Below are 72,089 nucleotides of genomic sequence, written 5' to 3'. Positions count from 1 at the left end.
TTGATTCAAAATGCAAGGTGTCTTTCGATTCTTTAAAGGAAAAGCTTATTTTAGCCCTAATTGTTCAGCCACCAGATTGGAATTACCCTTTGAACTTATGTGTGATGCATGAATACTAGCGTTGACGTCGCTCTCGGCCAAAAATAGGGAAATAGCCACATGTCATAGCCTATGCATCTCGAACTTTGGACTCGGCTCAGAAACATTATTCAACTACGAAAAAAAAACTTTTTTCTATAATTTTGCTTTAGAAAAATTTAGATCTTATTTGCTTGGCACTAAAATTATTGTTTTTTCTGATCATACAACTTTAAGGTATTTGATGAACAAAAGGGAAGCAAAATCAAGGCTTATCAGATGGATCCTGCTTTTACAGGTGTTTAACTTGGAAATCAAAGACAAAAATGGATGCAAAAATCTGGTAGTAGATCACTTGAGTCAAATTCCCCTTTCCTCACCTGACTCACCACTTAGAGACAAATTCCTGAATAAAATCTTATGGTGGCGTAAAGCATAACTCCATGATTTGCGAATATGATCAATTATTTGGCCACATATAAGTTACCATTAGATTTGTCGAGAGCTGAAATCAATTGAATTAAGCGAGAATCCCGATATTATATTTGGGACGATCCTTATTTATGAAAACAATGCTCCGATCAGCTAATTCAATGATGTATTTCTAAAAATGAGGTAAATTCAATTTTACTCTTGTGGTTGTCATTTTGGGCCAAAGCATATAGTTCACAAAATTCTTGAATGTGGTTTTTTTTGGCTTCACATATTTCGGGATTCTTATTTGTTACGTAAAACTTGTGAGATGTCAACGTACAAGTAATTTAAGCCATAGGAATGAAATGCCTCTTAACCCTGTACAAGTTTGTGAAATTTTTGATGTTTGGGGAATCAATTATATGGGTCCTTTTATTTCGTGATTTGGAAATACTTATATTATTTTAGCTATTGATTATGTTTCTAAATGGGTGGAAGCTAAGGCTACCCAGAATAATGATGCTAAAACTGCATTTTATTTTTTGCAAAATTCTATTTTTTCCAGTTTGGCATGCCACAGTTATAATAAGCGATAGGGGAACTTATTTCATTAACTGAGTAATCGAATCACTGATGAAGAAATTTGGTGTAACTCAAAGAATTGCTATCGCTTACCATCCACAAACAAATGGACATGCAAAAATATCGAATCGAGAAATTAAAACAATTCTTGAAAAAATTGTTAAACTAGACCGAAAGGATTGGAGTTTAAAATTAACTAACGTACTTTGGGCATATCAAACCGCTTATAAAGGTCCCATTGGGATGATACCATACAAGCTTATTTTTAGTAAACCGTGTCACTTGTTGGTTGAATTAGAACATCGAGCTTATTGGGTTTTTAAACAGTGTAACATGGACATGGATGTGGTTGGTGAAGCTCAGAAATTACACATCCAAGAACTTTAGGAAATCCGAAAAAATGCCTATGACAGTGCTCGGATAATTAAAGAAAAAACAAAATAATTTCATGATAATCAAATTTCTTTTAAAACATTTACTATCAGTCAAAAGGATATGTTATTTAACTCTAAGTTTAAACCTTTTGCAGGAAAACTCATATAAAAATAGCTCAGACCATTTACAGCAACTCAAGTATTTCCTCACGGTGCTATTGAAATTGAAGATAACTCAGGAGTTTGATTTAAAATTAATGGTCAAAGGTTGAAGTCGTATTATGAAAATGCTCATGTTGGTCTAATCAGAGAAATCAATTTAGAGGAACCCACAGTCTAAATAAATCAGGTCGTCGAGCTAACGACGTTAAACAAAAGCGCTCGTGGGAGGCAACCCATTCAATTTTATTTTTTGCATGTTTTATTTCATTTAATTTTTTAATTTATAGTTTTTGTTTTATGCTTATTTTATTTTCTTTACAGATTTGAATTTCGATCGAATATATAATGAATGTGCATTGACTCATGTTTGGAGACAAGAAGAAGGTGCACGTTAGTATAGCCCAACCCCATTTGGCGCAGATCAACAAATCCCATAGCCATATTTTTCAAGCTTCTGCCACCATCTCCAATTTGGGTGGGTTTCAAATTCTTTTTCAACTTGTAGCAGGGCCTACCTTATCATCTATATATTACCTTTTTAAATCAAATCCAATCATCTTCCTTCTAAAACTTTTTATGGGTCCCACTTGTTAAAAAAAAACCCAAATTGTTTTAGTTTACCGACCACTTTTTCTATCACCCCAAAATTCTTTTTAAATTATTTTCCTATATTATAACCTTCCATGGACCCACCTATCGCTTTCAACCTCTTTTAAACTCAAACTCTCCCTTTTTTTATATCCCACGTGACCTAGCCCCAATCTTTTTCCTCCTCAGCCGCACGACAAGCAACATTTTGTCTTCTTCTTTTTCTTTCACCAATCGGCCTCCACACCAATTGTACCACCACCGTCGAATCGTTACGCCACTGCCTCCACACTAGCCTACTTATTTTTCATTAATCCAAGATAGTGAAAACGCGCAACCAAGCCAACCAAGGTACTCCTCCGCCGCTCAACCAAGATGGTTATTTTAGGTTATTTCTTACCTTAGCCCGGGATCGTCTCAACGTGGTCGTGGTCACCACTAGATCGGGGAGTATTCCTTTTCCCTCTATTCATTTTTTAAATTTGATATATGTTTTGGGACAAAACAGATTAAATGATGGGGGGAAGGATAAGCATGTTAATTTTTTTCTTGACTTGTTTGATTGTTTGAAATTGAGTTATTTTGATATAGATGTGTTGGGATCGTTGGTTGATACTCTTGAACATCACTTTATACTCTTGCTTCCTCTTGGATTGTGACCATGTTTTCATCGAATTTAATTTACATGATGGTGATTGATATAGTTGGTGAATTTTTTTGTTGAGTATAATTATTTCATGCTTTTGTTGATGGATATGAACTTGATCCAGTACATATAAACCTTTTCTTGTAAGATTCGAGCCTAAACAATCATGCATTTTCTTTCTTGCTCATTGTTTGACTTGAGTGTACCAGACTAATTAGGATATTCTAGAACTTGTAATCACAATACATATCGAGACTACATGTTGAACATAATATTTTAACGTGATTGGGGCACCTAGGATAAACCCACTTTTCCCAAAAAGCCTACCCAATTATATATCCCCTAGTGAATCACATATGAGCCTATATCCCTTTGTTTGTTTTAGACCTCATAATTAAACCCGGAGCCTTTCTTTTTATTTTTCCTATCTTTTCACACCCTTGCTGAGACTTGAGATCTTGTATCATTCTTGTCCCACAAAAAAAGGAAATAAAAAAACATAAAAAAGCACACTGTTCACTGTTTCAATGTTAGTTCTTGGAGTGTTCTTAATTATTTTGATCTCTTCTTTTGTCATTTTAAACCTTTCTTTTTTTCCTTTTTCCCTACCCATACCTTAGCCACATTACAACACAGATTAAAGACCCCTTGATTATTGCATTATGTTCACTTTTAGTAGTGAAGACTTGATTGAATTCCAAGCCTATGGTAATATTTTGGTTAGTTCCGGTTTGAGCGATTTCATTTACCCTAAACAATTTGACCGGATATGTGTGAATCTATGTGAGGTATTGAGTCATGTTTCATTGAAGATGGTAATTAATTGGGATATCTTGCTTGCTTTAAATTTTCTTAGTTGTGTCTTTGCTTGATTGTAACTTGAATTCGGCAATTGTCATGGACTTAGTTCGATTGGAAGTTTGAGGTATAACATGGGATTGAAGATGGCAACTTATGATTTTGATGTATTAATTGATGAATGCTTGAGGACAAGCATTGAATAAGTGTGGGGGGAATTTGATAAGTGTTTTATTTGGTTAATATTTTGCTTTTAAATTGCTCCTTAATCATTGGTTTTTGTTATTTGTTCGCTTTGATTTATTTTATATGCATGACACTATATTTTGGAAATTACACTAAAAGAATAGAATTCTGCAGTTTTTTTTTATTTTCGGAATCAAAGTTGGATTAGTGGGCATGACTTTGGGCATGACGCATCTGACGTGGTGATGATGTCAGCACCTTCTAGAAGGTCCAGTCAACGCTTCTAGAAGAACGAATGGATCAACCACACGTTTCTGTAATTTGTATTTGAATTAAACTTATGTTTTACGATATTATTTTAAATATTATATTTTTTTCTTATCTTTGCTTTAGGTATTTTATTTTAAATAGTTTTAAGTATTTTTATTAGGATTTATTTCTTTATTTTAGGAATTATCTTTACCTTATTTTTAGGATTTTGAAGGCTATAAATACCCTCTAAGGGTAAGCCTAAAAACATATATCTCTACAACTGAGAATTTACTCTTCTTCTTCTTTCTAGTTTTATAAAATTCTCTCTTTTCTTTCTTTCAAGTTTTTATTTTTTATTTTATTTTAAGTTTTATTTTCAAATATGCTAAGTATGACTTTTGTCATGCTTAGCTAATTTTCTTTTAAGCCGAAGGCTAAAACGGTGGCTCAATTCCAAAAGTGAGAATTGTAAGGCAATTAAATCGCTTCGTATATCTCTTTCTATTTTCTGGGCTTATTCTCAAATCAAAACAATTTTCAAAACCAAAAGGTCGACGTTGGTCTGGATTTTTTTATGGTTAACGTGGGAGGAAGGATCGGGAAGCACATTCAACTTCCTGGGAACACACTTAGCAAAATTGTTTGAACTAGTTATTGTTGAAACAACATAATCCGAGTCGGCAACTTTTCGAGCCTCAATGTTGTTAGATCTACAACATTGTTGATGCGTAGATCAATTCACAAACCTATATTAAAGATTACACTTGGGTATTCGGTATACAAAGCATAGTCACAAGGATTTGTTCTTGTAGACAAGTAACCAGCGTGAATCCTGAAGTAAAGATCTATTTCGATGATCCGAAAAAACTGAGTCAAAGCTAAAAGCCTGAGGCCACTTTTTTACAATAAGTCTTCTTTTCAAACTCTAATTACTATTTTATTTTATATATATATATATATATATATATATATTTTTTATTATTTTCTTTTGTCTTATCTCCAAACAATTTTTTTCAAAACCCCCTATTTATCTTTTTCTTATGTCGCCTTTTATTTTTATATTTTTATATATTTTTTAATCTTAAATTTCATTCCTACCAAAACTCTATCGTTCAGAAACAAAAATATAACTAAATCAGAAATTGCAGAGTCTCTGTGGAATCCACCTTTACTTTTCACTTGTTATATTTTCTTTATATTTCTTTTGGGATTAAGGAATTATTTTGACATGAAAGTGACGTGGGTCATAGGGTTTATGGAGAATCATGGGATTTTGATTCAATTTGATGTTGTGATGCTTGGAAATTCATGGATTTAATCATAGGAGGTTGAATTCATGCTTGAAATTGAACTAAAAGTCACCCTATGTGACATGAAGCATTCGGCCATAGGGAAGAAATTGGGGGGAATGTTACAAAATTTCCCATGGATTTGAATTGATATTAGAAGTATTTTATGTGAATTGCAGATTGATTTGAATTAATTTGGAACCTTGAAAGTGTAAAAGGGGCTAGTTTACAAGTTCTTGGAATTGTGGGATATTTTTGTAAGAATATAATTTTTTAAGGTTCAATGTTATTTTTTATATTTGAAATGCTAGAAATTAGGTTGGAAAGTTGTTTGGAACCAAATTGCAAATTTGGTAAAAAATAGAAGTAGAGGTGTCATTTGGGTGAATTATTGAATACTATAAAATTTATTAGTATGCTGAATTTTGAATTAATATTGAGATGGAGTTGAATTAAAAATTTATAAAATTAGGTTTTGAAAATTGAAAGTTTAGGAAAGTTTGGGTTGAAATTATAATGTTTTGAATGTTGAAGTATTGATTTGGGTATTTTATTAAAGTTTGGAATTTTAGTAATTAATGTGCGGTGATCATAATGGTGAAGCATCATTATAGATTAAATGGAAAGGTCGAGGTGAATTATAAAAAGCACAACTTGTGGCTTATTTGTGTAATTAGTAAAAGACAAGGGTTAAGGATGAAGATAAAATATTCATGGATTTAGAGTATTTTGAGAAGTTGAAAATTATAATAGAAATATGATTTAGTTTGATATCGATTTAATCTCGATTTTTATAGATTTTCATAATGTTAAAATTAGCTTATGTTAGAACGATACTAATATGTAGTTCGAACATTTTGTGTTATTATTTAGTATTGACAACCCACGATAAATTTAGTAATCCGAACGATTCGAACGGAAATGGGAAAAGCACGTGATTAGGAATATCGCGTAAAAGGTTATTAGTGAGGCAAATGTGAGTGCAGTTTATCTATTTAATTACTCTGATTGAGGATAACTTGTGATAAGTCAACCTCATTTTATTTTCCATTATAATTTATACATTTTCAGTATGAAATAATTTTATATTATTTTTTATAAAATTTTATGAATGACTTTGGGTATGAACTGCCCAAGTATGATATTTATTATGGTGAATTCTAAATATTTATAGTTATCAGATGATTTTCAGTTATCATATGTTAAAGTTATCTTATGTTTTACAGTTATCAGACATAGATTAATAAATGATTATATGATGATAAAAATAAGCCCATTGTATGTTGCATTGAGAGTCGTAGGTACATTTGACATGCCATTAAGTGAGTGCTTATCAGTTATTAGTTCAGCTTTGGTACATTCGTGTACCAATGTTCAGAACTGTTAGTGCTCAGCTTATGATTGTACTGAAGTTCATTATATCGTAGTTTCAGTTATGATTTGACACTATGTTGTGCCTAATGGGAACCTTAAACTCGCGTACCTTATATTCTCTTACATATACATTGGGCTATACATATAAATATGAAAGTTAAGAAAGAATATGAAAATGAATATGAAAGTTTTGAGTGATTTCCAGTTGACAGAAAGTATGATATGATTAATTTATCAGATATTGTTTATCAAAATTTTCATGAGTTCATGAATTAAATAAGTTTAAGGTCTTAGTGAAGAAATTGACTTTTATAAGTCAATTTGCGAGTTTATTGTTTTATTTTAAAATTATTTTATTTATGTTTATTATAATTTCATGGTTTATCTAACTTTAGATTACTACTGCCTCACTAAGTTATACTTAGCGCATGATGATTTTCATGCATAGGTTCTCATAGAAATAAGCACGAGCAGTAAGAAGCCTCCCCGACATCTTTTTGGAAAGTCATACCTATCATCGGTATCAGTAAGACATCTACGATGTTATTTTTTACTTTTAGTGGCATGTATAATTATGTCAGTAGTTCTATTTATCATATTTATTTTAAATAGTCTATAATAGTAAACTAGAAATACTTTATTTTATTTTACTTAGTTTAGTTTTACCAGTATTTATGCATAAAAATACTATTTATATTTATATTATTATGTTTTAAAAAGGACTTTTGTGAAAATGCATGAAACGGTAGAATCACTAGATGACAAATGGATTTATTTTTTATGATAAAGGGTTTATTTATAATTTATGATAGTCATAAAATAGTTTTTAAAGTTAAGATAGAAGCGTTTTAAAAAGAAATATTTTCTTTGGCAAATTTCAGTTCAGTGAATGTTTTATAAGTTGACGTGACATCTTGGACTCGTATATAGAGACGTATACGGGTTAAGGATGTTATATTTATTGGTATTAGAGCTATAGGTTTAGCCAATTCTCGACCTAAATTGCGTTTGTGTAATATCAGAAATATGTACATGCTACTAGGATGTCGAAATTACTAATCTGGTATTGTTTGATGATTGTATTTATGATGATGCTCCTTACTAACATGATGATATGTGTTTGTGGTTAGATGTCGAATGTGGAATGCTTTAGAAAAGCTACCGAATAGGAGGTTCCTGAGGGAACCGATAGTGGAAGTAGAAATGAGGTTGAGCATGAACCTGAGCAACAGGGAGCACGGGCACATCAGGGAATGCCAGCTCCAGATCAAAGGACTTTCTTGCAAGCTCTTGAGGCTATATTGGCAAAATATCAACTAGTTGTAGCACCTCCCATTCCTCCGCCTCCACGTCTTGCTCCTCCAGCTTCGAGAGTGCTAATTCCAAAATAATTAAAGAGTCTAGGAGCTTCTGAGTTTAAAGGTGAAGCAAATGAAGGTCTAGTTGTGGTAGATATGTGGTTGAATGATGTGAAGATTATGTTTGATAGCCTCCACTGTTATATGAGGAACGGCTGGAAGGTTTAGTTTCATTGTTACAAGGACAGACTAGGATTTGGTGGACTAATGTTACGACACGTGTTCCTTCAGATCAAATTACCTGACAGGTTTTCCTAGAGACTTTTGAGAAGAAATATATTGGGGAACATTTTATTATTTAGATGAAGCAAGACTTTTTTCAATTTGATCTAGGGGAATAAATATGTTTATGAATATGAGTGTGAGTTTAATAAGCTCGCTCGATATTCTTTAGAGATGGTCCCCATAGAAATGGATGTATGTTAGAAGTTTATTCGAGGCCTTCACCCCAGACTGAGAGAACTTTTTTTGACTGTCAGTCTGACTACCTTTCAGGAAGTGGTAAATAAAGCTAATGATCAGGAAATGGTACAAGATTAAAGAGTTATGTTTGATCAGAGGAGGCAGTCAATGAGATCAGGAGGATCATCTTCATCTCAATGTAAAACAGGCTGATGTTCAGGATATCAGTACCAGAGTAAATTAGAAGTCGGTAATTCTTGCCGCAGAGGATCTAAGATAAAAGAAAATGGGTGTCAGACACAAAAAGCAGCTACAGGAGCTGGTAGATCAGCTCAGTCTCAAGGACAATACCCATTATGTCAGCAGTGTAGAAAGTATCATCCTAGTGAATGTAAAGCATGATCAGGAGCTTGTTTTCGTTGTGGAGACCTTGGACATTATATGAGAGACTACCCGATGGCAGGAGAGAGATCAATTCAGACCGAGCGATCAGTGGTAGTGTCATAGAGAGATGGTCAGAAGAAGGGGTTATTAAGAAATAGCCTCCCAATCTGATGTTCATCCTCCAGCCAGAATCTATATTATCAAGATTAGTGAGGATCGTGATGACCCAGAGATCATAGCAGGTACTTTCTATATTTCTGATGAGCCTGTATTTGTTTTGGTTGATTTGGGTTCTACACATTCCTATATTAGTTCAAAATTAGTTAAAAATAAAAATATTCAATTAGAACCCATCAATAGTGAGATGATAGATGTAATCCACTGGGTCATAGTACTAGAGTTACACAGATTAGTATAAATTATCCAATAAAGATTCAAGGGGTTGTATTCCTGGAGAATCTTTTGGAGACACCGTTTGACGAGTTTGAGATTATATTGTGCATGGATTGGTTATCTCGGCATTATGGTTGGGTAAATTTTCGCATGAAGCGGTTATTTATAAAAGATGTAGAGGGCACTGAGATACTAGTAATTGGAGAAAAAAAGAGATCTTTTCCCAATGTGATATCAGTAGTGACGGCAACGAAAATGATGAAAAAAGGTTGTGTAACTTTCTTAGAAAATGTGATTGATACCTAGACATTTGAAATTTGATTAGAGGATATTCTGATAGTTTGAGAATTTCAAGATGTATTTCCTGATGATTTACCCTGATTACCTCCTGATCGAGAATTAAAGTTTAAAATTGATATTTTCCCGGGTACTGCACCTATTTCAATGGCTCCATCGAAACTTATAGAATTAAAGGTGCAATTATAGGAGCTACTTGATCGAGGTTTTATTAGACCGAGTATATCCCTATGGGGAACACCGGTACTCTTTGTTAAAAAGAAAAGTAGAAAGATACGATTATGTATAGATTATCGTAAATTGAATAAAGTGACGGTGAAGAATAAATACCCTCTTTCGAGGATCAATGATCTATTTGATCAGCTCAAGGGTTCTTCAGTATTTTTGAAGATCAATCTTCGATCAGGGTATCATCAACTAAATATAAAAGAGTAAGATATTCCAAAGACAGCTTTTAGAACCCGATATAGTTACTATGAGTTTGTTGTGGTGCCGTTTGGACTGACCAATGGTCCAGCAACGTTTATGGATTTGATGAATCGGATACTTCAGCCATATTGGATCAATTCATGGTTATGTTCATTAATGATATTTTTGTGTATTATAAGACTAAGGAAGAGCACGACATACATCTCTGTATCGTACTTCAGACGTTGCGAGATAAAAAGTTATATGCTAAATTATCAAAATGTGAATTATAGCTGTCAGATGTCACTTTTTTGGGCCACGTGATTTCAGCAGAACAAATTAGAGTAGATCCCAAGAAAGTGAAAATGATAGTGGAGTGGAAAACTCCAAAAAATGTCTTTGAAGTCCAAATTTTCTTGGGATTAGCTGGATATTATCAGAGATTTGTGAATAATTTTTTAATAATTGCATCTCCACTTACCACGCTACTTCGAAAGGATGTACCTTTCGTCTGGGCTGAAAAGTGTCAAGAAAGATTTGACATGCTTAAAAAGACTCTGACAGAGCCTCCGGTATTAGTGCAACCAGAGTCAGGAAAAGATTATGTAATCTATAGTGACGCGTCTCATAATGGTTTGGAATGTGTTCTAATGCAAGAAGGTAAAGTGGTAGCATATGCTTTAAGGTAGTTGAAGGCACACGAATGGAATTATCTGAATCATGATTTGGAGCTAGCAATTGTAGTGTTTTCTCTGAAGATATAGCGCCCCTACTTATATGGTGAGAGATACTACATTTATACAGATCATAAGAGTTTAAAATATTTGTTCACTAAGAATAAATTAAATCTAAGAAAAAGGAGATGTATTGAGCTTTTCAAAGACTATGATGTGATTATTGATTACCATCCCGGGAATGCTAACCTGGTAGCAGACGCACTTAGCCAAAAAATCTTTGCTGCTATGAGAGCATTAGATGCACGATTATCAATGAAAAATAATGGTGCATTGATTAAAGAATTGAGATTGAGACTTACCTTATTAGATCGTATAAAAATCTATAGAATAAATATGAAAAGTGTTTAGATAGAATGGAGCAAGCAAAGAAAGGAGAACTGAAAGATATTGAAATTAAGTCTGATAGATGTTTGTATTATCGGAATCGAATTTGTGTACCACGTGATGAAGAACTAAAGAAATATATTCTTTCTGAAGCTTATTATAGTCCATTGACTATGCAACCAGGAGGAAATAAAATGTATCGAGATTAGGAGAGTCGGTATTAGTGGCCAGGTATGAAAAGAGCTATCACTGAGTTTGTTTCTAAATGTATAACCTGTCAGCAGGTAAAAGCAGAACACTAAGTACCTTCAGGGTTATTATAGCCTATTTACATTCCTCAGTGGAAATGGGAACGAGTCACTATGGATTTGTAACATGTAAACCTTTGACACCCAGTAAGAAAGATTCGATTTGGGTGATCGTGGATAGATTGACTAAGACATCATATTTTATCTCAATTAAAGATGATTATTCTATGGATAAATATGTTGAGTTATATATTAGAGAAATAGTATAACTTCATGGAGTACCTATTTCGATAGTTTCAGACAGATACCCAAGATTTACTTCAAGATTTTGGAAGTCTTTACATGAAGCTTTGGGAACTAGACTGAATTTCACCACAGCTTATCATCATATGACATATGGTTAATATGAGTGAACTATTCAGATACTTGAAGACATGCTACAGGCGTGTGTTATTGATTTCAAATGATTAAGGGAAAATTATTTTTCCTTTAGCAGAGTTTGCTTATAACAACAATTATCAATCGAGTATCAAAATGGCTTCTTTTGAAGCATTGTATGGAAGAAAATGTCGAACAACATTGAATTGGTATGAACTAAAAGATCGAGATGTAATTGGTCCAAATCTGATTAAGGAGGTAGAATACAAAGTGAAGGTAATCCAATATAATCTCAAGATAGATGTCGATAGACAGAAATCTTATATTGATTTGAAGATAAAAGAGATTGAATATCAAGAAGGTGGTGAGGTATTTCTTAAAATGTCACCTTGGAAAAAAGATTTTGAGATTCGGGCGAAAAGGGAAATTGAGTCTAAGATTCATCAGGTCATACGAGATTATAAAGAGAATTGGACCAATAGCTTATCAGTTGGTATTACCTCCAGAGATGGACAAGATTCATAATGTATTTCATGTATTGATGCTTCGAAGGTATCGATCAGATCCTTCACATGTAATTACAGTCGAGAAAATTGAGATTCAGCTGAATTTACCATACGAAGAGGAACCAATAAAGATTCTAGCACATGGAGTCAAAGAACTAAGAAATAAAACGATTCTACTGGTAAAAGTTCTTTGGCGGAACCATAAAGTTGAGGAAGCAACTTGGGAATAAGAAGAAGATATGAACAAAGAGTTTCCTCATTCGTTTATTGTAGGTATGTAGATATATATGGAAAATTTGAGGATGAATTTTCTTAGGGGAGAGGAATTGTAATACCCCAAATTTTGTCTAGTGACTAAAATGTAGGTTTTAAAAGTTTAGTGGCTAAAGTAAAAACTTTTAAAAGTTTAAGGACCGAAATTATAATTTTTAAAAATTATATATTTTAGCCCGTAAATGAACAGTTTGGATTAAAACAGAGATTTTTGTGGGAATCATATTTTTGGTACGAGATTTGTGTTAAAAGCTATAAAACGATAAAGTTCGATATTGAAACAAATATTCAGATTGAACTAGAATTTAACAAAAAAATTAATAATTTTACAAAAAATTCAATGATTTTATAAAATGGTATAAAATATAATTTTCATATTTTAGATCAGAGAAATTTGGCTCAGAACTGTGTAATTTTTCGAATTTGACCAAAAAATGTAATTTTAGTGACTAAAATGTAATTTTTGAAAGTTGCATGGCCAAAATGAAAATTCAAAGCCAAGTTGCTTGATCTTTGACCAAGGAATATTTTAATGGAGAATATGACAATGGAAATTGGTAATTTTTAAGTTTCATTAATGGTAAAAAGGGAATTTCTTGATAATTGAATTAAAAATTCAATTATATTAGTATTAAGCCATGTGTTAAGGTTAATTACCATTAGGAAAATCAAGAAACTTTCTAATTTTCAGCTTACATCTTCTCCAAGGCCAAAACTCCAAGCTCTACCAACGTAAAATTTTTATTTTTATTTTTGAAGCTATATACTTATTTTTGAATTTAGCTATTAGATAGATAATTAATCTACATGAAATTCTCTAACTTTTTGTACCAATATTTCATGGTGAAGATGGTTGTGTGATGACATTTGATGATTAGGGTTATGAAGAGTTTAGTAATTTTAAAAAGTTGATGAAGAATTTTTATGTTTTTGATGTTAGTGATTATTTCTAAAGCATGTACAATGATTAAAATTAATTGTACATGTGTATATAAGGTTTAGTCATGTTAGGGTTTATGGAGAATCATGTGTTTTTGATTTAATTTGATGTTTTGATGATTGGAAATGCATGAATTTAATCATATGAGATTGAATTCATTCTTGAAATTGAACTAAAAGTCCCCCCACGTGACATGAAGCATTCAACCGTAGGGAAGAAATTGGGGGGAAATGTTGAAAAAAAAGCCTATGGATTAGAAATGATATTATAAGTATTTTATTTGAATTGAATATTGATTTGGATCAATTTGGAACCTTGAAAGTGTAAAAGGGGTTAGTTTAGAAGTTCTTGGAATTGTGGGATATTATTGTAAGAATATAATTTTTGAAGGTTCAATGTTGATTTTTGATATTTTAAATGCTGGAAATTAGGTTGAAAAGTTGTTTGGAACCAAATTGCAAATTTGGTAAAAATTAGTAGAATTTGAAAGGTCGTATGATAATGGGAACTTATTTGCAAGTTATTAAATGTAGATGTATCATTTGGGTGAATTATTGAATTATGGAAAAATTATTAGTATTTTGAATTTTGATTTAAATATTGAGTTGGAGTTGAATTAAAAATTTATAAAGTTAGGTGGTTGAAAATCGAAAGTTTAGGAAAGTTTGGGTTGAAATTATAATGTTTTTAATGTTGAAGTATTGATTTGGGTATTTTATTAATGTGCTGGAATTTTAGTAATTAATGTGCAATGATCATAATGGTGAAGGACCATTATGGATTAAATTGAAAGGTTCAGGTGAATTCTAAAAAGAATTCACAAGTTGTGGCTTATTTGTGTAATTAGTAAAAGACGAAGGTTTAAGGATGAAAATAAATATTCATTGATTTAGATGAGTATTTTGAGAAGTTGGAAATTATAATGGAAATAAGATTTAGTTTGATATCGATTTAATTTCGATTTTTATAGATTTTCATAATGTTAAAATCAGCTTATGTTAGTACGATAGTACTATGTAGTTTGAACACTTTGTGTTATTATTTGGTATTGACATACCACGATAAATTTAGTAACCCGAACGATTCGAATGGAAAGGGGAAAAGCAATTGATTAGGAATATCGTGTAAAAGGTTATTAGTGAGGCAAAGGTAAGTGCAGATTATTTATTTAATTACTCTGATCGAGGACGACTTGCGATAAGTCAACCTCATTTTATTTTCCATTATGATTTATAAATTTTCAATATGGAATATTTTTATAATATTTTTTTATATAAAATGTTATGAATGACTTTGGGTATGAACGGCCCAAGTATGATATTTATGATCGTGAAATCTAAAAATTTATAGTTATCAAATGATTTTCATTTATCATATGTTTACAATTATCATATGTTTTACAGTTATCAGACGTAGATTAACAAATGATTCTATGATGATAAATATAAGCTCATTGTATGTTGCATTAAGAGTCATAAGTACATTTGGCATGCCATTAAGTGAGTGCTTATCAGTTATCAGTTCAGCTTTGGTACATTTGTGTACCAATGTTCAACAATGTTGGTGCTCAGGTTATGATTGCATTGAAGTGCATCATATCGCAGTTTCAGTTATGATTTGACACCGTGTTGTGCCTAGCGCGCAACTTAAACTCACGTACCTTATATTATCTTACATATGCATTGGGCTATACATATAAATATGAAAGTTAAGACATAATATGAAAATGAAAATGAAAGTTTTGAGTGATTTCCAGTTAACAGAAAGTATAATATGATTATTTTTTCAGATATTGTTTATCAGAATTTTCATGAGTTCATGAATTAAAATAAGTTTCAGGTCTTCGGTGAAGAAATTGTCTTAGATAAGTCAATTTGCCAGTTTATTGTTTTATTTTAAAATTAGTTTATTTATGTTTATTATAATTTCATGATTTATCTCACTTTAGATTACTATTGCCTCACTAAGTTATACTTAGCGCATGGTGATTTTCATGCTTAGGTTCTTATAGAAATAAGCACGAGAAGTAAGGAGCCTCTCGAGCATCTTTTTGGAAAGTCATACCTATCATCGGTATCAGTAAGACATCTACGATGTTACTTTTAACTTTTAGTGGCATGTATAATTATGCCAATAGTTCTATTTATCATATTTATTTTAAATAGTATGTAATAGTAAACTACAACTACTTTAGTTTATTTTACTTAGTTTAGTTTTACCAGTATTTATGCATTAAAAGACTATTTATATTTATATTATTATGTTTTAAAAGGACTTTTACGAAAATACATGAAACGGTAGAATCACTAGTTGACAAATGGATTTATTTTTTTACGAAAAAGAATTTATTTATAGTTTAGGATATTCATAAAATAGTTTTTAAAGTTAAAATAGAAGCGTTTTAAAATGAAACCTTTTTTTCAAATTTCAGTTCAGTGAATATTTTATAAGTTGATGTGACATCTTGGACTCGTATATAGAGACGTATACGGGTTAAGGGTGTTACAGATTTTTGCAGATAGTAGACATTGTCTAAAAAGGGTTCAGAAAGTTGGCAAATATTTAAATTCACAAATTCATTTCAGCGAAGAATGGATCCATATCTTCATTTTTGAAAGAAATCTCAACAAAGAACTCAAGACGTGTTTTAAATTCAGTTGTCACTGAAATATGATAACCTTCTTACAGATTCGATACCATCACAAAAGGAGATGGATCAACATTTCCAATGGAATGGTTCATGATGAGAAGAACTCGTCCGATGGTTCATGATCAACATTTCTAATGGAATGGATCAACATTTCGAGTTAGCCCTTTAAATTTTAATTGTTTTAATTATTGATGTACCTTCTTTCAATTTAGTTCCCATGTTGAATTTTTGATGTTTTATTTAAATTAGGCCCCTGAATTACTTTGTTGGTTTTAATTTAGTCCCTTAATTAATTATTTTATAATTAACCCTATTGTTAATTTATCCTAATAAATTCATTTTGTAATTTGTGAAGTATTAATTTTTTATTTGTATTATATATATTTTAATTTATTATTGCATGTTAGATTCTTTTTTCTTTATTTAATTTTAATGGTTTTTAAATCATTTGCCTTTAAGTTTAATATTTTCTTTAATTAGTCAAAATTTTAGGATATATCCTTTAGATTTAATTCTCTTCAAATTAACTCATAGTTAGAACCTTCGACTTTAATTTTAGCCTTAAATTTAGATGTCTCACACCATAGTCCTTAAATTTAGGGAGTAATCTGAATTGGATCTCGCATTAACATGTCCACATAGTCCTTTAATTTAGGGAGTAATCTGAATTGGCTCTCGCATTAACATGTCCGAGGTACCATTTCGATTATTCGATTAAATAGTTAGTTAAAATAAATGAGGATTAATAATTAGAGCCTTAACTTTAAAATCTTCACAATTTAGTCCTTGAACTTTTAAAAGGATATTCATTTGACATAATTAATTTGGTTATTAATTAAATCCTCCATGTTATGTTTAATTTTTCTTTAGTCCTTTAATTTAGGGAGTAATTTGAATTGGATCTCGCATTAACATGCCCGAGAGACCATTTCGATTATTCGACCCGATAATTGGTTAAAATAAACTAAGGTTAATATTAGAGCCTCCAATTTCATGTTTATTCCTCTAGGTTCTTAAATTTTCATTATTTAATACTTTAAGTTAGGGATTTCCTTAATTAACCCACATAATAATTAGTTCTTTAAAAGTTTTATTTGCATCTTGATTTTAAAATAATAAGGCAATGTTCATTTATCAAGGAATTAATAGTGTATCCTCTATGTTATGCTTAGGGGGTGACCATTGGTAATTCTCGAAGTAAATCGACATCCTTTTAAAAACCTTATATCATGATTTCTCATACTTTAAGGAAATTCTTGTTTACGTAGATCAATAATGATGCTGTCACATTATATCCTAAAGGTTTCATTATTAGTCTTAGTTAGCCAACATCCTTTTCCATACGTGGCATCCATAGTGAATTTCAAATTAAATAAAACCTTGAACTTAAAATTTGTAATTTTTAAATATAGGGTAATCGAATAACTACCAATTTATGCACGTTGTGGGGGTGCTAACTCTTTCCCATGCGTAACCAACTCCCGAACTTGTTTTTTGGTTTTCATAAATTAAATTTGGTATTTTTTATCAAAATATTTTTTTTATCAAAATTACTTGATTTTAGGTATTCCAACCGCACCTTAAAAAATGATTGTGGTGACTCTAAATATTTCATTTCAAAATCATTTTCAAGAACCCCATCATTGCAAATAATCAACTTTTCCCTCGAAGGGTCAGTTGCGACACCTTGATTTTGTTGGAATTAAATTGATCATCTCTTTTATTCTTAGTGTTATGAAATAGTGGTGGGATTGGCCTATTGACAGTGAGAAATGTGACAGACGGAGCGACTAGGGCAAATGGTGGAGCTGGGATGCTCATTGGCAACGGCGAGGCTGGGATGCTCACTGGCAGTTGTAGGTGGTTAACCCTAAAATTAGGGTTAGAAAAAAAAATTAGGTGTTAGGTATAGGGTTTTGTAATTTGGGACCTCCAGTTGAGTCTTTTTGGGCCTTGCATGTAATTTGGATTTTGTAACCTAAAAAAATTCAATAACATTAGTTCTAGTTTTTAGTTAATTATGATTAATATTTAATTCACATATTAATAATAATTAAAATATACATAATTAAAATTTAAAACTATAAATAATCTAATAATATTAAATTGAAAAGCCCAAACAAAATGTAGTGTCTACAGTTTCTACTTTTTGCCCATTATCATATAACAAGAATAGGGAAAAGACCAAGGACACTATTTTTTCCAGCCTTGATGATCGCTCTGAATCTAAAACTTGAATCCTTTTCTTGAGGGTAAAGAATTTGGAAATGACTTTGTTCCTTCGTGATGAGGACGTCTAGTCGCATTTGAGTGATCATGTGTCTGAAGACAACATAGTCCCTTCGTGTTGAGGAAGTCTAAATGCCTATAAATGATTTGATTTTGAAGATGACATTACTCATTCTTGTTGAGGAGATCTGGAAGACCAAGGACACTATTTTTTCCAGCCTTGATGATCGCTCTGAATCTAAAACTTGAATCTTTTCTTGAGGGTAAAGAATTTGGAAATGACTTTGTTCCTTCGTGATGAGGACGTAGTCGCATTTGAGTGATCATGTGTCTGAAGACAACATAGTCCCTTCGTGTTGAGGAAGTCTAAATGCCTATAAATGATTTGATTTTGAAGATGACATTACTCATTCTTGTTGAGGAGATCTGGTCTTTTCTAGGTGATTTGCTCAACATTAAATATGATGATGACATATCTCTTTCATGCTGAGGAGATCTGATCATGATTGAAAGATGATTGATCCTTTACTTTTGGTAATGAGATGAATTTTCCATATCTTATTAAAAACATGCTATATGTTATGATTTCATATGTGTCATATGTGATATGTCCTAAAAATGATCTGATGCAATTTGATATGATGAATGTTTGATGTAGTTTTGCATGACTTAATCCGACAACTAAGACTTCATCGCCTTTGGTGAACGATCTTCACTCATAGAAAATGAAATTTTCTCTATTGCTTGTGCTTTGGTGGTTTTAGTCCCTATACAATTGGTGTGTAGTTATGGTGAACACTCTGCCTACCATTTCCTCTAATTTGTATTCTTTGCTTTAGTTAGATAACTAGGACCCCTTGCAAAGGTCGACTCTTCGTGAAATGATTTGATTTCTTGAAATCATACCCAATATATCACCTGATTGAAATTCACTTTGAATATGAGGTCATGTCAAAACTGCTTTCATTTTGATGGGTTTCTTGAAAGGATTTGATGGATTGAAACAACTTTTGTTCACGTTATGATAAATCCTAATGGGCTATTGAGGGATTTATTCACTCGTACATTTTGGTAAACACATGTTTTGAAGCCCCTATAACCCGAAACGTTTCTCAAAGTAAAGCATAATAAAAAATATATAAAAAATGTTATTAATCAATATTTTATATGCATGATTCTTATGAAAAGAATAAATATAATATAATCAACTGACTTTTATTAACAAAATATAAAGAATGTGCATTCATTTTGAGTTGATGTTGTCGAGATGTTTCTCTGCCCTGGCGACGGAGAGTGCAAATAGTACACCCCAGAAGGTGTAACTAGTCTCGAAAAAGTAAGTGTTTATCCTCCATGAAACAAATTAAACACCAAATTGTAGAGTCGCCACCAATCTTTTATATGGTGAGATTGGTCACCAAAATGTCATATTATTTTAATAAAAATTCCTAAGAATATTATTAAAATAATACAACTCGAGTCTGCTCTACCAGAAAAATGAGTTCGGGAGTCGGTTACATATAGAAAAGAATTAGCATTCCCACAACGCCCAAAATTGGTACCGGTATTTATTAATTAAATTGTCTTTGCAATAATTATAAAGTTGTTTTCAAAATTAAATAAATTAATATAAATACTAAAAATTTAATATTAATATTGTTAATACTATTATAATATTTAATATTAAAATTATATAAATAATATGTTATAATGTAAATAAATAAAATTAAAGGACAAAATTAAAATACATAAAACACGATTTTGATAACTATATTGTAAAATTACAAAATTACAGGGACCCCAGGCTAATTTTCTCATACCTGTATTTACACTCAGGTCCCTTCCCAAAACGACATCGTTTGGGGAGGTATATAAATAGGCCTAATGAGACTTTAAGCCTCATTTTCTTTTCTTCTCTTCTCCCTCTAATCCGAGAGATCCTCTCGGTTCTCTCTAGCTTCCTCGCTTGAGGAAGACCAGTTGCCAGTCGGTCGGTCGTGTACCACCGATCGCCGCCACCACCGGTCACCACCCACGGTGGCTGAAAAACATCAAAATACCCCTAAACAAAGCCATATTTCTCCTGAATCTAAATCCGACCTTGTTTTTAACCAAAAACGATCCTATCGAAGTAGATCTACAAAGTTTACCTTTGAAAAATATATTCTCCGGTGACATTTGTAGTTTCTGTCGATGGCCGAGACTTCAAGGGTAAGGCTCTTCTTCTCCTCTATTTCTCTCTATTTTCTCTGTTGGTTGGTTTTTGTTTCTATGTTGCTTGGTTGTTGTTCTCTTGCTCTCGGTTTTCTGTTGTTCTTATCTTCGTAGGTTTTCCCTATTTATAGGGTTATTTGAGTCCCCTTTCAGACCGGTTAAATGAACGAACCCCGGTGAGTCACCGGAGCTACAATGGTGACTCACCCTAGGGGTGGTGAGCTGTGCGGTGAGAGGATGGGTGCATTAAATGCACCCAGATCTTGTAGATCTGGCGAGGACATGGATACTACTGATTGGTAAGTTCGTCAGTGGGGCATCATCATATCTACGGCGGTGCCGGAATAGCCCTAGGGTTACAATGAGTACCCTAGGGCTTCTACTAGTCGTCTGTGGTCTGTTGGATTAGCTTCTAGATTGGATGGATGGGACTCGTACGGTGCTGGAACCTTACATGGAAACCCTAGTTGAATGTGGGTTCGCTTCTCGGCCTGTAGGGTTGTTCGGGCCTAGTCTGGACCGGGTCTGGTTGTAATTGGGCTTCAGGTTGTATTTGATTTGGGCCTTTGGGTTGTAATTTGGGTCCTGTAAAAATGTAATTATTAAAAATAATAATAATATTCATTATATTTATTATGTATATAATAATATATAATATAAATATAATAATATATATAAACGTCACTCAGACGAAAACTATTATCGACAATTTCCCCTCTTTGCTTATTTTTTTGTAAATAATAATAAAGCAAAGATAAAAAGACAAATAGTTTTCGTCAAGCGACCTTTTATTAAAAATTCGTTCTACTACTCTTCCGTGGAGATCGAACTTTTGATATGATCTTGCTTCACTACTCTTTTTGTGAAGACTTGATTTGCATTGCTTCACTACTCTTTTGTGAAGGCTTGATTTGCATTGCTTCACTACTCTTTTGTGAAGACTTGATTTGCATTGCTTCACTACTCTTTTGTGAAGGCTTGATTTGTATTGCTTCACTACTCTTTTGTGAAGGCTTGATTTGCATTGCTTCAATACTCTTTTGTGAAGGCTTGATTTGCTTAAGAATAATCTGATTCACCACTCTTCCGTGAAGATCAGATTCGAAGTTGATTTAATTCCACTACTCTTCTATGGCGATTGGATTGACTTGGAGAGAAATCATTCCCACTACTCTTCCGTGGATGCTATGCTTGTGCAATCTTTCGAATATCCCTCTTGTAGGGATTTTGAGTTGATTATTCCAATCTCGAGATTTATATTTTCCGCTTCTTTTTGGAAAACCTGTAAATGTTACATTGTGTTTGCTATCATGCATTTATTAATGTCATGACCTAATTTATGACTAAAATGTGTGCAATGACAAAATTTCGGGGTATCTTTTTCTTCGAACAAGGACCCATTTTTTGTTATCCATTCTTGACTTAGTCTCATTATATGTGCAGCAAACATAATCATTTTATCTAAACCGATCATCTTGATCCTTTTTGGTTGAACATGAACTTGCTTTTATTCTTCTTGAATTTCATTAATACAAATGATAACCATTCGACTGATAACAAATACTTCAGATCAAATATCTAAGACCTCCTATGTATTTCAATGCTTCATGTATCATGTCATCATATGTTAAAACATTGTTAGCCTAAGAATATCAGTATTTTTCAAAGACTTTTTGTAAAATAATACACCGTGATTTTATGTACTTCAAATTAAACTAAATGTTTTAAAAATTTCAAGTAAAGATACTTTGCAAGAAGAAAAATATTTTTATTTATGCAAAGAATTTACATGGAAAACTTTTATTTGTAAAAGACAAAGTAGGTGTCCTTAAACACCAATAGCATAAATGCTTTTGAACTGGAACACCGCAAAGTGACTTGAGTGTAGCTTCTATCAAAAGGATCTCAAAATTATGATGAAAGTGAGTTCCTCAAATCCTTTTTCTCTTCATGAAAAATATCTTTTAACTGCATCTGAATTTACTGGGTAAGGTAATTCAGGTCCATCCATTTCAGTAAGGACTAAAGCTCCTTCAGAAAAAACCTTTTTAAAATATAAGGTCTTTCCCAATTTTGTATCCACTTTCCTCGGTGATCCTTTTGAAAAGGTAAAATCCTTCTGAACACAACATCTGACCATGACAAATTACTTTCATTCTTTTTTCTTCAGTCAAATTTAATTTGTCATATCTGGTTTGTACCCAGTCTATCTCATCTAGCTTTATTTCTGATAGAACTCGTAATGAAGGAATTTCTATCTCAATTGGTAAGACTTCTTTCATCCAATAGGTTAATAAAAATGGAGTTGTCCCAATCGATGTTCGTACTGAAGTTCGATAGGCTAACAAAGTAAATGGTAGTTTCTCATGCCAATCCTTATAAGTTACAGTCATATTTTCTATAAGCCTCTTCTATTCTTATTAGCTGCATCAACTGCTCAATTTATCTTTGGGCGATAGGTAGTGGAATTATGATGCTTTATCTGGAATTATTCACAGACTGCTTTCATAATTTTATTGTTCAAATTTAAAGCATTATCAATAATAATTATCTCTGGCAGACCATATCGACAAATGCTCTCTTTTTTCAAGAATTTATAGGGTGTGACCTGAGTAATGTTCGTATAAGAAGCTGCTTCTACCCATTTGGTAAAATAGTTTATTGCTACCAAAATGAAACTATGACCATTTGAAGCTTTGGGAAAAATTTGTCTGATAACATCTATGCCCCACATAGAGAATGGCCAAGGAGATGTCATTACATGTAATGGATGAGGAGGAGTATGCTTATTATCTCCATATATTTGACACTTGTGACACTTTCGGGCATAATTAATACAGTCTAGTTCCATAGTTGACCAGTAGTATCCAAATCTCATAATTTGTCTAACCATTGTATGCTCATTAGCATGTGTACCACATATTCCTTAATGTACTTCTTCAAGAATTGATTTAGCCTCTTTAGTATCCACACATCTCAACAAGACTTGGTCTAGGCTCTTTTTGTACAAGACTTCTCCATCGAGTACATACCCAGATGACATTCTTCGGATATTTCTTCTATCATTTTTAGTTGTTTGTTCAAGATAACTTTGATATATGATATATTGCAAAACATCATAATACCAAGATGTCTCTTATTCTTCTTCTTCAATGTTAAGACAATGTGTTGGATATTCATAAGCCTGCATTTCAATAGGCATCAAACTTGCATGTTCATTTACTTTAAATGCGAGTGCCAAAGTTGCCAAGGCATCTGCCATTTGATTTTCTTCTCTGGGTATGTAATCAAAAGTCACTTCTTCAAATTCTTTGATGAGTTTCAGAACCAAATTTTGATAATTTACAAGCTTGTGATCTTTTGTTTCCCATTCTCTTCTGATTTCGTAAATTACTAGAGTTGAATCCCCATAAACCTTGAGCATTTTTACTTTACGTTCCATGGAAACTTTAAGACCCAAAATACATGCCTCATATTCAGCCATATTGTTTGTGTAGTCAAAATTAAGTCGGTTGGTAAACGGATAATGCTCTCCATCTGGCGAAACTAATATTGTTCCAATTATGTGTCCCAAAGCATTTGAAGCACCATCAAAAGTCAACTTCCAATGTTCATTATTGGACACACTTGCTTCTCTTATTGAAATTGCAATCAAATTTTCATTAGGAAAATCAAAATCTATTGGTTAATATTCTTGAGAAGCTCTACTTGTAATAAATTTAGCTATTGCACTTCCTTTTACTGCTTTTCGATTAACATATTGAATGTCGAATTCTGACAACAATATTTGACAACGAGCTAATCTTCCAGATAATGCAAGAACATTCATTAGATATTTCAAAGGATCAAATTTGGATATGAGCCATGTAGTGTGATACAACATATACTGTCTAAGCCTTCGAGTAGTCCATACTAATGCATAACACAATTTCTCAATTAAAGAATATATGGTTTCACATTCAGTGAACTTCTTGCTGAGATAATAAATAGCTCTTTCCTTCTTCTCAGTTTGATCATGCTGTCCTAATACACATCCCATTGAATTTTCTAAGACCGATAAATAAAGAATTAAAGGTTTATCGTACCAGTATTGGAGTACTCGATAGATATCTCTTAACTATTTCAAAGGCTTCTTGACATTCTTCATTCCATGTTCCAGAATCATTCTTTCTATGGAGGCGGAAAATGGGATCACATTTCTCAGTTAGCTGTGAAATGAATTGAGGTATATAATTAAGCCATCCTAAATATCTTTGAACTTCCTTTTATGTTTGTGGGGGTGACAAATCTTGAATAGCTTTGACTTTATCTGGGTCTATTTCAATTCCTTTTTGGCTTATTACCAATCCCAAGAGTTTACCAGAGGTTACCCCAAATGTACACTTATTTAAGTTGAGCTTTAACTGACATTCCCTTAGTCTCTGGAAAGCTTTCTCAGATTCTCAACATGCTCTTCTTCAGACTTGGCTTTGATGATCATATCATCAACATAAACTTCTATTTCTTTATGCATCATGATGTGAAATAATATTACCATAGCCCTTTGATAAATTGCTCCTGCATTCTTAAGTCCAAATGGCATTACTTTATAACAAAACGTTCCCCATAAGGTGATGAACGTTATTTTCCCCATATCTTCAGGGTACATTCTGATTTGATTATAGCCAGAGAAACCATCCATAAATGAGAATAAAGAATTCTTAGCAGTATTATCCACTAATGTGTCTATGTGTGGCAAAGGAAAATTATCCTTTGGACTGACTCTATTAAGATCTCGTTAATCAACACACATTCAAACTTTACCATCCTTCTTTGTTACAAAACAAATATTTGTTACTCATTCAGGGTACTTGGCTACCTTAAGAAACCCATCATCAAATTGTTTTTTTACTTTTTCCTTGATCTTGAGCAGAATTTCAGGATTCATTATTCTCATCTTTTGTTGCACAGGTTTACATTCTAATCTTATTGGTAACTTATGTACTACCAATTCTGTATCCAGTCTTGGCATGTCTTCATATGACCAAGTAAATACATCCTTGTATTCTTGCAGTAATTAATCAAACCTTGTCGCCCTTTATCAGATAAAGTGGTACCAATTTTTACCTCATTATTTTCCATATTGGATCTTAAATTTAAAATTTCAATAGGTTCCTTATGAGGTAGAATTTGTTTATCCTCTTTTTGTATCATTTTTAATAGTTCAGCGGGTAAATCATACCCTTCACCATAATCCTCGACTTCCTCAGGACACACAGGCTACTCAAAATCAATTTTCGGGCCAGCGTCATTACCATCTATGTCATTGATATTTGAGTTTCTGAAAGAAAAATAAACAAGAGTATATACATATAATCATGAAAATACATTTAAAAATGATTGTCATTTAGAACTAATGCATCTTTTATTGAAAAAGAAAAACACATAGTTTAACCCTTTTTACACAAAATCAAACTATTGCCCTAGGGTATAGGCAATAATGAAAGCTTTGGTGTATTACTTTGAAAAAGGTTTGAAAGCTACAGGAAATTCTTCCGCAGTCCAATTATTTAACTCAAAATCTGATGATGCGAGGTAAATGCCCATGGCTTTTTTTACTGTAGATTCATCATCCGATATGACATTGATATTCATTTCTTTCAAAGCATCTTCAATAACCAGCCTTTTGCTTTGCTGATTTTCTTGAAAAGTATATCCTCCAAACACAAAAGTATTATTTAATGGTGGAAAGGTCATTGATTCCCATGTGAGATCTTCTCCAACTAACTTCGCCTTTCTTAATTCTTGGTTCCTTCTAATTCCCCTATGTCTCTCTTTTAGTGTTGGTTGATATCCCAAACCAAATCGATCTTTCTTGGAGATAGAAAATATTGGATTCACTGGTCCATGCAAATAGCTTCCCAATCATTTTCCTATTTTTGCCCCTTTCCTTAGGGTCAACCTGAGTCCTATTTTTGTGCAATTTGAAATTTTGGGTTTAGGCATCCTTTTCCCCTCAGCTACTAATGTTGCATTAACAAACTCCAAGGATCTAAAAGAGCATTCAATAGCTTCTTCATTCAATTCGACATATGGAGCAGTAGTAGAGACTGAAGCGATAATGTCTTCTTCAGCATTAAGACATATCAACCTACCATCTATTACAAATTTTATCTTTTAGTGTAACGTAGATGGAACTACCCCTGCTTGATGAATCCAGGGTCTTCCCAACAAACAATTGTAAGTGGGTATTATATCCATTACAAGGAACTCTATCTCATATGTAGTTGGACCAATAGTTAAGGAAATATTGATTTTTCCCAATACCTCCTTCTTGGTTCCATCAAAAGCTCGGACAATACTCTGACTACTTCTCATGAGTGTGTTATCAATTGGTCATTTCTTCAGAGTCACTAATGGCATCACATTCAAAGCCGAGCCATTATCCACTAACACTCGAGATAAAATATGTCATTTGCACTTAACTGTAATATGCAGAGCTTTAGGGATACCATTCGTTTTAGAAGGAATTTCATCTTTAGAAAAAGAAATGATATTATCAGCCTGTATATTTGCAATCAGCCTATCTAATTTGTTAACAGGCAACTCCTTTTGTACAAAAGTTTGATTCAACACTTTTAGCAAAGCATTATGATACGCTTCAGAGCTTAATAAAAGTGCTAAAACTGATATACGAGCCGGTAATTTGTGCAACTGTTCAACAATGTTGTATTCACTGTGTTTGAGAAACTTCAAAAATTCTATAGCTTTGCTTTCAGGTACAGGTTCATTGATGGCAGTTTCATCTTTTTTTAATTGTAGCTCGACTTTTTTCCCTTTATCAACTGGAACTTGTTTCTCAGATTCCTTAGAATAACATCTCCCACTGCAGGTAAAATGTCCAACTTCATATACCTCTTCATTTCCTCCTATTGCTTCCTTCATTTGGCATTCATAATTACATGGAACTTGCTTGTCATCTTTATAAGGAAACGGAGATGGTGAAGTGATAACCACCTTTGGAGCTTTCTTATCTAGTACATGAGTTCTGGGTGTGATAATTAGATGATGATTAGAGTTATAAAACTCTTTAGATGATCCCTCAGATGCACAAATATCCATTTCTTCCTCTGATATTTCCTTGAAAAATTTCATCTCCTTTTCATCCATAATTTTTTGTACGAAAGCCCTAAAGTCTGAGCATTGATGTATAACATGTCCTTCATATCCATGATAATGACATATATTTCCATAGCTTAATTGCTCTGTTGACAGATCAGATTTTAACAAACCAACTTTGATCATTTGAGTTCATATCCATAACATAGGCGATTTCACTTCAGTGGCTTGTTTTATCACATGTTTTCCTCTTTCCTCAATAACTGCATTGATCCCTGCTCCCGTATGATTTGGCAACGGATTTTGAGCTACATTTGGTTGCTCTTTATCACCAAAATTTATGATATTATTTGTTCTCAGGCTTTGAACAATTCTTTTAAATGCGATGCAGTTTTCGATGAAATGCCCCTGAGCTCCTGCATGATATTCGCACTGCAAGTTAGCATTGTACCACTTCGAATATGGAGGTTGTATGGGTGATACCTAATAAGGTGATATTATATGTTTGTCATATAATATATGGTATAACTCTTTGTAGGTCATCGAAATTGGGTCAAACTAAAATTTTTCTCTTTCCACCCTTGGTTCCCTCGTCCCTTGTTTGGCGAAGTTTGGTGTAGAAGATCCAATATATTGAGGTCAAGACACTGTGATATTATTGGATTCATATTTCCTTGCTTCATTTACCTCACTTTCTTTCTTTCTCATAAATGGCTTCTTGTTAGATTCACTACTTTCAAGTTTCCCACTCTTAATTGCCATTTCAATCATCTCACCTGTTATAACTATGTCAGTAAAGATTTTGAAAGAATTCCCTATTAGGTGAGTAAAGAAACGAGCTTTCAAAGTGTTCACAAAGAGAACATTTGTTTCTTCTTCTTCCATGGATGTATGTACCTGTATAGCTATGTCCATCCATCTCTGGGCTTATTGCCTGAAATTTTCATTGAATTTCTTTTCAATGTTCTGCAGTACCATTTGATTAGGCCTTATATCCTTCACATGCTTATATTGTTCCAAAAAGGATTTAGTCAAATCTTTCCAAGATTTAATATGAACTCTACTTAAATTGGTTATACCATTGGATGGATGAACCAGTTAAGCTTTCTTGGTAACAATGGATCAGAAGCTGATCATTCCGTCATTTTTCTGCAAAACATTGTGATATGGGTAGAAGGACATTTCATACCATCAAATTTTTCAAAATCCAGTATTTTGAACTTAGGTGGTAATACCAAATCAGGTACCAAACTTAATTCATTGGCTTCAATTCCATACACATTAGAGCCTTCCTTTATTTCCCTAACTTTTTCCATTAGTTGTTCCAATTGTTTGTTTGACTCTTTTTTTGCTTCTTGATCAAAATCTGGAATATTCTCAACTTGTTGTTGATTTATAGAAGCACTAGGTAAATTTATGTTTACCCTCCCTGTTTTAAGTAAATGTCCCTGACTAGACTTTATTGTGAGAGGTTGCGTGATCAGGGGGTATAAAGTCTCCTCAGTTACTTTAGTTTTTAGGTGAGCTACCCTTGGTGTAAAGCCTAGAGGATACAAAGGATCTTCAATGAAAGTACCAACAACTGGGGCATTTGTTTGATCCATATTTCTTCTTTGTAACATAATTGCGAAATTTTTCATCATCTCATTCTGGGATTTCATCAACTGTTCATGCATTTCTTCTTGATTTTTCTTGAAAATTTCTTGCATCTCTAGCTGATTCCTTTCAATTTGAGTGACCTTATCGTCCATTGCCCTTTTTCTGGTATTATATGAATGCTTATGGGGTCCAGTATTCTTCGAAAAAGAAGAAAAAACCTTTTTAATAAATATGGATGAAAAAATATAATGTCAAAATGTTCATGCTCAATTATGTAAATGCAAGGTGTTGATATCAAGACAATTTCTTTAGAAAAGCTTTTATATTAAAACAAAGTCTTATTACAAAGCTTTTAGAACATAGTACAAGCTACATATACATCTAAGAAGCTTCTCCTAACTATTGTATGTGTTCGAGTAACTCAAAGACCTTATGAGCTTCTTCGGTTTCTGGTTCCAATTCCTCACTCAAAGTGTTAGCTTCGTATGCTAAGTCCACTAGATATTGTTCCGTTTCCTAAGCTTGCTTTAAATACTTTGCAATGAGGTCATCTCTTTGTTTGACATTTCATTGAGCGTGTTCCCAACAGTATCACCATTGTAAAATTCCTTCATACGGAACAATAGGGAGTTGATTCACCCTTTTCTGAAAATTTTGGACTTTGATTTCCAGTTCATTCACTTGCTTTCTTAGATTCTTAGCTTCCGAGTTACTTTCTTGACTTTGCAGTGCAGTTTCCAACCTTTCAATCTTGTTTTTTAGTCTTTGGTTTTGAGCTTGATTTTCCGATAGTCTTTGCTCTAATGCCTCCTTTTCTTTAGCAAGCATCTTGGTCCGATGTTTGCTTTGTTTGAGCTCATCTTTACCTTCTTCAGCTTTTTTTAGACCTGTCAACTCTTGTTTGCTTGATCCTTCGGCAATCTGAGTTTTTACCACCCGTTGATAGGTTGACTGAAGATCGTTGAAATCTATTTTGAACTGTTTTTCAACCTTGCTAACTTGATTTGCTCTCCCTTTATGGATATCTATCTCAATTTATTTGTGGTAGACTTTTTCTTCCAGCTTTTGTAGAGTCTTTCTCCATTGCTTTCTTTCGATCTCAAAATCTTGTTTCGCCATTTCCAATGGAGATAGTATAATTCTTAAATGTTCTTTGATGGGTTGAACATTCTCGAAATTAACCACTGGAATCTTGTCATTAACATGGTTGGTTCTCCATTGTTCGTATTCAGGTGAGAGCTTTTGACTAAAAGTAAATAAATTTACTCGATGAATCCACTTCTAGACCTCAACAACCTTTCTGATTTTTTTCCTTGTACTGATCACTACTGAATGCAAATTCTGATTCAGATAAACCAGATGTCGCGGGAATAAACTGTCTTGATCCATATTGTCTGGAGACCATCAAAGGTCCATGTCCTATAGAACCCCAGATGCCAGGCAAGGGAACCCAATCGTGCTCTCCTCACTTATATGTCATGTTTGAAGAAGTATTCCATGAAGCTCGCCATAATACGTCTTAATCTTCAAGGATTCGAAAGATGTTCATCCATTTTTCCTCGTCATAACCTCTGGGCTATTTGCGAGAAAGGAAATATTGTAGAGGTGAAAACCTTCTAGAAATACTCGTCCAGGAGCTCTTTCTTCATGTTAAAAATGGTTTAGAATCCATATCAATAATAGGGGTGCACAACCTATAAAACGCCCCTCTCCCTCGCGTCTGCTGGAATTCAAGGAACAGAATGTTTCGGTCAATATGGCATGAATTGGATCTGCATTCTTGTTCAATTTTTCAAATGGGTCTACGGTTGATATATCCACATACCCCAGAATCTTTGGGAAAATGATTAATCCATAAATTCCAAAAGCCAACATATCAACCTGCTTTCTTTTGTCAGGATAGTGGTAGATTACTTCTTTCAAGGCAGCCCAAGTAATGCATTCACTATCTCCCTTTTTCTTGATATGTCTTGTAGCCCATTCTTCACTCATCCCGGTCAATAAGAGAACTTTCTTCTTGAAAGGAGCAATGTTAGGTGACTTGATATATACTCTCTCTTCGTAAATTCTTGGACAGCGGATAAGAGCTCGATATTATTCTATAGTGGGTGTCAAAACTACCTTGCCAAAAGTGAAGCAACTATAAGCAGGGTTCCAAAATTGTGATAGGGCTTTGAACAGATGTGTGTCAATAGGAATGTCCAAAACATAAGCAATGTCGCCATATAACTGATGAAATAGTTGCTTGTTTGCGGCTTCCCATTTCTCTCAGATTTCTTTTAACTCACCTAGGTTATTCTGGCGAGCGTTGATATGTGTATATTTGACCAGATCTGACACGTATCCAGGTGATAGACTATTTCCCTTGACAAGTTGAGATTGCTCAGACCATCTTAAAACGATTGCATTATCTTCTACTTCATATTGGACTCTTTGTTCCATATTCATAGCTCTCTATATGAAATCAGTCATGAATTAACACCGTGATATGAAAATACAAAATGCAGAAATGAGAATGAAGCATAAAATAAAAAAATTAAAGCCTAATTTTATTTAAACAACAAACCTAACCACATGATTTCTAGTTCGCATGCATTTGTTCAGAAAAAAAAAATAAAAGACTCAACATGTTTTTCCTTGTGTGCTAAATCTTAATTGGTCTGGTTTCGTCTGAACCTAAGTTCTAAGTTTCATTATATGTTGGGTTTTGGCTCTAGGGTAAAAAGGGTCAATGAACTGTTCTTTGTTGGTATCCTCTTAGACTGCCAAACCCTTAATCCTGGTCCATTACAGACTTTCAGATTAAGATCAATTCGAAGGAACACACTTCCTTATATCTATACGGAGGTGAAAACCACATGCGGAACATAAAGTGTGAGCTCAAATAATGGTCCCCTATCCCATACGGAGGTGAAAACCACACGAGAGAATAGTTTCTCATTCACTTAAACAGGATAAGAGCGGGGTTTTAGCTCATGTCATGAATGCAGTGCACAGTGGGTGGGAAAAGCATAAAATAAAAATAATATACATTATATTATTCTATTCTAATGACCCAAATTTTAAATTTGTACACATATAAACAAAAAAGTTAGTAAAATAATACAAATAATTAAAACAAAATAAAACAAATTTATTATTTACTGCAAAGATAAATAATTAATAAATTGGTGGCTGGACTCTTATTTTTTTTTAAAAACATCCCCAGCAGAGTCGCCAAGCTGTCGAGACGTTTCTCTACCCTGGCGACAGAGAGTGCAAATAGTACACCCCAATCGGTATAACTAGTCTCGAAAAAGTAAGTGTTTATCCTTCGTGAATCAGATTAAACACCAAATTATAGAGTCGCCACCAATCTTTTATATGGTGAGACTGGTCACCAAAATGTCATATTATTTTAATAAAAATTCCTAAGAATATTATTAAAATAATACAATTTGGGTCTGCTCTACCAGAAAAATGAGTTCGGGAGTCGGTTACGTATGGAAAAGAATTAGCATTCCCACAACGCCCAAAATTGGTACCGGTATTTATTAATTAAATTGTATTTGTAGTAATTATAATTTTTTTTCTAAATTAAACAACTTAATATAAATATTGAAAATTTAATATTAATATTATTAATATTATTATAATATTATAATATTTAATATTAAAATTATATAAATTATATTAATATTTTATAATAATAATCCTAAAGTAAAAATACTAATATTAATTCATTATAATAATAATTAACGATTAATATATAAGATATTAAAATTAATTACAATAATTCAAAATGATATTAAGTTCATGTACCAGTAATGTGATTTACCCTAAATTATTAGAGAGGTCAAAATGTAAACTAATAAACATATTAAGGACTAAATATGGTATTTATCCTAAAATGTATATATATATATGCAATAATTATCAAAATGTAAATAAATAAAATTAAAGGACAAAATTAAAATACATAAAACACGATTTTGATTCCTAAATTGTAAAGTTACAAAATTATAGGGACCCCGGGCTAATTTTTCCATACCCGTATTTATACTCAGGTCCCTCCCCAAAATGACACTGTTTGGGGAGGTATATAAATAGGCCTTTATTAGGCCTAATGAGATCTTAAGCCTCATTTTCCTCTTTTCTCTTCTCCCTCTAACCCGAGAGATCCTCTCGATTCTCTCTAGCTTTCTCGCCTGAGGAAGACCAGTTGACAGTCGGTCGGTCGTGTACCATTGATCGCCGCCACCATCGGCCACCAGAATGTAACATTACCTGACATATTACTGGGAATGTTACATTATTGCGTTTGGTTTATTTGACATGAATATAAGATTACAGTATTTGGTTAAAGAAATAAAAGATTACTAGAATACATATTTTATCAAATTGTCCTTATGATATATTTTTTTAACAAGTTAAATTATGAATATTTAAATAAAAATATTTATATAAAAGTTCGAAAAAAACATATATATTATTTTATTATTTTTAAGTTATATTATTTTTATTAAATTTAAATTCATAAAATTTATATAATATTCTTACAAAATTTAAAAGATAAATGGGTAAATTAAAAGAGTAAATATTATATATATATTCTTTTAATCCTAATTAATATTATAACTTTTATGGTATTTCCTTTATTTTGATTATAACTTATTTTTTTAAATATAGATGATAATAAATAAATAGTTAAGCAAAACAATAAAAAAAAAGTATAGCAGGTTTTGAATGATAACTTTTGAAATAAAGGAAGGGTATTATTGAAATAATTCTTTCGATTCAAGGATATTTTAGTCCAAATTTATAGGAAATGGGATTAGTATTCCGATAAAAAGTTCATAAAATTTTACTGTTAGAATTACTTTATTACTCCATGTTAATTATCTTTTCCACCATCCAAACATCCTCTAAATGTTAACTTCACTATATCTTCAGAAAGTATAATTGAAATTCTAAATTAATTTATAAATTATAACATTTTCTAATTAAATTTATAAATTATAAAATTTTCTAATTAAATCTAAAAAATATTAATATTATATCAGTTAAATTCTTTTATGAATACGACCGTTAACTGAATCGTAATAGAATAATTTATAATTTATAAACAACATTACTAAAAAACCTTGCAACTGCAGTAAAAATTTTCCTTTGTAGAAATTATTTAAAATAATTGGGTAAACTACATTAGATATCACCGAACTATAGTTGTCGTATCGTTTATGCCACTGAACTTTTAATTTTACTAATTATAGCATTAAACTTTGATTTTTATTTCAATTCTACCACTGAACTGTTAAATTATTAATTACACGATGACATGGCTGACGGTTGTTGACATAGAAACCTCGCCAAAACGATGTCGTTTTGATCTAGTTGTTAAATTATCAATGACACGATGACATGGTTGATGGTTGTTGACATAGAAACCTCACCAAAATGATGTCGTTTTGATATGGTTGTTAAGAATTTAACGGCCCAGTGCTATAGTTGAAACGAAAATAAAAGTTCAGTGTTATAATTGGTAGAATTAAAAGTTCAGTGGTATAAATGATACAATACCTAAAGTATGGTGGTATCTGGTGTAGTTTAGCCAAAAAAATTATATATACTTAACACATTAGCCGTTTTGATTTTTACTGTTGGATTCAAATTATTCGCAGTATACATATGTATTTTAAATTTGATCTTCATGTTTTTAAATATTTTTAAATTAAATTTAAGCTGATGTTTAAAGATTAAGCTAACAACTAAATTGACAAAAGAACGTGAATTAGGCTCGAAACAAAGCTAACGTTAATCGTGTGGCGGGAAGTTCGTTTATATTCGTTTATTTATTAAACGAACGAGCATTAACAAGATTTTATATTTGTTTAATTAAATAAACAAACACAAATAAAGGGCTCGTTGGTTCATAATCCGTTCATTAGTTTATCTTCGTTCGTTTATATTTTTCAGACTCGTTTGAAATGTAAAGGATTGATAACTTTTAACCTTAAACCAATTAATATTTTTAAACTCAATTAATTTTAAACCTAAACAAAAAAAAGTATTCAAATCAATTAAAGAAAATATAAATCTTAAAATTATTTGAAAAGAAAAAAATTCTTCTCAAATACAAACCCAATTAATTTTATGTTCGTTCGTTTACGTTCATTTATGTTTGTTCATATGTGTTCGTTTATTATTTACACGAACGAACATGAACGAACGCGAACAAGTTAAATTTCTTAATGAACATGAACAATAAATTCCCTTTGTTAAGTTGTTCGTGTTAGTTCAGTTGTTCGATTAAAATTAAACGAACAAACATGAACGTACTCTTATTCGTGTTCGTTCGATCCGTTTACAAGTCAAGTTTGTTATGATAATTTGAGCCTCGATTATAAAATTTTAAAAATTAGATAGGTTTAGAACCGAAACAATTTAACAAGGTAATAATTGTTTAGAATTCTCCTAACATATTGATAATACCCATTGCATACGCATCTATTCAAACTCGAGTAAGAAAAACAATATTTTTTCTTATCACTAACGAAATCGAATGTAAAGACTTCTTGAAATAACATAAAAAAAAATTAAAATAGAATCATATATTTTAAATACTATATTTCATTACGTATATAATATACTATTTAAAAAGTGTTCATGCATTGTCGCCGTATCCTTAGGCTGCACCTTCAGCAATGGTTTCCAGACGTGGAGAATTGAAAGGCTTAAGAGGGTAAATAATTGGAGGCGGAGCCATTTCCATTGCCATTACCATCCACGAACATCTTTTCGAACTTTTCTTTGCCATTATGGAATCTTTATTTGATGATTAATGAATTTTCTCTCTTCCTCATTGGTGTGGGAAGAAGAGAGATGAATAAAGGCTGAGACTTTCTAAAATGCTTTATTTACAAAGGGAGGAATTGTGTTGAACGTAGAGAATGTGGGGAAAGAGGTTAAATAGGGAGAATTGATGGTAGACCGTAATCCATGTGTCGGAAATTATGGAACACAAATATTTGCACATCAATAGGACCCTCAGAATCCATAGCTATTCCAACACAATCATAAAAAATATTCAAAGCCATGACTCAATCATAGAGCAAAAATACCATTCCAATCATCAAATTGGCAATAAAACCCTAACTCCATGTAGGTAACTAACTCATCATCATCATTTTTAACAATCGCCAAAAACTTGTGAAAAGAAAAAAAAGAAGAAAACCAATCACTAGTTTTACTCCAAGGGGATATCAACCTCCCCTTCAGAAATTTCCTCCTGCACATCTTTAGGGTCTTTGACATCAACCGTACAGCCAACAGAGACTCAAGTTCCCAAAATCTCCTTCACGGTTTGAAGATACTCATTTTTTCATTTAAATATTATTTATATTATTATTATTATTATTTTATTATTAATAAATATTATTACAGGCCCAAATTACAAACCAGACCGGAGGCCCAATTACAACCCATACTGGCCCAGACCCAACTTGATCCAGGCCAAGTTATAAACTAAAACCCTAAATTGATTAGGGTTTCATCATTTTCAGCCGCCATCATCAATTTCAGCCGTTGGATCTGGTTTGATCCAACGGTCCACAGTTTGCCAGAGGAAACCCTAGGGTATCATCACCCTAGGGACACGTCGTTGCTTCCCACACGTCGCGGCTATGGGGTGAGTCACCACATAGCTCGGTGACTCACCGAACTCCACCCTTAGGACCGGTCCGAGATAAGCGCCGGTGATGGCTATAAAGCCATCACCCAACCTGCAAAGAAAAGACAACAACAACCAGCAAGAACGGAGAACAAAAAAAAACCCACAACACAGCAACCAAAAAACAAAAGAAAAGAAGGGAGAGAAGCTTACCGAGGAAGCCACGACCGCCGGACCTCTTCAAACGTCCCCAAAAACCTTCGAAAATCGAAGGTACTTTCTTAGATTTGCTCTGATCGGGAGCTATTTAAAAGAAAAGAACACCGGAACCGTCATTAGGACGGTCCGATCTACTTTTTAGTGTAAAAAAAAATTCCCGGCCACCGAAGGCGGTGGCCGGCGGCGGGGTCAACACTGGCAAACGGCTGTAGGCCGGTGTGCTTCTCTCTGTTTTAGAGAGAAGCGAGAGAATTTTGAATTCTCTCAGAGAAGAGAGAGAGAGGAAAGAAAGGAAATGAGAGCTGGCCCTTCGGGCCAGCCGGTTTCGGGCTTTAAATAGCCCTTCCCGAACGACGTCGTTTCGGGGAGGGCTATTTGTGTAATTAACTAAGGGTTAAATCCCGTCCGCAGTCCCTTAACTTGTAATTCTTACATTTTAGTCACTAAATCAAATTTATAATCCTTTTAATTTGGTCTCTAAATTTTATTTATTTATATTTTAGCCCTTAACCGTAATTATAAATATTTTAGATAAAATACGTATTTAGTCCTTTAGTTTTAATAAATAATATTTTAATCCTGAGTATTTATTTTAATCTGATATTCGAATTTTATATAATTTTATTTTAGTCACCAAATTAATAAATAAGGAAAATAGCATGTTTAATCCCTATAATTTTAAATAATTAATTATGAATTAGGTATTTAATTTTAATTTTATTATAATTTAGTCACTAATTTTAAATATTTTCATTTATTTTACTGCTTTTAAATATATAGTTCTAATTGTATTTTTATTTTAATTTTACTTGTTTATATATTTAAATATTATTTTTATTATTGTTATATAGTCATATAAAATATATATAATAAATAATAATTTATATTTTTTTTACATAAATTATTTTTATCATATTTATTTATTTATTTTTCAATATCGAAGAAAAGGACAGTCTTAATACAACTGGATGTCCTATTCTGGTATTTCAAAATTAAATATTATAAAAAATTATAATTTAATTTAAATTATTATATTAATATTTATTAATATCGAAGAAAAGAGATGTCTTAAGGCACCTAGAAGTCCTTTTCTGATATTTCTAAATAAATAAATATTTTATTTATAAATATATATAAATTATTTTTTTCTAATAATTATAATTTTGAAATAATAGGATTATAAATTAAATATTTTTTGAATTTTTGAATTTCTAATAATAGAGACAATTTATAATTAAAAAGTACCAATTTTGGGCGTTGTAGGGGTGCTAAACCTTCCCTAAATGTAACCGACCACGAATCCCTTTTTATTATTAAAAAGAACGAATTTTTGGTTAAAATGCAGATCAGTTTATCTTTTAATTGATGCTTTCTTAAAAACTCTTTTAAAAGATATTTTTTTTTAGGTATTCAACCTACCTGACCCAAAAGGTCGATGGCGACTCCCAAATTATTTTAAAAACCATTTATTCACATCACTTTTCCCGCCAAGTAAAAAATTCGTGCCCGGACGAAAACCGGTTCCGACAGCTTGGCGACTCCGCTGGGGACTGGTCAAACTTTTAAAATCAATTATAAATTGTCTCTATTAATTATAAATTAAAAATTCATATTTTAATTTATAATTCTTTCTTTTCAAATTTTTTATATACTTATTATTTTCATAGTATTTATATATTTTCTTATTAATATTTCATTTTATTTACAAGTATTTTATTTCATTATTTTTCTGTCAGAGGTTTGAACATTTCTCCTCACACACAACACTTGCATGGCATAACATAAAGCTCTATAATTGAGTTTGTCCCTTTTAAGTGGGAGTGAAAGCGACGTCTTCATGAGAATTTATTCTCTGTGTCAGACCTAGCAAGTAACTTTCGGGGTTCATATACTCTATGTCTTCGTGAGAATTTATTCTCCGTGTCAGGCATAGAGAAATGTGTCCCCTCGAATTGAACTCGATCCGTTTAAAGTCTGTAATGGACTAGGATTGAGGGTTTGATAGCCCAAGGGGGCATCAACAAGGACAGTTCGGGTACCTTTATTCTTAGATCTGAAACCCTGCATATAATAAACCCTAGAAACTCTTCCGATCTGAAGCCATGCCAAAATTTTGTCCAAAATAGGTGTACACACAGGAGAAATTAATTCTAACTTTCCTTTTAATTTATTTATTTATTTTCTTACTGATTAAATTACATGTGAATTTAAAAAAGCATGTTTAAATAAGGATATTTAGGTAGATATTATTATTAAATTTCTTTATTATGTAAACTAATTCATTTCTTTTTGTGAGTTCTTTATTTCTTCTGTTTGCATAGCATCATACAGGATAAAAGGCATTGATCCTCGTGTTAATTGTCTCATTGGAAAGCCTTCATTCATGGATAAAAAGTGTTCAAATCAAATAGTTCTAAACTCAGAAGTAAGACAGTGGGCTGAGGACTTACAAAGACAAGGAGGAGACAGTCTGCAAGATAACTATGTATCTGACTTAGCCAGTTATGCTCCAGTTTTGCTAAAAAAAATGACATGCAAGATTTGCGAAGCATTTGGGAAAGTTGGGACTCAAACAAAAAGTTGCAGTTTTATCATACTTATGGAGACATCCCATATTTGCTCTATGTCGAAGTTGATGATGACTTACTTCGAGCCCTAATTCAATTATGGAATCCAGGGTACAATTGCTTCACTCTCAATAAGGAGGACTTGGTCCCTACTATTGAAGAGTACACAACTTTGCTACATATAGAAGGGGCTTTGGAGAATCGAATCTATTCAAAGTCATTTAAAACTCAACACTTTCGAGTTAAATTAGCAAAGATTGCCGGGGTACGAGAAGAATGGGTGGCATCCCGTACAAAACAAAAGGGCGAAAGCGAAGGCATTGCTTGGACCAACATTAAAGAACTTATTCAGAGTCATCCAGACACTAAAGTACGATTAGATCTATTTGCTCTGGGTATGTATGGTATGGTCATCTTCCCAAAAGTATTGGGATATATTGAAGCTGCAGTAGTAGATTTGTTTGAGAAGCTACCAAAAAATATTAATCATGCTTCTGCAATTCTAGCAGAGACTTTCAGATCGTTAAATGCTTGTAGAAAGCTAGGAGGTGGACGATTCTCAGGGTGTACCCAATTGTTATATGTTTGGATCCGTAGCCATTTCTGGAAGACAGAAAAGGTTTCATACCGGCGCTTTAATACGGATTATTCACCATTAAAAGAATTTCTGGAGCAAGAATGGCCGAAAGAAATTAAGAAAGATATGTGGATTAATGCCTTTCGAAATCTACAAAGCAATGACATTGTTTGGCGAGCCCCGTGGCAAATCCAAAGGGAATTCTTTTACAAATGTGGTGATTACAACTAGATAATGCTGCTTGGATTATGGGGAGGAATTGGATATGCACCACTTCTGGTCATAAGACAGTATGAAGGTCGTCAATTTGTACCTGTCACTGCTGGATTACATTCATCTGAGTTCGCATTCCACAGCAAAAATTATAAAAGAAATATCATGGAAGCCTTTACAGCTTGGAAAACAACTTTTTGTATCCGAGCTAAAGCAGCAAAAGAAATGTTAACTCCTGATTATGAGGAATGGAGATCTGTCAGGAAAAATGAAAATATTCCTCTACCAGACCAAACTGAGGATATCTCTATGGAAGATCGCATTAAGGTGGTTCCATCAGAGATTGAAATCCTGAGAGCTGAGTTTGAAGCAGAAAGAGAAGATTGGTCAAGAGAATTAGAGAAAATGAGACGAGATAAAGCTATGTTGGGTGTTGACATTGACTTTCATTCATCACAATGTGCAATGTTGAGAGAAAACAAAGAAAACGTTGATGGTAAATTCAGAGCATTAAAGAAAAATTACCAGGAGTTATATAAATCCCAGAAAGCATCAGGACCAAGCCAATCAACAGTACAAATGACCAGAGAATTGAACATCGAGAAAAGTCGAGTTGAAGATCTGAAAGGAAAGAATAGCCGTCTACTCAAAAGCCTTGAGAAAGGAAAGCAAAAAATGGAAGATTTTGAGGTTGACAGAAGAGAGCGAATTATAAAACACAAAGCTGAACATCGCGAGATCATGAATGAAATGCAAAGAGAAAGGGATCGAGCCAAAGATTTAGAGGAAATGAAGAATGACATCTTTGATAAATTTGAAGGTGAGAAAAATATCATGTTCAAGGGATTTGAATCTGAAATGAACCAGCTGATTGCCGAACTTGAAGTCAGAGGCCAAAGGATTGAAGAGTTCAATGTTGAAAAAGAAAAATGGGAGCTGGAAAGAAAGAATTTCAACACCAAACTTGAGGTAGAGCAAGAAGTGGCTAGCAATTGGATGCAAAGATGCAGAAACAAGAATGTTCAAATCCAGAAGCTTAATCAAAGAACACAAGAAGCACGAACAAAACTGGAAGAAGAGCTGGATCAGTCTAGAAACAAAAACTCAAAGTTTAACACTTACATTTTGCAACTTGAAGAGTCATTATTTCAAGAAAAGGTTCGTCTAGGACCTAATGATCTCAAAGAAAGTAATGAGGAAAGTGCTTCACTGCGAAGACGCATTAGAGATCTTGAAAAAACTCTGCACAATTATCAAGTCAGAATCACTGAGTTAGAGCAAACTCTTGAAGGAACTAATGAACAATGGCAAAAGTCAACTGATTTCTATGTAGAAAGAAGTGAAGAAAGAAGTAATATGGTATTCGAGGCCATGGTACAAATGAGCGAAGTTGCTAGATATGTTGGGGAACTAGCTGTTGAAGCTAAAATAATTGAGCATCACGTTGATCCAGTTTCTAAGTTCGGAAAGAAGGTGTCATGGTTAATGAAAGAAATTATAGAGCTTAATAGGAAAGCTACGCCTTATCTGTAGTTATGAACTATTATAAAGAAACTTTTGTATGCCGATGAAAGTTATTCTATGACAGTTAACTTTTTGGGATCAATACCTTTTTGCATACATACATTTTGCATACATTCATTATTCATTTCATGATTTTCTTTATGTATAATTTTTATTATTAAGATAAAATTCATTAATTAAAATTTGAAAAAAATAATATCAAAAGATTTTTCAATCGCAGTTATTCTGGCCAAAAGAGAAATACAACATCACTACGGTACTAGACAAGCTACTAAGAGAATTATGGAGGATAAAATACAACGTATTGAGGAACAGCATAATAAAGAACAAGCAGAGATGAGAATGAAGCTAGAGAAAATTGAAGCCAGTATTGCAAACTCACAAGACAGCATGATGCAGAAAATAGAAGACATGTTTAAAAGGCAGGCTATCATTGGAAAAATGCATGAAAATCCTGTATCTTTCGACCAAGAACCTATGTATCCTTTAGGTTTTCCACCAGAACCAATTTATCATTCTGGTACTACACCTATACAAATCAATGCCCACACATCAGCATTTCAAGAAACCAAACCACATGAAAATCGACAAGTGGATCCTGCATCTTCAAGCAAAAATCCACTTATATCAGATGTGAAAATAGGGGATTTTAATGCTGAGCATCTAATCCCAGATTTGAATGAGCTGAATGAGAAAGAAAAAGTAAATGAAGAATTGACCAGACAGATCAAGATCTTAGAAGAACGAATGAAATCTGTGGAAATAACTGAATCATTCTATGGGTTTGACGCTAGTGAGTTGAGTTTGGTTCCAGACCTAATCCTCCCCATCAAGTTCAAAGTTCCCGAATTTGATAGATATGACGGTACCACAAGCCCTTCATCCCATATTACTATGTTTTGTCGCAGAATGGCAGGATATGTGAAAGACGAGAAATTGTTAATTCACTGCTTTCAAGATAGTTTGACAGGACCAGCCTTAAAATGGTATACTCAATTGACCAAAGACAACATTAGATCTTGGAAAGATCTAGCTAAAGCATTCCTAGAGCAGTACCGCCACGTAACAAACATGGTCCCTGATAGATGGATTCTCCAAAATTTGGAGAAAAATAATAACGAAACGTTCAGACAGTATGCTCAGAGATGGCGTGACACGGTAGCCCAGGTTCAACCACCTTTGTCAGAAAAAGAGGCCACAGTAATATTTGTCCATACATTGAAAGCTCCTTATTTAAATCATCTAATGGGAAATGCAACCAGAAATTTTGCAGATTTGGTCATTTCTGGAGAACTCATTGAAAATGACTTGAAAAGTGGCAAAATTGAATCAAATGAGGGGTCTAGTTCCAAAAGACCTATGTACCGAAAAAAAGAGAATAAAGTCAACAATGCAAATTCTTACAACAAGGATTCATCGAAAAGTGTTACAATAACCCAGCCAAGGGTTAAGAAAGAAGAAACAAACACTAATCGAGCAGAGTCCAGAGGATCTCGAAAGGAAAATGAAAGGTTGTCTTTTACACCTTTACCAGTACCATATGCTGAGGTCTATGATTCGTTGCTAAAAGCCGATGTCATATGGCCCTATCTTTTGGTTCCCATGTAACCACCATTCCCTCCATGGTATGATGTAAAGGCACACTGTGTTTACCATGAATGAATTACGGGTCATTCTATTGAAAACTGTTTGGCATTCAAAAGGGTGGTTCAAAATTTGATCAACACTGGAAAGTTGGAATTCAATTCACCATCTATATCAAATCATCCATTGCCAAATCATGGAGATAAAAACGTGAATGCAATTCAGGAAGAGAACAGAAAGAAAGAAAAAACTGACATTTCTGAAATTAAATCTCTTTTTGTTTGGGTATTTCAACAACTCTCTTTAGCCGGTATAATTCCACAACAATTCAGGCCAAAGCATAATGAAGGCAAGAATTATTGTGAATATCATCAAGAGAAGGGGCATGAAATTCAACTATGTCCTGAGTTTAGGAATTTGGTGCAAAAATTGATGAATAGCAGAGAGATAGAATTCTTTGAAGAAGAACCAGGGAAAAAAGAAGATGATGTTTGCTCATCAGAAGATTCTAAACCTAGTCAAAGAACAAATGATCCTGTGATCATTAATGTGAAATCTTCTACGGTGATTCCTGCACCAATAAAGCCGAAAGTAGTTATCACAACTCCTCTACCATTTCCATACAAGGATACCCGCAGAGTACCTTGGAATTATACTACCAATGTTTCAATGGTAGGAGGATCTGTTTCTCTAGAAAAAACCAAAGAGAAAATACAGAGTCTGGGTTCGACATCTGAAGCAGTAAGTGAAGTCGGATTCTTTACAAGAAGTGGGAGATGTTACTCTCCCGAAACATCCAATGCCTCGGAACAAGTGAAAGCAAAAGGAAAAACCATGGTAATACCCTAAAAGGTATTTAATGATGAATCCCCTCCAGCATTCAATGAGCCTGTAACAGAAAAACAAGCAAAAGAATTTTTGAAATTCCTGAAACATAGTGAGTATAGTGTGGTTGAACAACTACACAAACAACAAGTGAGAATTTCTATTCTTGATCTATTGATGAATTCAGAAGCACATAGAAATGCTTTGATGAGAATGCTTAATCAAACCTTTATCCCTGAAGATATATCCCTCAATAAACTTGACAGAATTGTGGGACATATAGCCGCTGACAATTACATAACATTCACGGATGATGAAATACCTGAAGGCGGAATGGGGTCAGTAAAAGCTTTGAATATCACTATACATTGTCATGGTTATGTTTTGCCAGGAGTATTGATTGACAATGGATCCGCTCTCAACTTGATGCCTCTAGTCACACTTCAAAGAATGCCTGTGGATAAATCACACATGAAGAGTTATCAGAATGTAGTACGAGCCTTTAATGGTACTCAAAAAGAGGTGCTTGGAAAAATGGAAATACCGTTGTTAATCGGATCAGTCGTGTACATTATTGACTTTGTGGTGATGGACATCTACCCTAGATATAATTGTTTATTAGGGAGGCCATGGATTCATTCAGCAGGAACCGTTCCTTCTTCATTACATCAGAAATTGAAATTTGTTGTTGATGGACAACTAATATGCGTAGGAGCTGAAGAAGAAATCATTGCGTCTATAACAAGTGATGTTCCATATATTGAAACCAATGATGATGCTCTTGAATGCTCTTTCCGAGCTCTTGAATTTGTCAATGCAACCTTTATTGCATAAGGAAGCAAAATTCCATATCCCAGATTATCTGATTGCACCAAGATGACGGTACGACAAACTTTAGGCATCGGAGCTAAAGCTGGGAAAGGTTTAGGAAAGAATCTTCAAGGGATTTCAGTTCCTGTAAGTATAAAGATGAAGAAAGATCATTTTGGGGTTGGATTTAAGCCCAATTTTCAGCAAAAGAACAAAGAGATGAAAAGAAAGTGTGAAGACAGAAAGGCAAGGTTGAAAGGAAAAGAAATCCTTTGGGAACACATGTTTTTCCCACATTTGAAGACCACATTCAGATCAGGAGGAAAAATTAATGTAGAGCAACAGCTTGTTGAGGCCTTTAAAGAATAAAAGTTGATGAAAGATCAAAGCATAGTTGAAGAAGCTATGAATGGATTATTTATCAACATGATCATGAATGACAACAAGACTGGCAAATACTTGGATAGGATTCGCCCATGTTTTCCTGGAGAAACACTCAACAATTGGACCACTGAAGACCTTCCTATAGTTTTTAATATTAACGCAGAGTAATATTCAGAACTAATCTTTATGTTTAGTCCAAAATTATGAAAACTTTTTGTTATCTTGTAAAGGAAATTATGTTAAGTTCACCTAATATTAAATATAAGAAATTTTCTTTAAAATTTTCAGATGGCAATCATTCTTTACATTTTTTTACATTTTTACATTTATTTATTTCATAAATTTACTATATTCTTTCGAAAATATGTCCGAATTAAATTTGCAGGTGTCACAATGTTAATAGCATGTTTATTCCTAAATTTAATCGAGAGATAAATTTAGAGCAGCCCATATGTCTGGAAGAAATCAATGGGTGTGAGGATGAACTGGAATGTGAGGTTCCTACTGAATTATTAAGATTGATAGAAAAAGAAGATAAGCAAATTCTACCTCACAAAGAAGAGATTGAGACTATAAATCTGGGAACAGATGAAGAAATAAAAGAGGTGAAAATTGGTACTACTCTGACAATCCAGATAAAATAAGAATTGATAAATCTCCTTCAAGAGTTCAAAGATATCTTCGCATGGTCTTATCAAGATATGCCTGGTTTGAGTACAGATATAGTAATGCACAAGCTTCCAATCAATCCAGAATATAAACCGGTCCAACAAAAGCTCAGGCGAATGAGGCCAGAAATGTTGTTACAGATCAAAGAGGAAGTGATGAAACAGATCAATGCAGATTTCCTACAGGCAGCCAAATACCCAGAATGGGTAGCCAACATTGTTCCCGTACCAAAGAAAAATGGGAAAGTTCGAATGTGTGTGGATTACAGAGATCTCAACAAAGCTAGTCCGAAAGATAGCTTTCCATTACCCCACATAGACACCTTGATGGACAATACTGCAGGACACACATGGTTTTCATTCATTGATGGCTTTTCAGGATATAATCAGATAAAAATAAATCCTGAAGACATGGAAAAAACAACATTTGTAACCATGTGGGGCACATTCTGCTATAAAGTGATGCCATTTGGATTGAAAAATACAGGGGCAACATATCAAAGAGCCATGGTAACTTTATTTCATGACATGATGCACAAAGAGATTGAAGTATATGTAGATGACATGATTGCCAAATCCCGAACTGAAGAAGAACATATTCAAAATCTGAGAAAGCTTTTCCAGAGATTGAGGAAGTATCAATTAAAGCTCAACCCCGCTAAATGCACTTTTGGGGTAACTTCCGGGAAACTTTTGGGATTTGTGGTCAGCAAAAAAGGAATCGAGATTGATCAAGATAAAGTAAAAGCAATTCAAGATCTTCCACCACCCAATACAAAAAAAGAAGTTTGAGGCTTTTTGGGATGATTAAATTATATATCTCGGTTCATTTCTCAATTAACTGACAAATGTGATCCAGTGTTCAAATTACTTCGAAAGAACAATCTTGAAGTCTGGAATGATGAATGTCAAGAAACTTTGGATATTATTAAGAAATATTTATCCAATGCCCCCATTTTAGTATCACCAATGCCTGATAGACCATTAATTCTCTACTTGACGGTCTTTGAAAATTCGATGGGATGTGTACTGGGACAGCATGATGAATCTGGAAGAAAAGAAAAAGCTATTTATTATATGAGCAAGAAATTTACTGATTGTGAAATTCGATATCCACCAATACAAAAATTATGTTGTGCCTTGGTGTGGGCTACTCGAAGACTCAGACAATATATGTTATATCATACTACTTGGTTGATATCCAAACTTGATCCTTTGAAATTCTTAATGGAATCACCAGCTTTGACAGGCAGAATGGCTAGATGGCAAATGTTATTATCTGAGTTTGATATTGTATATGTCAACCAAAAAGCGATAAAAGGAAGTGTCATAGCTGATTTTCTGGCCAGTCGTGTATTAAATGATTATCAGCCTTTGAGTTTCAATTTTCCAGATGAAGATTTGTTGTGCATATCCATGAATGAAGAAGTCGGAACAAATGATGCATCTGCATCTTGGAAGCTTTACTTTGACGGAGCATCCAACGCCTTGGGACGAGGAATTGGGGCAGTGTTAATTTCTCCAGAAAATATTTATTATCCCTTTACAAGTAGACTGGAGTTCTTTTGCACCAATAACATGGCGGAATATGAAGCTTGTGTCATGGGATTGAAAGCAGCTATAGAAAGAAAAATCAAATGTCTCAAGATATATGGAGATTCATCGTTAGTGGTGTATCAATTACGAGGAGAATGGGAAACAAAAGATCCCAAGTTGTTGGAATACCAAAATTTTACCCTCAAATTAGTGAAAGAATTTGAGAAAGTCACCTTCAATTATCTCCCTCGAGAAGAAAATCAAATGGCAGATGCTTTGGCTACATTAGCTGCTATGTTTCAGGCAACTAAGAATGTTGATATGATGCCAATCAAAATGCAAGTATATGAAATTCCTGCACATTGTTATAGTGTGGAAGAAGAGGTAGATGGTAAACCATGGTATCATGATATCCTGCAATATATCAAAAATCAAAGTTATCCACAAAATGCATCTGAAATTGATAAAAGAACCTTGAGAAGAATGGCTGCTGGATATTTTCTTGATGGCGAGATTATGTATAGAAGAAGCAATGATCAAATGCTATTGAGATGCTTAAATACCAGCGAAGCCAGAAGCATCATTGAAGAAGTACACAGTGGAATATGTGGAACACATGCAAATGGTCTTTCCATGGCCAGAAAAATAATGAGATATGGATACTATTGGGCTACCATGCACACAGATTGCATTGATTATGCAAGGAAATGTCATAAATGCCAGATATATGCAGATAAGATTCATGTACCCCCATCTCCTTTACATGTAATGACAGTACCCTGGCCATTTTCTATGTGGGGAATAGACGTCATTGGGGCAATCACACCAAAAGCATCAAATGGACATTGTTTCATCCTTGTGGCAATTGATTATTTTACCAAATGGGTTGAAGCTGCTTCATATGCCAAAATTAAAAGGTCTACAGTCTGCAAATTCATAAAGAAAGAGATAGTTTGCCGGTATGGCCTACCAGAAAGGATCATTACAGATAATGCTCTGAATCTGAACAATAAAATGATGACCGAACTTTGTGCACAGTTTAAGATCAAACATGCAAACTCAGTGGCATATCGTCCAAAGATGAATGGGGCAGTTGAAGCGGCAAATAAGAACATCAAGAAAATCATTACAAAGACCACTGAAACTTACAAAGATTGGCACGAGAAGTTACCTTTTGCTCTATATGCATACCGAACTACTGTTCGAACATCTACTGGGGCAACGCCTTTTTCTTTAGTCTATGGGATAGAAGCAGTCTTACCAATTGAAGTTGAGATTCCATCGCTTCGAATTTTGAGAGAAATAAAATTGGATGAATCTGAATGGATCCAAGCTAGATTTGATCAATTGAACCTTATTGAGGATAAAAGATTGAGAGCTATTTGCCATGGACAGATGTATCAGAAACGGATGATGAAGTCTCATGACAAGAAAGTACATCCAAGAGAATTCCAAAAGGGTGATCTAGTACTAAAAAAGATCTTGCCTATACATAAAGATTTCCGTGGGAAATGGATGCCTAATTGGGAAGGGCCATACGTTGTAAAAAAGGCCTTTTCCGGAGAAGCGTTGATCTTGGCAGAAATGGATGAAAAATTCTGAGAAATCCAATAAACTCGGATTCTGTCAAGAAATATTATGTTTGAAGAAAAAAAGAACAAAAAAGAAAACAAAGAAAAAAAAAGAAAAAAGGGGGTCAAGATGAAAACCCGCAAAGGGCATCTTGTAACCAAATGAAGGATTTGAGTTGAAAACCTGAATGGGCGGCTCAAATGTATATTGATATTAGGCATCTGGCAATTGAACCCTCTTAAGATTTTGACAGTTTGGGAGAAACTTCACATCTACAAACATTTTTACAACGTTTGAGATCTTCCAGACAAAAGCTTACATCATTACTCTAAATTATGTCAATTTGATTAATTTAGAAATACTTATGCTAATAATTTGTTGAGTCATTTGAATTTTTATCATTCTTATGCTTGCCATAACTTTGAATACAATTCTATCTATTTATTAATAAATTCCAAGTTCAATTTATTTGAGATTCAATTTATTTTCGAAAATTCAATTTATTCTTTTATGGATTAACATAATTTTGAAATAAGTTAAAGATTTCTGAATATCACTTTATGTTAATACTTTTAAAGGCATGGATTATAAAGTGAGCAAATTATCACCATCATAAAGTCATGAACAAGTCATTATCTGCACTCTAGTTATATAGGGTAACATTGGTTACAGTATTCCAAAAGTTGAAGATGACAAGTTTTACTGTTAACTAAACCGTTCCATGATTCGAAAAGAGTGGGATATATTGGAGCAGCAGAAGAGACAGTTTGTTGTAGCAATCATTGCAAGTAAATGCACCAACAAAAATCTTCAAGCCCATGAATGATGTTTATTTCTTCCAGTAAGGTTGTTACGCTGGATGCCACCGACAACTAGGTCAAGTCCGTTAAAACTACTCATCAATTGCTCCAACCGATCATCATTCAGTTCTTGCACATCTGTTTTCAAAAGTATGCCAAGACAGTACAAGGCAACCTCTACATCATTGATCCCAGAGAAAAGAGACAGGACATTGATACCACCATGGAACATGTCTCTATACAGATCCTTGTGTATGGTTTTTAGGGAAACCTAGAAGCATTTCCACCTCATCAGATTCAAGTGGAACAATTTTATTTTTTTTTCAACCCATACCAGATTCCATTTTCAACACTCATCAAGAACATACTTTTGGACACTCGAAGGAAGGCCATCATTTCTTTGTCAATGGAAAAACATCAGCACATGGAGGAAGCAGAATAAAAGAAAATATGTTCTCAATTGGCAGAATTATGAATATAGCTCTTTTCAGTGTAGTAGCATGAAAATGTTTCGAATCTACAAATTCTGGCTCTACATTGAATAAAGTACTATGATATTCCAGTCCAAACATTAATGGGAGCAAGTGCCATGTGCTCATAGTAGAAATAAGAAGACCCAATAGCATCTTCTGGAAGTGTTCTTTGAGTTATCTGATATGGTTTGGTATGAACCCCAAAAACCAATCATTGGATTTGAAAGATAAATGTGCTCATAGTAGAAATAAGAAGACCCAATAGCATCTTCTGGAAGTGTTCTTTGAGTTATCTGATCTAGTTTGGTATGAACCCCAAAAACCAATCATTGGATTTGAAAGATAAATGTGCTCATAGTACAAATAAGAATACCCAATAGCATCTTCTGGAAGTGTTCTTTGAGTTATCTGATCTGGTTTGGTAGGAACCACAGAACCAATCATTGGATTTGAAAGATAAATGTGCTCATAGTATAAATAAGAAGACCCAATAGCATCTTCTGGAAGTGTTCTTTGAGTTATCTGATCTGGTTTGGTAGGAACCACAGAACCAATCATTGGAATTAAAAGATGAACTGCATGATCATCTTCATTAAGAAGCTTCTTTTCAAGCTTCTTCTGCTTATTCCTTTCCCAAAAATCATAGCCCAAGTTTCGCCTTTTCTTGTAATTGGGATCATTGCATAATGGCTTCCTATCTTTTACCGGAAGAAGTGCGTCAGCAGCCTTAGCCATTTGAGCAGCACATATAAAATCTGTCAATTTTGCAATTGGTGAATCTGAACCACATCTCTTCATGGCTATTGAAGTCTCAGCCTCTGAGAATCCCATTTATTCTCAAGTATAACAGTTTACTCTCCTCATCAGAATCAGAATTCAAGATTTTCTCGGTATTAAAAGAACTATCGATATCTGCGAAATCATCTTGAAAGATCACTTCATAATCAGATGAGTTGTTATCAGAATCAACATGTTGCATGAATGCAAGCTTTTCAAGAGCATATACTATTGAGTTTTATTCTCAAGAGATTTTGTGACATTATATCTACATCTACATTTGTCAAAGATGATAGATTCTCTTATTTGAAGAAGAAAGATTTATTGGGTTTCTATACAACTGAAGAAATACTCAGTTCACCAATCTGAAATCAAATAACTTAACATTCATGCATCATATTTAGGCATTTGCAAAAATAGGTGCATTTTCATTCATTTTCATCCATGTTGAATTTTAACAGGAATTTCAAAGATTTTAGCAAAGATTAAAATCCATCATTCAATGGATCAACATTTCCAGTTCGAGTTCATAATGAGAAGAACTCATCTAAAGAAGGAAGGGAAAGTTCATAATGAGAAGAACTTGTTCAACTTTTTGTTTGAATTCATCATTTGATGGATCAACATTGCCAGGTAGAGTTCATAATGAGAAGAACTCATCTGAAGAAGGAAGAAGAAGTTTATAATGAGAAGAACTTGTTCAACTTTTTGTTCAAAACCATCACTTGATGGATCAGCTTTTCCAGAGAAAGTTCATAATGAGAAGAACTCATCTGAATAAGAAGAAGTTCATAATGAGAAGAACTCATCTGAAAGAAGAAATTCATAATGAGAAGAATTTGTTCAACCTTTTGTTCAAATCCATCACTTGATAGATCAGCTTTTCCAGAGAAAGTTCATAATGAGAAGAACTCATCTGAAGAAGAAGAAGTTCATAATGAGAAGAACTCATCTGAAGAAGAAGAAGTTCACAATGAGAAGAGCTTGTTCAATCTTTTGCATAATTCTATCACAGAAGCAGATAGATTAGCATCAACCTTTCTAGAGAAAGTTCATAATGAGAAGAACTCATCTGAAAAAGAAAGAAGAAGTTCATAATGAGAAGAGCTTATTCTGAAGAACTCATCTGAAGAAAGAGAAGAATTTATTCAACATTTCCATATTAATCAAGTGAAGTCAAATGAAAAACTTATTATCTTTTCGTCTTTGCTCTATTCTTATTAACACAAGAAGAAGCAAAGAGGGGCAGCTGAAGATACTCATTTTTTCATTTAAATATTATTTATATTATTATTATTATTATTATTATTATTATTTTATTATTAATAAATATTATTACATGCCCAAACTACAAACCAGACTGGAGGCCCAATTACAACCCATACTGGCCCAGACCCAACTTGGTCCAGGCCCAGTTATAAACTAAAACCCTAAACTAATTAGGGTTTCATCATTTTCAGCCACCATCATCAATTTCAGCCGTTGGATCTGGTTTGATCCAACGGTCCACAGTTTGCCAGAGGAAACCCTAGGGTATCATCACCCTAGGGACACGTCGTTGCTTCCCTTACTGTTGCCATCTCGCCGCCTCAGGAAGCTGCTGCCACCGCTTCAACAGAACGCTCCAGAAGATCCAGCTGCCCCCCACACGTTGCGGCTATGGGGTGAGTCACCACATAGCTCGGTGACTCACCGAACTCCACCCTTAGGACCGGTCCGAGACAAGCGCCGGTGATGGCTATAAAGCCATCACCCAACCTGCAAAGAAAAGACAACAACAACCAGCAAGAACGGAGAACAAAAAAAACCCACAACACAGCAACCAAAAAACAAAACAAAAGAAGGGAGAGAAGCTTACCGAGGAAGCCACGACCGCCGGACCTCTTCAAACGTCCCCAAAAACCTTCGAAAATCTAAGGTACTTTCTTAGATTTGCTCCGATCGGGAGTTATTTAAAAGAAAAGAACACCGGAACTGTCATTAGGACGGTCCGATCTACTTTTTAGTGTAAAATTTTTTTTTCCAGCCATCGAAGGCGGTGGCCGGCGACGGGGTCAACACCGGCGAACGGCTGCCGGCCGGTGTGCTTCTCTCTGTTTTAGAGAGAAGCGAGAGAATTTTGAATTCTCTCAGAGAAGAGAGAGAGAGGAAAGAAAGGAAATGAGAGCTGGCCCTTCGGGCCAGCCGGTTTCGGGCTTTAAATAGCCCTTCCCGAACGACGTCGTTTCGGGGAGGGCTATTTGTGTAATTAACTAAGGGTTAAATCCCGTCCGCAGTCCCTTAACTTGTAATTCTTACATTTTAGTCACTAAATCAAATTTATAATTCTTTTAATTTGGTCTCTAAATTTTATTTATTTATATTTTAGCCCTTAACCGTAATTATAAATATTTTAGATAAAATATGTATTTAGTCCTTTAGTTTTAATAAATAATATTTTAATCCTGAGTATTTATTTTAATCTGATATTCGAATTTTATATAATTTTATTTTAGTCACCAAATTAATAAATAAGGAAAATAGCATGTTTAATCCCTATAATTTTAAATAATTAATTATGAATTAGGTATTTAATTTTAATTTTATTATAATTTAGTCACTAATTTTAAATATTTTCATTTATTTTACTGCTTTTAAATATATAGTTCTAATTGTATTTTTATTTTAATTTTACTTGTTTATATATTTAAATATTATTTTTATTATTGTTATATAGTCATATAAATATATATATAATAAATAATAATTTATATTTTTTTTACATAAATTATTTTTATCATATTTATTTATTTATTTTTCAATATCGAAGAAAATGGCAGTCTTAATACAACTGGATGTCATATTCTGGTATTTCAAAATTAAATATTATAAAAAATTATAATTTAATTTAAATTATTATATTAATATTTATTAATATCGAAGAAAAGATTTGTCTTAAGGCACCTAGAAGTCCTTTTCTGATATTTCTAAATAAATAAATATTTTATTTATAAATATATATAAATTATTTTTTTCTAATAATTATAATTTTGAAATAATAGGATTATAAATTAAATATATTTTGAATTTTTGAATTTCTAATAATAGAGACAATTTATAATTAAAAAGTACCAATTTTGGGCGTTGTAGGGGTGTTAAACCTTCCCTAAACGTAACCGACCACGAATTCCTTTTTATTATTAAAAAGAACGAATTTTTGGTTAAAACGCATATCAGTTTATCTTTTAATTGATGATTTCTTAAAAACTCTTTTAAAATATATTTTTTTTAGGTATTCGACCTACCTGACCCAAAAGGTCGATGACGACTCCCAAATTATTTTAAAAACCATTTATTCACATCACTTTTCCCGCCAAGTAAAAAATTCGTGCCCGGACGAAAATCGGTTACGACACGGTTCCTCTCAAATCCTTAGCCATGGATCTGGGTCTCATCACTTTGGCAATCTCGATCACATCATCAAGGCTAATGTTCTCATTATGCTTTATGTTCTTCGACTTCTTACGGTCCCTTTCAGGCTCTTTCAATGCCTTGATCACCAAGGCGGCGGCGGAGGGAACCACCGTCACTTTCGCTAGACGGTTCTGGACGGTCAGTTTGACGGTAACACGTAAACCCTTCCAGTCCTTGACGGTAACACGTAAACCCTTCCCCAAAGGACCGATTTTGTGTGCCAGGGAACTAGCAGCTCCGACTTCACCGCCGGTGACCCGAACGAAGAAGTCGACAACTTGGGTCATATCGAACTTTGGCGGCATGGCTGGCGGCGGTGATTTAGTTTTTTCAAATTTTAGAACTGGATGATCGGCGGAGCAGAAGCGGAAATTATGAGATTAAAGGGTTGAGAAATTAGGGTTTGGGGGATTTAGGCTTTGGAAATGACAATTCGAACGACCCAACATTTGGATAAAGGAAGAAAATAATGGATTATGGGGCTTATTATGAATCTACTTTTAACCTAATGAAATCTAGATGTTTATTTCATGCCATGCCTGCTCAAAGCTATTTTAGTTTATTAACATCACACGCATACTTTAAATACGTAATTATTTAAACTTAAAATTTTTTAAATACATAATTATTTGAACTTAAATTTTTAAAAATAATAATATTTTCATTTGTCCATGTTAAAAGAAAAAAAAATCAAAGCAGGCCTTATTTTTTTATAATTGTCTACCATTTGACCCATATATGTAACCAATAGTTTATATTACCAACAAATCAAATGATAATAGACATCATACGTTTCGTTAATCATGTATAAACTACATCAAAAATAAATTCTAAATTAATATATTAGGACAAGTCTGTCACGTTCGACGAGTACTATTAATGATGAATACAATTAATTGAATTTATAAAATTTTAAAATTTAAAGGACTTAACATATAATTATAAATTAACTAAAAATTTAAAGATAAATTATTTAAAATAAAGAGTAAACTATACCAGTGACACCTATGTTCTTTTTCATTTTGACCACCTTTTTTGAAATTTTCTCAATCAAGTCACTCAATTATTTAAATGCATTCAATTAAGCCACTTGACGTTAATATTTAAAGGAGAAACTGATGTGACAGTTAAAATATTTGGTATAATTACATATTTGGTCATTGTTACTTATATATTCTATCAATTTAGTCCTAATTTTAATAAATTAAAATAAACTTAACCCTCAAATCAAATGGTGTCATGTGTCACTGGTGTCAAGTGTAATAACATGTGTCATCGGTGTCAAGTGTAATAACATGTGTCACCATCCGATTAGATGATTAAATTTATTTTAATTTATTTTTAATTTAACATATTTTTCTCACTAATCAGAGTGTGACACATGTCATAGCTAAGCAAGCTACATCTTAGGAAGCACACATTTCCCTTTCGGCTCGCTCCCTGGACCAGCTAGAAAAGGCCAATCAATCTATCCATCAAGCTTACAATCTTTTCTGCCGATGTTCTAGTAGTTAACCATGGGGTGTATTATTTGGAGGAGCTTGACAAACAAGGCATAGATGTGGTGAAGATGATGATAGATGTGAACTTGATGGGAAGTTTCAAAGTCATCAAATCTGCTTTGTCGTTGATGAAAGATAGGAAAGCCAAGGGGCCTGCCTCAATTGCTCTTATGTCTTCAATGGCCGGTCAGCTTTTAATTTTTTAGCTTAATTGTTGTCTTTCAGCTTCTAATAATAATCTTCTCAATTAATATATATGTATCTATTTTGACATATATATTAATGAATAAAGGTGGGTACATATGGTTTTGCGGCTTATTCAGGCACCAAATTTGGGCTTCGAAGATTAGCAGAAGCATTACAACAACATTCATCTCTCTATATTGTTTCCTCCCTTGTTGAAACTTAGGGTTTCGAACAAGGTTTAAATTTTAATTATTGATTAATTTTGAATTTTCTTAACATTTAATCATCCATATTTGTGTTCCTCGACAAGTATTCATTAATTTCTATTCAACATTTGAAGCAAGGAATAAGATGTCGGACATCACCAAGACCATGTTGGGCTCAACTACCGAAATGAAAGTAGAAGAAGTTGCAAAGGTAATAATGCAAGGCATTAAACGTGGAAGTTTTGGTATCCACTGCAAACTTGATGGGCTAGCATTGACCATAGCTTGTTTAGTTATGTCCCGTGTCACCCTCAAATAAAATGGTGTCATGTGTCACTGGTATCAAGTGTAATGACACGTGTCACCCTCTGATTGATGAGAAAAATATATTAAATTAAAATAAATCAAAATAAATTCAATTGTCCAATCAGATGGTGACACATGTCATTACACTTGGCATCAATAACACATGGCACAATTTGATTTGAGGGTTAAGTTTATTTTAATTTATTAAAATTAGGATCAAATTGATAAAATCAATTTATAAAATTAGGACCAAATTGATAGAATATATAAGTAACATTAACCAAATGTGTAATTATACCAAATATTTTAACTACCAATCAACTTCTCCGTTAAATATTAATGACAAATGGCTTAATTGAATGCATTTAAATAGTTGAGTGACTTGATTGATAAAATTTCAAAAATGATGGTCAAAATTAAAAGGGAAAATAATTAGGTGGTCACTGATTAGTTTACCCTTTATTTTAAATAATTTACCTTTTAATTTTTAATTAATTTATACTTATATGTTGAGCCCTTTAGAGTTTTTATTTTTTTTATAAATTAAATTAATGGTATTCTTCGTTAGTGATTCATAGAATTTTCTATATCAAAATATTACATCATATAATTCATAATACTTACCTTTGGGAAAATAATTTTTATATATCTCACAATTATAACTTTAGATAATTCACGAATTTGTATCATAAATGATAAAGAAAAAATTACATTTGATTTATATAAACTTCAAAAAGGATAAAGGAATAAAAAAAATCTTTCTCCTTTTGGCTTGTGTGTAAAATTGCCATATATTGTGAATCCCTACTAATCTGAAAAGGAATCTCAGACATACCACACGATTCCATTAAGTCCTCCAAGGATTTCCATTATGAGACAAAGGACACTTAACTACACTATAAAGAAAAACAAATGGGGTCATTTCTTTTAAAGGGGTTTTTGATAAGATAAAAGATATATTCTACTAATATTCAAAGGGAAGAAGACAAAATAATAATATTTATATATAATCCTATAATTTAAAAGAAAAATATCAATAGAATTCATTGAGTGATCTTAGTGATTAAAGTGGGTATTATTTTTCCTTGAGATCCTATGTTCTTGCAGTTGAGTCTATAAGATGTGTGTTATCAATGTTTAACAAAAAAAAAATCTTGAACGCATATTATCTTATAATCACTCCAGACTATTAAAAAAAAATAATCATTATATTTTAGTTCAGTATGGAGCATGCATGCATATATGCATGCCTAGGTTTCTTTTATTTTTCCCTCGACTTTTATGCATTGGGATTCCTTTGGTTTAATTTATATCCAGGAGCATTGCTTTCCATTGTTTAAGGTCCGATTCATTGCAACCTTTAGGTGTACCAACTAAGAATGAATTATATATACATTTTGCTTATAATATTTGTTTATTTTCCAGAAAACGACAAGCTAATTATAAACTTCAAGAAAGTTTAAGCTTTACTGGTCTATTATATGTAAAATCTTCCATATGAATATGATTATGCATATTTATCAAGAGTTTAGGTCTTGGTTTGACAGATTTAATCTATAAATTCATAGCACGTTTGAATTTAATCGCATAGTGTGTACTGTGAGTTGAAAGAATAACCAAAGTTACAAAGTTTCATTTTTATTTGCTATAACTTTTAAAAGGTTTATTACATTTTGAAGGAGAGGATTGTGTTTAATCACAAAGATTACAAACATGTAATGACGGACCCAAAATGTATATGATTTACATGAAAGATGTTATAAAAAATATTATCAAAATTAAATTTCACAAAAAATATTTTAAAAAAGTAAAATAGTTCGAATCAAGTCAATTTTTGAAGATTATTTTTAAGTAAAACTTGACATGTAGTGTGAGTATATTATTTTAAAGGTGAGTACTTGATGCATAATTTTATGTACTACTAATAAATTTTATTATTACATATAAAAAATAAATTTTAAATAAATATAATTTTATATTTATATATCATCATCTTACTCGTTAATAACACAAAATTATACACCATCAATTAATCAAATATTAATTTTTTAAAAAGTATGAACCTTCATTTTATATATTGTTGGACTTCGAGAAAAACAATGTAACACCATTTAATATTTTATGTTTCGTTGGTTTTGCATTCATTAAAAAAAATGTTTAACAAATAAATGTATAACCGAAATGTTGGATGGGATCAAGAAAATTTCAATAATATATGATGTTGACAACATATTTATAACTAAAATAATCAATCATTTAAGCAGAGATTAGCTGGCTGGAAGGGGAAAGCTTTATAGATGGCGAGGCAAAAAATTCTAATTCAATCGGTTACAGCTGCTATCTCGACTCACACAATGCAAACAACCTTACTTCCTACAAACACTTGAAAGCAACTTGACAAGATTAACAGAAACTTTCTCTGGGTAGGAAATATTGAAGAAAACAACAATCATCTTGTAAAATGGGATTAATCTACAATCTGCTGAATAATTCTGGAAGTAATGCGAATACGGAGGACGAAGTTAAATGGGGATACGAAAAGGATGGCAACTACTTGGTTAGTTCAGCATTCAAAGAGGTAAACAGAAACATAAACGATCAGGACTGGAGAAATTACAACTGAATCTGGAAGGTGGATACCACAGAACGTATTAGGGTTTTCATTTGGCTATGCTGTTTCAACAGGCTGAATACCAACGAAATGCGTGCAAGAAAGCGCATGACCATCGATTCCGAATGTAAAGAATGTCAGGGCCAAGTGGAATCGATCCAACATACATTGAAAGATTGCAAAACTGCGAAAGAGGTTTGGGATACCATAAACCGCATCTTCTCTACTAAACCGATTTCATCAACTGATTTTGAAAGTGGTTAAAGAAGAACAACTCTTCAAAAAAGAATCTGAATGGCGGTAATTCTGTTCTCAAGTCTGATTTGGGGACTATGGAAAGAACAAAATGAAAATATCTTCAGAGGAATTAGCAGGAACCCAAACCATATTGTGGAATATAGCCGCAGACTTACACAAGATCTAGCAAATGCAAAAAGCTTAAACAACGCGAACATTACCAGGGAGCCGAGATGGATAAGTTGGAGAACACCCCCGACCGACCAATTTACTCTTAACGCTAACGGAGCTTGGAACCGATCTTCAAAAATCGTCGGAGCAGGAGGTCTAATAAGAAATTGCAAAGGCAAATGGGTCATGGGTTTTATTATTAACATCGGAAAAGCAAATCATGTCCTAGCTGAACTATGGGGATTGAGGAAAGGACTTAACTTCGCAAAAACCCTAGGTCTGAAACAGTTGATTGTGGAGATAGATTCCCAAGAGGCGATCGAGTTCCTACAGACAGACGAATCAGAGGATGTTAACCTCAAATCGGTAATCGAAGGTTGTAAAAAGCTATTAAAAGATCTAGAAGTGAAGAACATTAGACATATCCTAAGGGAAGCCAACAGGTGCGCCGATTCTCTCGCAAAGCTTGGTCTCAACGAAGAAGAAGAGGAAAAGATCCTAAACGAGCCGCCTGAAATCTTATCACGGCTATTGGATTTTGACAGGAAGGGTAAAGAAACCCTAAGAATGTAGAGGAAACGTTGTCGTTTGCCTCACCTCTTTTGTACCAAAAAAAAAAAAATCAATCATTCAAACAAATTCTATAAAAAAAAATATATAGAATACGCATGAATTTATAATTAACACCTATTCACAAACATATAAAAGGGTAAGGGTTAATTTGCAAAATATATAAATTAAACATAATTTTTGACGCCCTGGCGCAAGATGCCCAAAGTAAGTTTGTACGAAACAAAAGGTCATTTTGGTGCGGGGAAAATATTTTACGGAAAATGAATTATATTTTTTGAAAATATTTTTTAGTGTTTAGATGGTACATTGTAAAATGTTTTACAATGTTTGGTTAATTTTTCTGAAAACAGTTTTCATAATCTGTTTTTAATAAAGAAGCATACATATTCGATATGTTTTTATTCTTTATTATTTTTAAAGGTTCATTTTTATATATAATTATATTTTATAAAAATATGTATTTTTATAAGTACGAAAAACTAAATTTTTAGATAATATTAATATTTTATGTTGATTGTGTTATAAATACACTATTTTAGGTTTAAAATCTTCATGATGCTTATTCATTCGTATTTTTAGAAATGAATTTCAACGTATAATTAATATTATGTAGGTTTATTTGATATAATATTAATAATTGATTAAAAATATATTATAAAAGTTTATAAATATTATGTAGGTTTAATTAATAGTACACCACATTAAAACAACAATGGTACATAACTTCTCAAAAATATTATAAGAATTATTTCATAATATAACAAAATTTCTCAAAAACAACAAATAAATGTCTTAAAAGAACAAAAAAATGTACTGAACATTTCATTAACCAAATCATCACAACACAGGATCTATATTTTGCAAGAGTATCCAAAATTACAACTCTCCTTCCAAATGATGGACTACTAGTATCGCTCAATCCATTGAAAGTTCCAACAATCAAGCTAAAAATATCCTGAAAGCATGCCACAAATCAATCACCAGAAGTTGAGTTGAAAATTTATTACTTTCTAAGAAAATTAAGACCAAAAACAATAAACCTTAATGAAAGAAAAAGTACCTTTAGAATATCATCACTATAAGGCGCTTCAGGCGCAATTATCCGAGTTATCTCACAAATACTGGTTGCAACTCGAAGTTTGGCTCCCCGATCTTGATGATTCAGCAGTTCTGGCTTGAATATTGCATTAAGAAGAGGCTGCATTGATTCCACTATTGATGATGGTGGAGACTGGTCAATCTTAGAGAGACATGTAGCAGCTTGCTGCGGATTAGACGGAAAACATTCATGATATATGGCAAATAACCAAATTAAAAGACTGTAGCTGATTTTGATACACAATATATATATGAATTCACAAGTTCAATCATCCAATAAGATGTACAAGATTCATGAAGTAATACATATTACCACAAACCCGACTGTCCAAGCACATAGGTCTGATGCTAGATGTGTGTAAGTAAAATGATAAAGAACATGTGAAATAGACAAGAATAAAAGAAAATATAGGAAAACATCTTTACTACCATTAAGAATTATCAACCAATGCATGGGTCGTATCATGACTTTAAAATAGTTTGGAAAAATAAAATGCACAATCAGTGATTCAAAAAAACTTAAAAGATAAAAATATCTAAGCTTTTCACTAAACCACCAATAAATTTGAGTCCATAAAATAAAAGAACTACCATCTTTCATGAATAACAAGATATCTCTTCATGTCATTACAAGTTCACCATTAGAGATTCCAAGCACCATGTGAGACCAAAATAAAACCAATCCATATTCGAAAAAATCTCTTTGGTCTATGTTTGGATAAGACAATAATTCTTTAAATAGCTAGTTGCTATTGATTGAGTAAATTTCAGTTTTACAAAATCCAACATAAATTGATTGAGTAAATTTTATGTTGGAAACATAAAATTCAAAATTCAGATTTCAAAACAGAACATGCATACATTATGTGTAAATTGCAGAGATCCAACATGATTGCCATAAATTTCAGTTTTACAAATATCAATCCTATTTCTGAAATCCAAATCCACTGTTTGAAATTCAAGCTCCCAAAACCTAAAGAAATCAGGAAATTCTTACATCGTTTAAGAGTAACCCAAACAAAGCCGGTCTTAGTGCTTCGCTCAAACATGCTCGTAAGTTCATTAAGAAAGGGTCTGGCTGTAGAAGAACCTTAACGAAAAACAAAAAAAATCAGCATAAATCATATCAATAAGATCAAATGCCCAAGAAATAAAAACGAACATAAATTCTTTAATTTGTTGAATTCAGAGAGAGAGACGAAAGCCCATATAAATAAACGAAAAAGGATTAGAAGGGATGTTGAATTACCATGATTAGGAGAAACTTTGTGAATTATGGGAACAACCCTAATTCAACCAATTAGGAACGAACTTTAGCTAAGCAATCTAAAGTTCAGTGGAGAAGTAATAAAGTTGAAGAATGATTGCCTTTAACAGCTTGAGAATGGCGTCCTTCGCGGATGGAGGAGATTTCAACTTGGATCCCAGCTCCTTGAGCTGCTCTTTCAGCTTCTCCGCCAATGAGTCGGGGACTCGATAAGATGAGAGATAGAAAACAAAGAGGGAAAAAGGGGAAGAAGGCCACTGGATCGATCTAAATTCGGTGTGGAGCGAGGGAAATAAAAGGAAGGAAAATGACTTACCCTTTTCCAGACGGTAAGTCATTTTACGGGAGAAAGGAAGGAGTTTTACGTTGACCGTAAAACTAAATCCATTGACTTTCTTATTTTACGGGAACCAAACACATAAAAACGGAACCAAACACACCCAAAGCTTTAACCGTCCTTACACCCAAATATTCAATGAACTTTGGCCACATGTCCCCTTCTAATGATTTCAACGTTTTAACTTTTAATTCAGTATTTCTATCCTCATAATTAAACCATGATGCTTACCCTCGATAATTTTGTTGAAAGACTTTAGGTTGCAGGAAAATAACTCGAGAGATTATTAGACCCAACAACCCAAAAAAAATAATCTAATAGCATTTTTACCTTATAATTTTAAAAATTTTGAATAACTAAAATTTTATTTTGTGAAATTGAGGATCAAATTGTATTTTCCTAAAATTTCTGAATGCCCTTTTCATCTCTCAAATAATTTTGATCGTTGTTACTTCATGGTGTGTAACATTGTTGATATTACCGTGCTTAGTGACGAAATTTAAGTGAGGCAACTGAGGACATCACCCTCTTAAAATTTAAACTATATAATTTAGATTCTTAAAATTTTAAAAATATTTAACTTTACTCCCTAATATTTGTAGAAATCTATATTAGACTTTAAAAATTTTGTATGTTCTTAATTAAACCCTCTTCCATAATTTTTAAAAATTCTCATTAAACTTATCAAAATTTCAAAAAAAATATGTACATATAACTATACCTTAATTTTTTTTTTAAAAATATATATATAAACTAAACCCTTCAAAAAAAATTAAAAATTTCAATTTTAAACTTCTTAATTTTTTAATGTTTAAATTAACCCCAATCCCTATCACTAAATTCCACCATTGATCTTATTCCTCATCTTGTTTCAAAATTATATATCCTCGTTTTCTTTATCGCTGTTATCATTACGGAGCTTGATAAGATGAAGGAATCATCACATCTTACGAGCGTTCAAGAGGGCTCGAAGTTTTTACAAAGGTATCTACACATTTTGATATCATGGTACCTAAATATGTTCACATACTTGTTCTATTGATACTTTTGTATTTTTTATATTTTCATATTTAACTTTTTAAACATTTTTATATTTTAAATTAAAATATTCTTTTTAAATAAATCAAATAAGCCCTTAGACTTAAAAAACAGATTTGACCATTAAATTCGACCAAAAAAATCAATTTAATATATATGTTGCATCATCATCAACATTAGCATTCATTATAGACTTTCATGTCAATATTATGAAGTATCATGTCAGGCGTCGCAAACGGTTAATTACAGAAACTGTTGTTAAGGGCTACATTAGATTTTAACACATTTAAGCCATCACAAAATAACTTTAACAAATAGATTCACTCTTTTCTTCAATTATCGAGGATGGTTTTATATGAGTAAACTTTATTTATAAAAAGACAACAGAAAATTCTGGTAAATGTAATATGTGAAGATAACTATTGAAAATCTTATATTATTATTGTCATATCTTAAGTCAAATAATCTTATTTTAAAATTTAAACCACTCGAATCTAGGGGTGTTCATTTTTCGGTTTTAACCGAATTAATCGATCGAACCAAATTAATTCGGTTAATTCGGTCGGCCACCGAATTAGTTCAGTCGGGAAACGGTTAATAATTTTTTTAGAATCTGGTTAACGGTTAATTCGGTTCGAAATCAGTTAATTAACCGAAATTAAATTTTAAATATTAAATATATTATATATAACATATGGGCTCGGCTCAAACCATTTAAAACTCAATTAATAATTTAAAATCCAATAACTTTTAAATCTAAATCAATTAAAAAAATCCATATAAAATTTTTATTTTATAATTATATATTGTTTAAATAAATTGTAAACTATTTTTTTAATTAAAAAAATATTCAATTTTTATATAAATTAAAAAATTTTAAAAAATTTCGATTAATTCAAAAATTAACCTAAATTTATTTGATTCGATTAATATTTTCAAAAAAAAATTAATTCAGTTAATAGTTAAAGAAAAAAATTCATTTAATTCGATTAATAATAATTCAATTCGATCATCCATCGTTTCCCTACTCGAATTAAACAATTTTTTCACTCTTTACTTGAACACATATTATACAGCCTCAATCATTTGTTCTTCGGTTCTCCATGCAGTGCCACGTGTTTGGTGTAAAATCCCATTTGTACTGTCATGCCACGTGCTTGATCCCTTCTTTTTGTCATGACTTGCCACGCCATATACGCATCACGACAAAACAGTCGAAAGAAATGCTGCTGCACATGACGTGTCAGGATATGGACGCTCAAATCCTTTCTCTTTTGATAATAAAAACGTAGGATGGGTGAAATGGGGCCCACACTTTTCCGTGCCGGTTCAGCCTGTGTAATAAATAGGAACCAGTGAATGATTAATGGAGCTCTCCCATTGGCCCACGCCTTTTCGTGCGGTTGGTCCCTTCCAATTGGACAAGTTTCTTCACCACCCCTTCGGGACCTACCCAAAACCATTTTATTTATTACGTGTCATTTGCGGGATTTTAAAAAATATTTTATTATTAATCTGAATAAAAAACTTACAAATTTAAATTACTTACGAAAGAACATTGGATTCATTTTTAAACATAAAAACATTAAATATTCATTTTATTTCGTAAGTCTGTTGGTGCATGGTTTTGTGTGATTGAAATAAATATTTTTAATGTTGGAAATTGTTAGTTGAATTAAATTTTATTGGATAAAGTAGGTAACCCAATCATAATGGCTTGAGTGAAAAAATGATATACTTACCATTAAATTAAATATTCAAATGTGGTTTGTTCAAAAAGTATATATTCAAATGTGATAAAATCATGTTAAAAAATACCATTTCAATAATAATGTAGTAACATCAGTATCGTTTCACCTCTAATTACATAACTAAATTTAGTATAGATTTATATTTAGTGTAGGTGTGACAATGTATTCGATATTCATTGTCAATAAATCATAAAATATCATTTATCACAAAATTTAATAATTATATTTATTTTATAGCATTAAATGCGAATCCATTTACTGTGTAAGATTATAAAATTATTAGGTGAAACGCATACTTTTGAAATCAAATGAATAGTAAAAAAATCAAGGGTAAATTGTATGTTTAGTACCTCAATTATCATTATTGTTCCCTTTTGGTCACTAAATTACTTTTTGTTTCAAAATTATATCTAACGTTTACTTTTCGTTTTATTTGGTCACCCGCGTTAAAAAATTAATAAAATGGTTAAGATGAAACTTTTTTATTTTTTTCAATAATCACATGACATTATCTTATGGTATCATGTCAGCATCACCATTAATTTTTTTTTAAAATGTGATTGACCAAAATGAAACTAAAACTAAATGTAGGTATGCTTTTGAAACAAAAATTAGTTGGGAGACTAAAACGTAACAAAAGTAATAGTTGGGTGCTAAACGTGTAGTTTATCCAAAAATCAAATGGGGAAGTCCATGGGGGGTTTTGAGGAAGCAGACATTGGAAAATTTGCACTATATTTTATTAATTTATGTGTTTGCCCACGAAAAAGAGAGAACTTATCCACTTCAAGTATAAAAATGGAAGATGATCAACAAACAAAAGCCCTCCCAAAAACAGATCAAAGCAAGGCAAGATAATATATTTTTTATTTTTTTCTTCTTCTTCTTCTTCCGAATTCCTCAACTGTTGTTGTTTGTTAATTGGTTTTGGGGTTTCAAAAATGGCAGCAAGGAAGATGTTTTTTGGTTCAAAGCCAAGATACATCTACCCAACCTTGGAATTTGATGATGGGAATCTCATCAACAACAGCCCGATTCATAATAATCTCTTCGAGTTCGATGAGGATGATGTATGGAACAATTCAAATGATCCAGCGATGGCCAGCATGGAGCCCAAGAAGCCATTGCCCAGTTCAAGAGCTTCGTCTAAGAAGGTTTTGAAAAAGATTGAGATTAGTGATAAGAATAAACATAGGAGTGCCCAAATGGCAGCTGCTTCAGCTTCATTGCCGGTCAACATCCCGGACTGGTCCAAGATTCTCCAAGCGGAATACGTAGAACACGGCAAGACCGATGAAGATGTTGTCGGAGAGGACGACGGAGATGGAGACGGAAGGGTTCCGCCGCATGAGTACCTGGCTAGGAGGAGAGGCGCTTCGTTTTCCGTCCATGAAGGAATTGGAAGGACTTTAAAAGGAAGAGATTTGCGTCGTGTTCGAAATGCTGTCTGGAAAAAAACAGGTTTTGAAGATTAACAGTAAAAAATAAAATCCAGATTTAGTTTTAATCTCTTCTACTTATTTGGACCAAGAAATGGCAAATTTTTAATTGCCATATCTATCTATACATGAATTTTCTTCTCTGATTTTCACAATCAGAGGATGTATTTTCTTCTGTTTTGGCATAATGTAACTATTCAGTTATGGATGATAATGATGATGATTTTAACTCATTGAAACCGTGGTAGTTGGCTAGATAGGAACAGCGGACCTTGATTTATTTTCTTGTAAATATTCGTTTTTATGGTTTGATGTCAACGAAGTTTATTTCTTTATCTGACATTAAATTATGCCCCCAAACCTTTCATAAAATATAAATAATGTCACTGTCTTCCTGATGTGTTCAAGTACTGTATATTTTTAATTTCAATTCCAGCGACAATAATATATATTAAAAGATAGTACACAACTTCAGTACAAACAAATTAAACCAGAATTTGATTAAGTAATTCCCCCCCCCCTTCTAAAGCTACAGTTTTAACAATTAATCAAGTGTTTACTTAAGATTGAAGGATGTTAATTGTACAACATTAAAGAAAGAAAAGAGATACCTTATCTATGACTAAATCTTATTTATTATCCTTAAGAAAGATAAATGCACCTAAATTTGTTGGCCACTATTAAATCATCAAACAAGCTGCCGCTGCTTGTTTTCAAACCCCTTGTTTTGTTACCTTTCTTGTTGATGTGATTCGCATAGTATGTACTATCTTCCTTCTATAAGGAATTTTTAACGAGGTATGTAATAATATTTATATGTGTATGTTTTTAGTTATGAATCTATCTTATTTTACTAAAAAATAATATATAAGGAAGTTATTTATAAACCCATCAAACGATTTTAGTAATAGAAAAAAATATTATTCTTTCGAAAGATATCAAGTTTGAGTAATTGCATTTGTAAAGTTATGGGCACGTTATTAATAATTAAGAACAATTTTAAACATATATTATTTTAGTTACAATTATCTTAGATTATTTAGAAGTTCACTTTATAAAGAAACTTTTTACTGATAATATATCGAATAATAACCGATAATGAATTATGCTATGAAAATAGAGAGAAAATGCTCAATCTTGGTGCCCCGATGTAAGTATGTTGAAATTCAAATGGATTGTGTTTCACTTCAAAACTTGTACCTTGTTTCTTTATACTTTTAATCTCCCGAGTTTCAAGCATTGAGGGTGACGTTTGAAGTTTTGTCCAAGTTAAAACGGCAAAAGACAACATCTTCAATAAGGAACATTATCATAAACAATAAGTCGGTGTCTAGACAAGTAGACAACGAAAGCTTTCAATTCATTGATTTAACTTTCTATCTCTTGTTTTGTTCAGCCTTGCAATAAGTAGACAACGAAACTAAACCAATAAAAAAGGGCCCTTGATCTTTAGGGCAATTTCTGATGTGCCATATTAAAATTATTGTAAGTTGGAATATTTATGGATATTTAATATATTTTTTGAGTGTATATATGTATACACACGGTAGATTGTAATGTTTTACAGGCTCAAAATAAAATATAAATATACGCCATCAGGTATTTATTATTAAAATTCACATCAGTTATATGGATGTGGAATGTGGATCCTATTGTTTGAATCTAATTTCAGATTATAAAATAAAAAATAAAAATATATGATTGTTGAGATTTGAATCTTGATCATTATCAGAATTAAACACTCTCGGTAGTAAATGAATTGTTGTTATTTCTTGAGGTCTCGGGTTCAACCACCAGAAATGTCAAGGGTTTGAGCATTCAATGTCAAATAATAGTGACCTCTCTAATATGTCTTTATAAGCTCGCCTAATTTTGTTTTAGGCTCATTTCAAATGTTTAACATATAACTTTAATTTTTTAACATATTTACAGATTTATAATTCAAAATTGCATAAATCTAATTCGCTCTCCTTCCTAATTCCACTACAAGCAACTAACTCTGCTAGAAAACCCTATTTATGTGGAATTATTATTTTTAACGATGCATTCATGAATCGGGATATACAAAACAAGACAAATGATAGTGGCATCGTTAAAAAAACCTCCCTAAACCTAAACCTAAATTGAGGAAAAAGAGTGCAATCAATTAATGTCGGTACAACAAGAAACAAACACGAAATACATCCAAATTGGTAGTTACCACACACAAACACAACAAATAGAAAGGAAAAGTGGCCCAACTTACAACCAAAGTACCCAATCAATTGAATAGAACTAATCCCTTAACATTTAACTCCATAATAGCACTAGAAACTACATCATTAGACATCTAACAGAGGAACCGATTAGGACATACTCGTCTTCTGTCTAAACCACTCAGAAAGACCAAAATTAAAAGCAAACATTTAAGTCCACAATGAGGAACAACGCTCTAGGTAGCAACCAAAAACTAGGAAAACCAAAGTACCAAAGAACAAACATAATTAACAACACTGTCTTCTTCTTCTCCTTAATAATTTTTTCTCTATGTTATTAATCTCTCAATAATGGAATTATTAGCAATTCATAGTTCAACACCGGTGATTCCCTAAGATACAAACCAACCAATCTCAGGCCGCTAGACCCAGGAATTGGTTAGGATGTTGATATGATGACAGTGGAACCAAAAAACAATAATGGGAACCATAACCCTTGTAACACCCTAAATTTCGGGTTAATAGTTTCAGGCTAACCTGAGATTATTTAGTCAAGCCCATTATATCTTTGTGAAACTTTGACCAAGTTAAGGATGAACTTGGGCTTGGGTTAGGCTCAAGTGTTAGAAAAAGGGGGGCATTGTAATAGTTGAGGGTAAGAGGAATATCCAAAAGGGCAATTTTACCCTTTTTTCAAACAAATGTTGAATTGGTTTTAATAAGGGTGATGTAATTTGCTCACACACTTTCCTTTTTCTCTCATTTTTATCTCTCTTTGTCCCTTACCTTTATCTTCTCCATTCTCATAATTCTTCCTCTTCCAAACATAGAGCAAAGGTGGAAACTTATGGACTCCCAATCATATTTCAGATTTTCTAAGGTAAGAAACAAAATCCCAACATCCCAAGCTCTCATCCAAGCCTCTTATTATAAGTTTTAGTCATGGAATGTCTTAGGTGGGGTTTTAAAGTAGGTTTTGGATTTTGGGATTTTGGGTTTGCTTAGTACTCCAAATCTATTTTTAGAGAGTTGAAATCATATTTATAATCGTTTTTAGCCTCTAGGTGAGTTAGTAACTCATTTACTTTTAGTTAGATCAGTGAAAGAGGTGAGAGAAAGCTCCAAGGCTAAACGAAAGGAGAAATTAACCCTTGATTGATTTAAGAACATTTCCAATAACTAGGAAACTAAGGTAACACATTAACAACACTTTCATGCCATTTGTGAGTCACTGGAATGCATCTAGCTAGTGATCATTGAGTTATGAAGCATGAATGAGCATCCATGGTAGATTCAAGCTTTTAGTGTTTTAGGCATGTTTAAAGACATATTATGACACCTTTTTCATACATAAAACTTTAAGAATGTTTGAGAACCTTAATAAGGCTTTTGGGGTGGTTTTGGGAGTCTTTTTTATACCCAAATAGGAAATTTCTGGGTTTGAATGTTGGTAATGGAAGAAAAGTACCAATACTACTAATTAGCTAGTTTAAAAATGAGAGAGTAGAAATGGAACTATTGATACTCATTTAAAGAGTATCGATACTTCTGTTCAAGTTTTGATACTTATATATCGATTCCAAACACACTTAGCAGATTATAGTAGGCCATTTTGGTATTTGTACTCTTGAGAGTATCAATACTGAGGATAGGATATAAATACTCCTAATAGTGGTATCGATACTGACTTATTTTTTGAAACATTGAAGCAAAATTTAGTATCGATACTCCAGATAGTATCGATACCCTAGCTCATGAGTATCACTACTGGTTCAGGAGTATCGATACTACCCTTCTTTCTCAACTTGTAATCACCATGTAAGTATCGATACCCAAGGGCGAGTATAAATACTCACGGGTCAGTATCAATACTAAAAGGGATTAGTATCGGTATCATCGCACTTTTTTGGGCAGGAAACCCTAGGGATTTAGAAATGATATTAAGGGACCCAATGACACTAAAATACCATCAAATAAAACTACAAGTGAAAACTATGCTATTATACAATTACAACTAGAAACAATATAGACTAGGATGTCCTAAAACTAGCCTTGGTTGATGTTTGGGAAACGGTCATGACACCAGAGTTATTTTAGAATATGAAAATAGTTTTGAGGTATAGAGTATCTGTATATCCTTAAAAAAGTGCATGAGGCACTTTGAGACTAACTAGGGCACGAGGTCTAAATACTTGCGAGGGGTGGGTTATTCAGGTGTAGTGGCCTCACCCTAGCTAGGCTAGAGGGATACGTGTCCCAAGATGTGTAACCCTCCAAATGCACTATGATGTCTACCCTATAGTATTGTGCAATATATGAGTATACTCACTTTCTTTATTGCACCTAATAACATGAACATTT

At 32.7% G+C, this 72,089-nt stretch overlaps 3 protein-coding genes and 1 pseudogene across 3 annotated transcripts; 2 read left to right on the top strand and 2 right to left on the bottom strand.

Moving 5' to 3' along the window:
• Positions 1-36,369: 36,369 nt before the first annotated feature.
• LOC120181495 (60S ribosomal protein L12-3-like) lies at positions 36,370-55,151 on the bottom strand. The gene is made up of 2 exons (XM_039186605.1): positions 54,758-55,151; positions 36,370-36,524 (listed from the first exon to the last, which is right to left on the bottom strand). Exons 1-2 carry the CDS (start codon positions 55,114-55,116, stop codon positions 36,497-36,499), a joined length of 387 nt encoding a protein of 128 aa, XP_039042536.1. The 5' UTR covers positions 55,117-55,151; the 3' UTR covers positions 36,370-36,496.
• An 891-nt stretch (positions 55,152-56,042) lies between these two features.
• Positions 56,043-57,024, top strand: LOC120182605 (annotated as a pseudogene).
• Positions 57,025-60,623: 3,599 nt separating this feature from the next.
• Positions 60,624-63,390, bottom strand: LOC120182589 (sister chromatid cohesion protein PDS5 homolog B-B-like). The gene is made up of 5 exons (XM_039187520.1): positions 62,951-63,390; positions 62,699-62,791; positions 61,664-61,867; positions 61,418-61,558; positions 60,624-60,629 (listed from the first exon to the last, which is right to left on the bottom strand). Exons 1-5 carry the CDS (start codon positions 62,951-62,953, stop codon positions 60,624-60,626), a joined length of 447 nt encoding a protein of 148 aa, XP_039043451.1. The 5' UTR covers positions 62,954-63,390.
• Positions 63,391-66,943: 3,553 nt separating this feature from the next.
• LOC120181485 lies at positions 66,944-67,589 on the top strand. Its single transcript, XM_039186598.1, has one exon. It carries the CDS (start codon positions 67,036-67,038, stop codon positions 67,567-67,569), a length of 534 nt encoding a protein of 177 aa, XP_039042529.1. The 5' UTR covers positions 66,944-67,035; the 3' UTR covers positions 67,570-67,589.
• Positions 67,590-72,089: the final 4,500 nt, after the last annotated feature.

Source organism: Hibiscus syriacus, unplaced genomic scaffold, assembly GCF_006381635.1.
Source record: "Hibiscus syriacus cultivar Baekdansim isolate YM2019G1 unplaced genomic scaffold, ASM638163v2 tig00003721_pilon, whole genome shotgun sequence".
Classification (NCBI taxonomy): Eukaryota; Viridiplantae; Streptophyta; class Magnoliopsida; order Malvales; family Malvaceae; genus Hibiscus; species Hibiscus syriacus.
The sequence above is the reverse complement of the archived record's forward strand: the minus strand, read 5'-3'. Positions and strand labels throughout refer to the sequence as shown.

Coding starts and splice junctions, on each gene's coding strand:
- LOC120181495 (XM_039186605.1), bottom strand. CDS start 55,116: ATGCCGCCAAAGTTCGATATGACCCAAGTTGTCGACTTCTTCGTTCGG. Junction 36,525..54,757: donor ATGGCTAAGGATTTGAGAGG/AACCGTGTCGTA, acceptor TGAGTATCTTCA/AACCGTGAAGGAGATTTTGG.
- LOC120182589 (XM_039187520.1), bottom strand. Junction 61,868..62,698: donor TTGGGTTACTCTTAAACGAT/GTAAGAATTTCC, acceptor TCTAATCCGCAG/CAAGCTGCTACATGTCTCTC. Junction 61,559..61,663: donor ATAGTGATGATATTCTAAAG/GTACTTTTTCTT, acceptor GCATGCTTTCAG/GATATTTTTAGCTTGATTGT.
- LOC120181485 (XM_039186598.1), top strand. CDS start 67,036: ATGGCAGCAAGGAAGATGTTTTTTGGTTCAAAGCCAAGATACATCTAC.